This window comes from Procambarus clarkii, chromosome 35 (assembly GCF_040958095.1).
Source record: "Procambarus clarkii isolate CNS0578487 chromosome 35, FALCON_Pclarkii_2.0, whole genome shotgun sequence".
Taxonomy (NCBI): Eukaryota; Metazoa; Arthropoda; class Malacostraca; order Decapoda; family Cambaridae; genus Procambarus; species Procambarus clarkii.
The window spans coordinates 40,270,828-40,342,916 of record NC_091184.1 but is presented as its reverse complement, the minus strand read 5'-3'; the positions used below and the strand labels follow the sequence as shown (position 1 = coordinate 40,342,916).

The following is a 72,089-nucleotide window of genomic DNA, read 5'->3' as shown; positions in this document are numbered from 1 at the left end:
ATATATATATATATATATATATATATATATATATATATATATATATATATATATATATATATTTATTTATTTATTTATTTGGGTGTATATCATGAAAATAAACACATGATTAAAAATGTGAGTGTCAGACCACGGAGGAAAATTGAAACAAGAATTTCCTTAAGTACTTTCGTATATTAATACATCTTCAGAAGGAGTGGATTTACAGGTCGAGAACTGGACATAAATAGGCAGGAGAGAATGGTGGAGTGAGGTGAGGTACAATACGTGGACACTGCAGAGGGCCTATTGGCCCATCCGATGCAGCAACCACAAACAGGCCCAAACATAGATTGGGAGATGGCTTCTTCAATAACGAATTGTAAAAGTACCTATAACAGAAACATAATTGGATCTGCTTTGATACAGATCACAAAAAAAAGTAATTTGAACATTAGCAGCGGTTTATATAACTTAGATCCATTTTTAATAGATCAATTAAAGGGCAATTTAAGTAGGATCATTGGAACACATTTGTCTCACTAATTCATTGTAAATATTTACTATTTTTATGCTATGATTATCCATGTTTGGGCCTGTGTGTGGTTGCTGCATCGGAAATTCTTGCTTCAATTTTCCTCCGTGGTCTGACACTGACTGAATATATATATATATATATATATATATATATATATATATATATATATATATATATATATATATATATATATATATATATATATATATATATATATATATAGATATATATATATATATATATATATATATATATATATATATATATATATATATATAGATATATAGATATATATATATATATATATATATATATATATATATATATATATATATATATATATATATATATATATATATAAAGATAATTAGTAAAAAAAAAACACAAATTTAAATTATTTTACCTTGTACCTAGATCCACCAGGCCTGTTTGGTGCATGTTTAAGTACTTCAGAAATATGAAAGGTCACGTCTTCCTCCTTAACTTGCGGATGTGCGTTGATAGATGATTCTGTAAAATTAACAGTTATTTATATAATAAATTCTGTATAACAATAATATTCTGTAAAATTAAAAGTAATTTACACATCAGATAAAACTCTCCAGAGATGGTGATACACAACATATAAAAGACAAGTTTCAGAACAAGATATGCATTTAGGAATAAGGTTTCGTACATGTAGGTAGCACATGAGAAAAAAAGTGGAAGGCGATCAAGTTTATATTAACATGTTAACGGCTTTGTTAAGGCTTTGCAAGAATGAAAAAATATTACTAATGTAATCTCACCGACCAATGAATTGTACGTTGTTTAAAAGTCAATTATTTACATTATTATTATTTAATACTAATGATATAAAAATGCATTTTGCAATCTACTATTTATGCGAGTATTAACCACAGGATCATGAAATAAACTGCAAAATACTGTAAAGGATAAACCAATTAAGTTTACATTTTCCCATAGCTAAGTCAGTCAGTTCTACAGTACTAGCAGCAGAGAACAATTATGACCAACCTCTATTAAATGAAACAATCTTAAGAGCAAGTGATAGAAATATAATCATTTATACTTAATGTACACTTAATTTGAACTTAAAATTTAAATTTTTTAGTGAATTTTAAATAAAAAAAATTATTTAATTTTTTTGTTAAATTTTTTTGTTACTTACTTAAAATAACATTATATAGTTCTTGTTTTTCTAGAAATGCTAATTTCTTCTTTTGCCCTTCCAGACTGTATAGTGACCACAGGTCGTTTGTTCATATCTTCATTATTCTTCGAACCGTGGTTGCACAATCAGACCCACGTACACTGGTTAAAAGCATCACCTAAAAGCAACAGCAAAAATATAGTACACTAGTAATTTTGATATATATATTATATATATATTATATATATATATATATATATATATATATATATATATATATATATATATATATATATATATATATATATCATCATAAATAACTTATTTATGATAAGGAATCTTATCATAAATAACATCTCAACAAAAATCACATCATTCTAGGAGGTGATTTCAATATTGACCTGGGTCTACAAAATAACCCTCTAGTTGACTGTTTCCATAACAGCATGTAATCCTCTATGATAATCCCCACAATCACCAAGCACTAGACCAAAGTTCTCAAGTCAAGCCTAGCCTCGGGCCGGGCTTGGGGAGTAGAAGAACTCCCAGACCCCCATCAAGCAGATAAGTGTGTGTGTTATGAAGAGATACATCTCAACGACTAACAAAATTAGCAAGAGAAATATAGTCGTTGAAATGTAAGCCTCATCCTAACCATACACTCAAGACCTTGAGAAAGCACTCAGGAGAGTGTGAAAGACTCTGTGTTAATATTACATAATTTACAAATACGTAAGTGTTATATTTTATCCTATCCTATATAAACAAGATTATATCATTATTCTTATTATTTAGCAATTTTATCTTTTCTGCATGAACTATCAAAAAATTTTAATTAGAAAATTTGCAAATATCTGTAATATTTAAGAAGATGAAAAATTGAAGGAAACATTACTGTTAAAATACCACTTACAAATTTTGTTCTGAAACTCGATTCCGCTAACTTCCTATTGAGAGCATTAAGATCACCTTCTGCAGCAATAGGATTTGGTATTAGATCTTCTATGATCTTGTCTGTTTCTTTTGTAGTCAAAGTTGCTTTCAATATCTTCACATCACTTTTCAGTTCATTCACATCACTTTTCAGTTCATTCACTTCAGTGTATATGGCCTGCAACATGTTACCTGGAAATTTATACAGTATATAGAAAGTGTACATGTTATCATATTACATATCTTGAATGTACATTTAAAATAAAAGCATTATAAAGTATATGTTAAAATAACTGACACTGAGAAAGCACCCAAAAAGTAGGCTATGACTGATGTGATAGATAATGGGATAATTTCTTAGTAATTATGAAACTGCTTATATAATTGGAAGCAAATTCAGCAATCTAACCTGCTCAGTTTGCAGTCTACTTGAACATGAAACTTATGCCTATCACCCATAGGGTACATATAGGTTATAGGCTACATAATAAATTAATTAAACTTTCAAAACTTACTCATATTCTGCATCATTTCTTTCAAACTCCCATCGTTCTTGTCTGGTGACTTTGGGTCGAATAAATTCCATGACTTTGGAGTCCTAACGACTGATGTACTTGGCGTGACCAGCTCATTGTCTTTAAGATTGCAAGATTTAGCTATTAAAATCTAACTACTGTACTGTATAATCAACAAATTTCATGAGCTTTTACTACTGCATACTAATATTATAAGTTATACTACATGTCTACATCACATTTAAACTACCCAACATCAGAAAGAGGGTGAGCCAACATCAGAGAGAGGGTGGGGGGTTATCATGAGAGAGAGGAGGGCCAACATGAGAAGAGAAGAAAAAAGAAAAGAAAGAAATAAATAAAGAAAAAGAAAGAAAAGTAAGCTTGTGATTATAGTAACTGTCAGGGAAACCAAGACACTATTGATTGCCTGCTTGTGTCTTTGTTTCAGTGGATCCTTCATTTGTTCAGTTAGTTCATGTTGTCAGCCCGAAGTGTCAGCAAGATGGACCCTGCTGTCACTTCACGAGGAGCTGTTGAATAGCTGTGTTGCAAATGCCACTTGATGTACAATAACGTAACCATTCGCTGTGGTGTAACTTAGTCTGTGATATTTTTCTTTGTTTTGCAATATTGCGTCATCAGTGGGCACACCTGTGTTCAGGTTAGTTCAGTATGCAGCCTCACAGCAAGGGTTGCTATTTAGCTGTTTGTTATCGTGCCACTGGATTGACATTAACGTAATGTAAACTCGGTAATGTAGTAGTTAGTCTCTTGTTATTAATAAATTGTTATGTTATAGAAAACAGTCTTTGATGTCAACCCTTCAACCATATTATTCCACCATATTTCTGCATATTATTATTAAATGTTGATGTGATCTTGATAAGGCGGCTGTTCTTGGGAATTCGAATTCCAGTTCATAGCGCCACATCAAATATAAATATTTGATTGTGAGAACCCGTCGGTTACCCTTTATTAGTTTTAACGTCCTGTTTAACTAGGAGGAGCCAGCGGCCTATTGTGGACAGGTTTTCACCCTTGGTGGTGCAGGCCTGGCGGTTTGCTTCCGCTTTTCCTTTTTCTACTGGACTCATGCTTAACTGCCGTGAGCAGACTTTAAACTTGTAGTCCACCTCTTAAGGGAGGTAGGCGTAGAGAAAAATCTCACAGCTGGCGCCCAATGTGGGGCTATGCAACTTGGGTTCGAGCCCATGAAGAGCAGTCTTTTTGATTTTTAAAGTAACATAAGATATCGTTGCAGAATATTGTGGAACAGTATTGTTGGAGGTATGTTTTGTGCACGGTTGTCACACTTAGGTACACACACACACCACACACACACAGTATGAAAGAGGTATTTCATGGTAGATATGGGGAAATCTGTCTGGCTTTTTGTGGCTGCTAGCTTGTGGACATTGACACACTCATTGATGAGGGGTGTCAGCTCAGAAGCAGGTGTCGTGGACACCAAGCCAGCGTGCAACAGTGGTTGCAAGAGTGCACTCAGGATCTGCCTGAGGTGCAAGACACCACCTACCTGAGGGTAGAAGAAGCTTCTAGAAGTGACCTCAAGAGTGAGAGGTCTTATTGGACGACACTGTAGTTGTCAAGGGTGTCATAGGAGTGTAGTTGTTATTTCACAGTAGGATCTTAGTGGGAGGTCGCGCCACCAGAGTAGGATCCGAGTAGACTTCTTTAGAGAAGGGGAGTAATTCATCTGTAGTTAGACAGGTGATGGAATTTCTTGCCAGAGTGGGGACTGTACAACCCCAGGAAGAATTCATGGTAGTCACTAGAGAGGTTGAGCAGAGGCTCCCGTTTGCAAAGGTGACAGCAAGGCCGAGTTCGAGCCTGAAGGTGAGAGCGCAGCAAGTCAGTGCTGGCTCAAGTGCAGATTGCAAGGAGGCAATCTCACACAGGGAAGGGAAGCCAAACCCACCCTAGTGCACTTAACCCGGTGACAAGGTATGAAGGTAAAGATGCCTAGCTTGGCAGTTCTGAGAAAGACGATTCGATGGATGCATACATCGATCGCCTTTTGAAGAAAGGCTGCCAATGCAAGATGGCAAAGGTCATTTTGGGCTGGTGATTTTCCATGGTTCAGATCCCCAGCAGCATAATGATTTTGTTCTTTAAGGATTGCCTTGGTAAAGGGTTATAGTAGATCTGCAGAGGGAATGCTGATCACATTCCAAGTTAGGTCCAGGGAGAAATAGACAAGAGAGAGTTTGACAGATGTCAAAAGTTTCGCTTGAGTCCTTGTTAGAGTAGTGAGACCTAGGTGAAGCAAGGGAGGGACCCCAAGCTCAGTAGGGGAGCATAGGTACTAGTAGAAGAGGGTTTTCTCCCAGATAGTTCAGTCGGTAGAGCAAGACTGGCTGGTGTTGGGCAGTTGGACAGTGAGAGTGATCCTGTCAACTTGTTGCTAGGTCAGGTGGAGGACTGACAGTAAGTCTTTTGTAGGCTGAGGGGAGTGTAGTAGTGCTTCACCGGTAAGGCCACACCAATGTGTTGCTCATGTGTCCAGTATGACACAGACCGAGGATGGAAATGGGAGGTTCAGTGATGGAAATGGTTGCGAGGTGTTGAACCGGCCAGGACCAGAGCTGGAGCCGAACATGTTGCCACTCCAAGGTCGGGCAGCACCACCAGGGTGATCCGGTGGTAGTGCACAGAGACTCTCAGACCAGGGATGTATAGGAAACAGAGTTTCACACTCCACACTTGTTTAGCTAGTACACCTGTTGGGCAGGTGTGTGCAGAAAAACTAGCTGGTGTTTTGAATGTATTTTCCTTGCAGGAAAATATATTCTTTAGTGGGAGGTTGTGTGAGGGATCTAGATCCCTCAGCTAGTTTTCCTAGTTTCTAGATTAGGCTAGTCACTCTAGAAACTGAAGCTTTCAAAATAACATATGCTTGTTGGGTGTTGAATGAAAGCTTATGTTACGAACTATCATCTGAGAGTAGTTAGAAGTCTGTGATTGCTCTGTAGAGAGAATTACAGAGATTTTCCTGTTTCTGTGAAGTAGGATGTGAGTTACTTGGACTAAAACCGTTAGAGGTGGGGGGTGAGTGCTGCCTCTCCCCCCCCCCCACATGGGAGACATCACGCCACTCGTAGGCCTCACCCTCCTTGTGACGTCACAGGACGCCCGAGGGTGATGGAGAGAGGTGATTGGGTCCGGCACGAGGAGCCGTGCTAGCTTCAAGCTGATTGGTCTAGGCAAGGTAAGAAGGTATGGGCATCTTGAGTTTTCCCGCCTGCCAGGGAGGCAGTTTGAATTGGGCGGCCAGCGGAGGAAGTAGTGTTTGGGGGAGGTGGCACGCCGGCCACCTCCACCCCACGTTAATCGCTTCTCTCGTACAAATTACTCATCGAAGATGGCACGCCTGCCATCAGGGGTTGTGTCAAGGCCTAATTAGGTGAATTGGGGCCAAGGATTTACCGAAGGAACAGTAATAAGGCTAGAGAGACAGTTGACTGTGTTCACCAATGGGGCAGCTGGAGCCTCATGGTGTAACAGGTGGGTCGAGTATCCTGTCTAGTGGCAATGGACAATTGGTGTTGGGCAGTGTAAGCGAGTGTGATATTACAGGCCCTTGTTGGACTTTGCATTCCGCCAGGCTGCGTCAGTATGGGGACGCCGCCGGCCATTGTCACCCCCCCAGTGTAGAGCAAGGCAGGCTCTAGTCTGATGGGGTTGTGATTCCCCAGCTGTGTGGGTACTCCTGTGGGCGGCACCCATGTGCGCGCCCGCCAGCGGGTGGAGGCCACCCACCCAGGCCACCCGCCCGGTAAAACACCACCCCCCACCCCGCCCGCCAGCTCAGCCGGTGGGGTGCTATGACGTCATGCGCTACCCGTGGCCACCCCAGGCCACCCACCCGCCTGCCCGCGCGGCGGCCACCCAGGCAGCCCGCGCGCCGGCTACCCCAGGCCACCCAACCCCCCTCTCTCAGCTTGGGAGAGGCGCTGTGGCCACATGCCTTGGCCACATGCCTTGGCCACTTTCCCGGGACAACCTAGGGCCACATCTGATCGACGCATGAGGAGCAAGCCAGCTAAGTGTTGTCAGCTAGTGTAGTAGTGACTTGGGATATGAGGAAAAATAAGGGAAAGAGGGCAGTAGAAAGAAGTAGAAATGAGTACTATTACAGTGTGATAGGTACCGGTGGAGATTCCCGGTACGAGTTATCTCAGAGCCTCGCCAGGCTAGAAAAGCAGCTGAGTGACAGCTGTCAGTGGGATCCAAGTGTTGGATAGGGGCTGTACCTGGAGATAGATATTATACACGGGACCACACTGTATGTTAGTATGTTAGTAGACTGACTAGAGTATGTAACCAGTCAGTGTAGAGATTTACCATATAAGTGATCCAGCCTGTCGATTCTATATAATCGTTCAGGCTGGATTAATGCCATAGAGTACCATAAAATTATAATCATTAGAGGTAGACAGGGATGTCAGTGAGGACCCCTGAAGTCTGTGTAGTTAGTTGCACATTACTTGGTGATATAATTTTCATTGATTATGTGAATGCCAATTCTATGTGTTCATTTGCATGTTTATGTACTGTGTTGTGTGGTAAGTCAGAAGGTGTGATTACTGACTGATTGCCTAATGATGTCATTAGCATGTGGGGTATGCTGACGGCATCATTGTGTTGCAGGTTTGTGCAGTATTGTTTCAGTTTATACAATATTATTGCCCCAGGAACTGTGTTGAGGGTTTAAGGGACCTCTAGGATTATTCAGGGGAATTCACAGTACTTATTGAGAGCAGGCAATTGATGGGTTAATTGCCTTGCTGAGGCAAGTGTGTGTGTGTTCACAGTAGTCCTTTGCAATCGGGTGCAAGAAGAAAAGAGGGGGGCAGTAATATTAGTATACTTTTGTGTGTTGTACAACCGTGTGTCATTATTGTGTGGGCACAGTAATTAGCGAGTTGCAGTAGCCGCAACCATATGTGGGCAGTGCTGTTATGATGTTGCATGCCATTGTAGTGTGACCTATGTAACGCTGGGGTTACTTTGTTTCTTTAAGTTGTGTTGAGGACTTAAGGATTCAGTGAGTTAATTAAGTAAGGGGTAATTAACTGGATAAGGGGTGCACACTTAGTATTGTGGAGTGAGTGAGGGCTGTTAGGAAAGAACAGTGTTGAGCTTGAGTGAGATACGTCTCGGGAGCAATTAATTGTCCATGTGACAACTAATTGACCACTCTAGCTAATTATGTAATTAGCCTTCTCGTCATGAATTCACGTAATGGGAGAGGATCTGTCAGTGTCTGTCAGTACTTGTGTTAACGTAATATGCTCGAGACTAATTACCTTTCAGGGGTATAGCAATTAGTGGCTCAGGTTAATTAGTGGGGTAATTAACATTGGAGAGCTCCGGTGACTCGGTAAAGCGAGGTCATGGAGCTAGCATAAATCGTTGTATTAATCATATCCTGTCTGAGGACAGTAGATTATTGGCACATCTTGTTAATTAGGGTAATTAACTCCTTTCCTGTGAATTCACAGTGTTTGATGAGACCTGCTTAGGCAGTGCAGAGTGAGACGTATATATGGATGATTAATTATCGGTCCTGGTGACAGTTAATTAATGGCTCAAGTAATTAGTGACTTAATAAGGGTAATTAACACTCACTCTTAATTTTTTGACACAGACTGTGGAGAAGCTACCAAGTTAGGGTAGGCTTAGTTAACGTAACTCAATGGGGATGTAATTAGTGGTCCGTTTGACCTTAATTGAGAATTACTCACTGAATACTTGCAAGGAGTCAAGTGTGGTGTAATATGTTGAGTTATTGTTAACAAGAGAGAGAGACAAGTGTTAAAGATTAACGTAGAGTATCATCATGTTGTTGTCTAGTGGGAGACAATTGTTTGTGATTACCGTAGTACTTTGTTGCTGACTGCTGCGATCAGTCAATTATCATAATTAATCACTTCAGGCAATTTCTTTTGGTTGTCGTCTGGTGACGAGAGTAGAGTCATCTAGGGATCTGTGGAGCTGTGTCCCAGAATCCCGCCTTGCCTGTCTGTGTATCTGGTTACAACAGGGCAACTTCTTATTGGGAGTTGCAAAGAGTGTTCACACGGGGTTGTGATAGGGGGGAGTCACTGTTGGACTCCCGCCTAGTTACGTGGGTCTCTCCTGGGGGGGGCGGGAGGACCCCTAAGTTTGTGATTATAGTAGCTGTCAGGGAAACCGAGACACTATTGATTGCCTGCTTGTGTCTTTGTCTTCAGTGGATATCCTTCATTTGTTCAGTTAGTTCATGTTGTCAGCCCGAAGTGTCAGCAAGATGGACCCTGCTGTCACTTCACGAGGGGCTGTTGAATAGCTGTGTTGCAAATGCCACTTGATGTACAATAACGTAACTATTCGCTGTGGTGTAACTTAGACTGTGATATTTTTCTTTGTTTTGCAATATTGCGTCATCAGTGGGCACACCTGTGTTCAGGTTAGTTCAGTATGCAGCCTCACAGCAAGGGTTGCTGTTTAGCTGTTTGTTATCGTGCCACTGGATTGACATTAACGTAATGTAAACTCGGTAATGTAGTAGTTAGTCTCTTGTTATTAATAAATTGTTATGTTATAGAAAACAGTCTTTGATGTCAACCCTTCAACCATATTATTCCACCATATTTCTGCATATTATTATTAAATGTTGATGTGATCTTGATAAGGCGGCTGTTCTTGGGAATTCGAATTCCAATTCATAGCGCCACATCAAATATAAATATTTGATTGTGAGAACCCGTCGGTTACCCTTTATTAGTTTTAACGTCCTGTTTAACTAGGAGGAGCCAGCGGCCTATTGTGGACAGGTTTTCACCCTTGGTGGTGGAGGCCTGGCGGTTTGCTTCCGCTTTTCCTTTTTCTACTGGACTCATGCTTAACTGCCGTGAGCAGACTTTAAACTTGTAGTCCACCTCTTAAGGGAGGTAGGCGTAGAGAAAAATCTCACATTGTGAGCTTTGCAAAGCATCGGAGTTGCGTGTTGTGAGCGTTTCAATAAAAGAATGGGTCGTTGTGAGAGTTGCAACACATGAATGATGAGATATTGTTGCAACACAGAAGTATTGTGTGTTGCAACTCTGGACTAACATACTTGTTGTGAATTTTGCAACATAAAAATACCATACCGTGAGTGATGCATCACGTTATTTCTGTGTTGCAATGCTACACTCACTCACCATGTATTATCCCTGTGTTGCAATGCTGTAACTCTCACATCACAAACCACATTATTTCTGTGTTGCAACTCTCGCAAAACGTTATACATGTACGTTGAACGCAACATACACAAGACGTTATTCTTTTCTGCTGCAACATTCACAAGACGTTATTCCTGCATTTACAACGTTGTAACACTCTCAACACATTTTAACTGAGTTGAAGCTTTCATAACACTTTATTTCTTCGTTTGATTATTCACAATATTATTGTTCTGTGGTGCAAAACTCACAACATACCACTCCTGAGATGCAACACGCACAACGGATTATTTGTGCGGTGCAACTCTCACAACACGCTAGTCTTGTGTTGCAATGATGTAACACAACACTACCAATCTATAATTTATGCGTGCAACACTTACAGAACATCTTTTCTGTGTTGCAGTACTCACAAAATGGCATTTATGTGTTGTAACACTCACAACACGTTATTCCTGTGTTGCATCGCTGCATCACTCACAACATGTTATTGCTGTGTTTCAACACTCATAAGACGTTAGCAATGTGATGCAACACTCAACTCGTTTTACCATCAAGCGTTAAACGTTGTATTCTTGCACCATATAAATTGTTCATTGTTAATATGTAAATTACATATTGTATTAGATTGAAAAGTTATATAAAAGGTGATGGAAAAATTACTAAGTTATAAATTGATAAACAAAAACAGAGTTATAAATAAATATATAAATAGAAAATAGTTAAACAAATATAATGGAAAAGACTAAATATATTATATGCAAATGAATAGTTATTAGAGACGATTAAGTGTACAAATACAGAGACATTAAGTCAGCTTATAGAGTGGGTACCAAATCATCTGGTGCAAACAACAGAAGGATACGCGTGAAGTTGGATAGCTGCTCCCGCAAGTCAGACCTTATCACTGCTGCAGTCGCTAGGAAATCCAAGGTTTATGTGAACGAATGTCTTACCAGATTCAGACAAAATCTCTTATTTAAACTACGTGGAATTCGCAATAGATCCACTGCTATTAAACATTGTTTTGTGCGCGATGGTAAAATAATAGCTAGGAAGACTGACTCTGGAAAAACTTATGTCATAACCACTGAAGCACACCTCACTTCTTTCCTGGATGACTGTGGGATATCAGCTGAATAACCAGAACATAATTTGTAGTCTCACATACAACCAAAGTGTACTTAAGCTCTGCCTTTCCTTTCCAAAGGTGTTTATTTTTATTTTTATTTTAATTTTTACTTTATTTTTTGTTTGTCATCTTTGCCTGTTTTATACTCTTAATTATTTGTTCTTAGTTAATCCCCTTGTCACTAAACCTAGGGCTTTTTATTACCCTGTTAATTAACCATTACTAAGCTAATTATCTTCAAGATCATTTTTTTATGATTATTATTTTTCTTATTATTTTTTATTTTACATTTATATTGTCAGTCTCTACTGATTTTTTGTGTTTTATTTTATGTAACTTCTGTGTCCTCCCTGGCTATCTATTGGATCTTTATTTTACTTCTAAATTGTTACTATTTTATTGTATCTGCTCTTATTCTTGTGTTTTGCTTTATCGTGTATCTTGTATCGTGATCCCTCTGCATCTCTATGCACACTGATATTGATCCTGATCAAAATCTTCTGTCTCATATCTATACCAACCAGCACATTGATCATCATTATTGTAAGTATTTCACAGCACACCAGGCTAAAAACAAACTCCAAAATAGCACCTATCTATCAGTTTATAATCAAAATGTTAGATCACTTGGTAAACATTTTGACGATTTAAATGCACTACTCACAGCACTAGGTACTAACCTATCGTTCATTATTTTAACAGAAACTTGGCTAAATAAAGACTATACCCAACTCTACAACTTAGCTGGTTATAAAGCCATTCATAACTGTAGGCCTAATAAAAAAGGTGGTGGCACAGCTATATATTACCGAGATACATTTATCTGCAACAGTGTTATTAGTGACAGAGATGACTACTGTGAATATACTTTTGCTCAGTTTACAATTAAATCCCTTAAATCCTCTTTGACTATTGGAGCCATCTATAGATTTCCTAATACTAACATAGCTTCTTTCTCAGACAACCTAAGGAATCTTATTATAAACAACAATCTCAACAAAAACCACATCATTCTGGGAGGAGACTTTAATATTGACCTGGGTCAACAAAACTGCTCTCAAGTTGACTATTTCCTTAACAGCATGAACTCCTGTATGCTAATCCCCACTATCACCAAACCTACCCGAGTCACTCAAACATCAGCCACTACCTTGGACCACATATGGACAAACATAACAGCTCCCCTTGTATCTGGTATAATCTACGACAGAACAACTGACCACTATCCTACCTTTCTCATAGCGAACATGGACATAACACCACCAAAAAGCAAGAAATTTTCATTTAGGCTACACAGTGAATCAGCTTTAGACAATCTTACAGAGGCACTTCACAATATTAACTGGGATTCTGAATTCAATAATACCCATGATATAAATTCATTAGCTAACCTCTTCCTCTCCAAAACTCTAAGCCTCTACAACCTTCATTGTCCCCTTCTTACAAAGCAAGTAACTGACAAAAGATTAAACAATCCATGGCTCACAAATGGCATTCTCAACTCAATCAACAAGAAACATGAATATGAAAAGAAAGTTAGGATTGGCCTAGTTTCAAAGGAAGTAGCTAAAAGGTACTCATCAATGCTTACCAGTATCATAAGAAAGGCAAAACTTGCATATTATGTGAATAGATTCAATGAAGCAAAAGGCAACATGAAAAACACTTGGAAAACTATCTCTAGTATCCTAGGAACTAAACAACACTCACATAACCAAATAAAACTCTACAAGGATGGGGATATACCGTCAACTGATTTAGAAATGGCAAATGAATTTAATAGTTTCTTTTCATCGGTTGGTGCTAATCTTGCCAGTAAAATCCCACAGACTCAGACACATATTAACACATATCTCTCAGGCAGCTATCCAAACTCTCTTCTCCTTTCACCAATCAGCCCGGCAGATGTTGTGTCCATCATACACTCTCTAAAAACCAAGGCAGGGAACACCAGTGAAATTCCGTCCATTGTGTACAAGAGAGCCTCCCATGCCCTTGCCCCACCCATAGCACTACTGTTCAACAAATCTATAGAGTGTCACACCTTCCCTGATATCCTCAAAAAAGCAAGAGTAACGCCAGTCCATAAAGGAGGCAATCCGGCGGACATAAACAATTATAGACCAATATCAAATCTACCCATTCTATCAAAAATATTTGAAAAAATTATTTACAAACAGCTCTATTCCTACCTCGTAAAATTCGACATACTCAGCCCCTGCCAGTTTGGCTTCCGGTCCCAAAAGAGTACCAATGATGCAATCATTAGTCTCCTTGACATTATCTACTCAGCCCTTGACAAAAATGAGTTTCCGATTGGACTCTTCATTGACCTAAGAAAAGCCTTTGATACTGTTAATCACAACTACCTCTTACTTAAACTCCAGCATTATGGAATCCGAGGCCTTGCCCTTGACTACATCCGATCCTATCTTAGTGACAGACACCAATATGTAACCATCAATGATACAACTTCTTCCACTCTACCAATTACCGTTGGAGTGCCACAGGGCAGCATCTTAGGACCTCTTCTATTTCTTATATATATAAACGATCTGCCTAATGTCTCTAATATTCTCAAACCTATATTGTTTGCTGACGATACTACCCTTATCTACTCAAACCTCAACCCACATACACTAAATAATGTTGTGAATAATGAATTAAAAAAAGTCCACTTATGGATGTCAACGAACAAACTAACATTAAACATCGAAAAGACTTACTACATCTTATTTGGAAGCAAATCATCAAATGCAATTCAGCTACAGATAGACAACATTAACATCAGTAATAAAAATGATGGCAAGTTTCTTGGCCTATTCCTAGACAAGAGACTCAACTTCAGTACCCACATTCAACACATAACTAAGAAAGTCTCTAAGACAGTTGGTATACTCTCCAAAATCAGATATTATGTTCCTAACTCTGCTCTCCTCTCACTATATTATGCACTAATCTACCCCTATCTTAATTATGGTATCTGTGCATGGGGGTCTACCACTGCAAACCACCTTAAGCCCATCATCACACAGCAAAAATCTGCTATCAGAATAATAACTAACTCTGCTTTCAGACAACACTCAGCTCCCTTGTTTAAATCTCTAAACTTGCTAAATATTAACTCCCTCCACACATTCTCTTGTGTCAACTACATTTACAAAACCCTGTTCTTAAATGCAAACCATGCTCTGAAACTCTCCCTGGACAGATGTAATAGGACCCATTATCACCACACCAGAAATAAATATCTCTTTGATATCCCCAGGGTCAAACTTAATCTGTGTAAACACTCTATGCAAATTAAGGGACCTAGTCTATGGAACTCACTCCCTAGTGAATTGAAAAACTGTAAAACTTTTGCCTTATTTAAAAGCAAAACCAAAAAGTACCTAACTTCATCTATTTAGTTTCCTACACTGAGCTTTAAATTTGCTCTGTACCTATTGGTACCCAATCTCCTAATTTTTATGTAATATCAAACAACCTTATCATTGTGTTCATTGCTGTCTTCTTTTATGTGCTAGCCATATGCTGTATTGTGACTACCAATTTTTGTCAACTACCATTCAAGCTGTCATTGCAATCAATCTTATATTGTTTCTGCTGTATTGTGCCTACCAATTTGTTGTCAACTACCATTTTAAGCTGTCAATGCAATCAATCATAGCTACCTATGTGCTTTAATATACTGTACCTATAATTTTCTCTCATCTTTTTTTTTTCATTCCATGTAATCTGTTATCATTTTTTTTGTCTATAAATTTTGCAAGTATTTACCTCCTTAAAATTTTCTTAGATTAAGGACCTGCCCGAAACGCTGCGCGTGCTAGTGGCTTTACAAGACTGTAATTACCATAATTGTATCCTCACATTCCTTATGTACATTCTTGTATATGCATAAATAAATAAATAAATAAATAACAGGTGATTAAGTATCTAAAAAATGTGTGAATATCGCATCTCGCACCTCGCATCAGAAGAGGTTTGTGTCTGAGACACAAACCAGGGTTTTACACAACTCCTCCATGCACTCGAGCTATGTCAATATGTCTTCGCCTTTACGTCATTACACACAGAAATCACAATAGCGTGATGCATCAGATGAAACAATCCACAAGGGCTGTGACGAGGATTCGTAGCTTCGTCCGACATCATCACAGATGCTGCCTTAATCGACTGAGCTACGACATGGTCAAAAGAGTTGAAACCAGAAGTTGAACCAAACTTACTTGGATCCTGCTGCCTCTGTGAGAAACAAACCAGGGTTTTACACAACTCCCCCATGCACTCGAGTTATGTCAATAGGCTGTTCTACCTCTTCAACCTTATTTAATTACACACAGAAATCACAATAGCGTGATGCATCATATGAACAAATCCACAAGGGCCGTGACGAGGATTGGAACCTACGTCCGTGATCATCCCAGACGCTGAGTTAATCGACTAGCTACGACATGGTCAAAAGAGTTGAAATGGGAAGTTGTACCAAACTAACTTTGATCCTGCAGTCTTTCCGTAAAACAAAGCAGGGATTTTCACAACTTTCCCATGCACTCGAGCTATGTCAATAGGTCATTCTACCTCTTCACCCTTACTTCATTGCACGCAGAAGTCACAATAGTGTGCTGCATCAAATGAACAAATATACAAGGGCCGTGACACGGTTTTGAGCCTACGTCCGAGATCATCCCAGAGGCTGCCATATTCGACTGAGCAACGATATGTCAAAAGAGTTGAAACGAGTAGTTGTACCAAACTTACTTGAATTAGATAAACTTACTTGGATGTCAATAGGCCGTTCTTCCTCTTCGCCCTTACTTCATTACGCACAGAAATCAATATAGCGTAATGCATCATATGAGCAAATCCACAAGGGCCGTGACTAGGATTCGATCCTACAATTACAATGTCACACTGTCATTGTGACACTAGTGGAAGTTTTATGCTGTCCGTTCATATAATTCTCGATTCTAAACATGTTTACTTAGTTTAGTTCATTAATTATGCACCCCATATATCATCTTGTGGGCGGTAGTGGAAAAGGTTACAGAGGCACATAAACATGTCATAGCTCTTTATACTCTTGCTTTCTGGCTTTTGTGTGTCAGTGACTGCTCTTCTGTCTTCCCTAATTTCCTAAAATATCGCGGCTTTGACAGAAGAGATTGGAATGCCCATATCCCACTCAACTTCAGGCTTATCACATTCAGTTTTAGCTGCCTTGTTTGTGTCATCATGCTGGACAACACCTATATGAGAAGGTATCCATACAAATGAGACTTTGAAACTCCTACTGTTTGCAATAATAATGTTGTTTATAATGGAAGTTACAACTACAACCTTTTGAAGATCAATGCTAATTTTATCTAGATAATGTAATAAACGAAAGTTTTCTATGTTAACAGAAAGGCAGAAATATAAGCTACACTTTAAATACTTGTCATAAATATAACTGAAGTGAAAGCGAAGATATATGCATTTGATACTGTACAGTTTCTTGATGGTTTGCTCTAAGAGTGTGAAGCCCTTCACACCAGCCTATAAATTGTGTAATTTATTTCCATATATGCTAATTAACCTTAAAATCTATATGTCAGAAGGAAGGAAGATGTAGACGTTAATGTGACAACATTTCAAGAAATATCTCTCTCTTTAAAGTTAAATAATACAATCCTATCGCCGGTGTCCGGACACATGAAAGCTACTTAGGTATCAGTGGCCAGCCAGGTGGAGATCACAGGCTGTACAATACTGATAAATTATGTAATTCACAGAGATACGTTGATAAATATTAATGTTTTATATTTTATTAAAAATACAGATATATACTTTGTTTCATACGTTAAATGTAACAATATTTCAGTATATATTATATAAGCATAGTATATATAATTCAGTATATACAATATATAATAAGAGTGTCAGACCACGGAGGAAGAATTGAAACAGGAATTTCCTTTAGTACTTTCTTATATTAATACATCTTCAGAGCGAACCATTCCTTCTGAAGATGTATTAATATACGAAAGTACTTAGAGCATTCTATTGTGGTTTTAATATTGAACAATTATACATATACGAAACAGACAAATCTGGTGTCCGAAAGAGTAAAAATATTAGTGTGCGAGGTGATCAATGTAAGGGGGATATTGGGTGTGCCTCGTATCCCCTACAACAACAAGAAGTTCGAGAGCGATGAGGCCGCCACCTACTAGCTTCAGGATGTCGTCGAATCTAAATCAACAATATACTACCGCCGCTACTTTCTCGGAAACGTAAGTACCTGCCGCTTTACTTCTCTCACCCTGCCTAGCCTGGCCTGGCCTGACCTGGCCTAGCCAGACCTGACCAGACCTGACCTGGCCTAGCCTTACCTAGCCTAGTCTGACCTGGCCTAGTCTGACCTGACCTGGCCTAGCCTTACCCAACACTAATCACCACACGTGACAGCCCAAACGAATCGCAAATAAGTACACGTAACAAGTCATGTGCCCGGACACTTTTTCACCTTGGGGACTGAGTGGTAACTATTGTATAGAAGAGCCGGCTCCGAGAGTGGTAAGAGGGCGTGATAAGAGGCTAACGTGTGGTCTTGAAGGAAGTCGATAAAGCAGAAAATTTTCAAAAGGAAGGGCAGCATAACGAGCAGACAGGAATGGACAGACAGTCGGTTATCCCATAATGTGTAATACGCCCTGCACAGCATGGGTGGAGCGGGGGGGGGGGGGGGGTTGTAGCAGGGCATAGTATGGTGATGGTGCGGGTGAAGTACACACCCACTGAATTCCTGCCATCAATAATTGTTTTCATAACCATTAGAACAATGGCATCCCTCCAGCCACCATCCTTCCACTGACCCCCTCCTCTGGTCCTCCACCTCAGACAATAACCCCCCACACCCCCTCTCCCTTCCAGACATCAGCATGTCAAAATCAGTACCATAATGTGTTTAAACTATTTAAACTAAGTCATTGTGTATCTCAAGGTATCTTAATTCATTTGAAAGTGTACATGTGCATTCGGTCATATACTCGCCTAATTGTGCTTGCTGGGGTTGAGCTCTGGCTCTTTAGTTCCACCTCTCAACCGTCAATCAACAGGTGTACAGGTTTCTGAGCCTATTGGGCTCTATCATATCTACACTTGAACCTGTGTATGGAGTCAGCCTCCACCACATCACTTACTAATGCATTCCATTAGATATAATCATATATGATTACACATAATCATAATCATTCTATACACATAATCATATATGTGTACGTCAACGTATACATACATGCGTATATATACCTCATATTAAAATACTGATAAACGAATGACCACGAACAAATTAATTTATAATTGTAGCATTATATATAATTTTAATAGACTAATTACGTGTTTATACATTTGAATGGTCCAGACAGGTGGACAGCCTTGGACATATACACTTCTGGTAGGCACAATGACCTCATGTTAGACCCTTGATAGATTATGTGAGAGAGAGAGAGAGCTGGGGCAGGGAGGTGCGTGCCCCAGGGAGATAATCCATGCCCATGCCCCGCCTCGAGATCAGTTCTCGAGCCACACCAAGAATAACAATCGAGCAAGTTGTCCTGACCAGGATGTGGCATATTAGGGAGGGTTGAGGAATAGGAAACCTGTCTGATAGGGCTCTTGGCAAGCAGCTCTCCCTCAGTCTACCTATCTATATGGAAGAAATGTATCTAGGCCCTCCTCCTCCCTTCCTATTCTCTCTCCCCCACCTTTCTTCCTTCATTTCCTCCCTCCTTCCCTCCCCCTCACTGGTGAGAGAGTAGGAGTGTGAGAGTAGTTAGAGAACTCGTAGTTCTCACGCTCGTGAAATTGTCTGCGACCCTGGAGGAGTAGAGCGGAGGGGGGGGGGTGAAAGTAGGTGACGATGGAGGAGTAGAGGGGAGCATTATATGCAGTGAACGTAGGTGTCTATGGAAGAGTACATCATAGAGGAGGGTGAAAGGAAGGTGACGATGGAGGAGGAGAAGGGAGGGGGTGTGAAGGTAGGTGATGATGGAGGAGTAGAGGGGAGGAGGGGGGCAGAGGTAGGTGTCTATGGAAGAGTACATCATAGAGGGGGGTGAAGGTAGGTGGCGATGGAGTAGAGCAAAAGGGGTGGGGGTTGAAAGTAATCCTGAGTTTAATTTTTTAGTTATATATAGTGACACCTCGGCTTACGAATGAATATTTATGAACTTTTCGGGTTACGAACCTAATTTCTTCGAAAAATTTGAATCGGGTTACAAACTTTGCCTCGGGAAATGAGTTTGTTGATATGCGTATGGGCTGACCTAGCGCGTGGTGGCATGGTGATCGCACCTCAGTTTACCAGTGTCTCCTGCCTAGTAACTATCGCGCCTGAATTCTTTATAAAGCATTACATTTGTTTTGGGATTTTTGGCTATTTGAACATAAAATTTGTTATTATATATCTTGCCATGAGTCCCAAGAAAGCCAGTGGTAAGGTTCAAGCCAAGAAAACACATGTGAGAATGACCATAGAGGAAAAACAAGAGAGCATTCATAAACGTCAAAACGGTGCACAGGTTGTTGAACTAGCTAGGCAGTACAACAAATCTATGTCAACAATATGCACTATACTTGCTAAGAAAAGGGACATTATGAGCGTTAAAGTGGCAAAAGGCATATCAACAATCCCGAAACAAAGAACACAAACACTTGAGGATGTTGAAAAGTTTTTATTAATTTGGATACACAACAAAGAGTTAGCAGGTGATAGCATTTCAGAGGCCATCATTTGTGAGAAACCAAGGCATTTGCATGAAGACCTTTTAAAGAAAACCCCTGGAACGAGGGGGAAAAAGATGAATCAAGTTTGAAAATGTGAAAAGTTTGTGTGACAATAGAGCCTCGTGGAAAACTTTTGCTGTGGTCATTACCTGGTGGAATGCACCCAGGATGGAGTATCAGGGCTATACATCTTTTAAATCATAAAAGTAATAAACATTTCCCATCAACCTTACAAACCATATTAACCTATTTTCATGTATTTCCCCCATGTGCATTTTAACAAAGTTACTAAATTGCCTTTATCATTCTGTAAAATTTCAATTACAGTATACTGTATATAATTTTGTTAGTATAAATGGACTGAATATTCTGAAATCACTATTAATTTTACAATTTCAGATTCAAAGGTGGTCTGGACACCCAATTTGGTCAGACAGGTGAAGAGCGCATTTAGGATAGTTCGAAGAGATGAAGATGGTCACAATTGTGTTTGAAGAGGCAAATGCCCCCCTTTGCTCCTGACATTATGTTCAGCCTATTGACCCCTGCACACCTAACACAAGGTAGGTTGAAAACTCCTCCTTCATGTCATTGGTTCATTAGCCAGAAACTTAGGGCCCATGCAGGAATATCCCTAAAAAAAAAAGTGGCCCCAACAATGCATCCTCCAAGTCTGGAGGATGAGCAGGAGCATTATCGAGAAGCAGGCCCTTTAGTGTCAAACTTTTCTCTTGCAGATATTTTTTGATGGCAGGGCAAACCACTCTACATCACAGTTTTTCTGCACGTTATATATTTTGTAAAACCCTTGGATTTTCGGAATGATACACGAGCAAGGGTTTAATTTTCAAATCGCCACACAGCACAAGAGTTAGCCTATCCTGACACAAGTTAGCCCAAGTTAGCTTGTGTCCGGGCAGTGACGTCTCCTCTTGGGTAATGTATGTCCTCTTCGGCAATTTTTTCCAGAATAGCCATGTCTCCTCACAATTAAACACTTGTTGTGGAATATATCCATCAATACAGTATCTACAAAATCTTTAAAATCACGAACAAATCTTTCAGCCCCTACTTTGTCTGAGCTGGCACCCTCACCATGCCTCACAACACTATGAATACCACGTCTTTTTTCAAAATTTCTCAAACCATCCCCTATTCACCTTAAACTCTTTCGTATCTGCAAAACTCGTTCTAGGGGTTTTCTTTATAAGATCTTGCAAGAAGATTTCATTGTTGACCAAACCACACACTGGAAATTGAATACACGACGACATTTCGATCCGTCCTGGACCATTATAAAGTCGATTGTGATGAGATGAGGGAAGCAAGAGCATTAAGTAGGCAAGAGAGAGAGGTGAGGAGATGGCAAGTATGTACGTATGTACATGAATAAAACATGTACATACTTATACATAACGTGTGTAAATAGTGTAATAAACACAATAACAGTATTTTGGGAGGAGGAATGTTGGCGAGTAATGTGTTGGAGGAGTGAGGGAGGACTGGCAGGGTGTGGCAGCTCACTCATGTTTTTTGGGCTCACCATACCAACATAGTGGATCGTTATGGTGAATACATACGTAGATGGGTATATACAATGTGTGTATTGTTGGGGGTTTCACCTCTCTATTATTATCTACCCTTACTCTGGGGTGAGCAATAGTTACGCTCAAGGTAACTCACCGTAGCCCTGCGGGTCTTCCCTCGATCCTCACGGCGCCACTGCACGCCAGGAGAGTCTCCCAGTCAATCTTAACGGCCTCTTATTAAGAAAGAGTGAGAACACGACTCGATCACATCGACTGTCGTGTGCCCTCCCCAACAATAGGGCTCTACGGTTAATCACAAGGTCGCCAATTGGTGTTTAAGGTGGCCAATAACACCATCAGTGGACTGGTGTATTCAGTGGTAGCCTTGGCAAGGTCATACTCAAAGATCAGGAATCAGGCAGGTACTTATTGTTATCACTCTATGCTTACAGGTTTAGTATAGCCACAAGATCAATGGAGGGGATGATAAAAACACAAAGAGAGTTTTGTATTTTACTTAAAATGTATGAAAGATGTCACAATGCCACACAATAATCGATAAATCAACTGATCCTGACTCGGCCGGTAATTCCCACGGATATTATGCGACCGCTAGAGGGCAACACTCTCCCCTCCTCATCAAGTGTCAAGAACAGCTGATCGCAATGGTCACTCCGCGCGAAATTTGCTTGTTTGCTAGATTCACGCGCGCGGTTTCTTTAAATTCTCCAATATTACTAGAAACTCGCACACTCTATATTGGCACAAATAAACCGAATTACTTAGTTACACTGTACTCAGGCTCAAACAGTCTTTTCTACAATCAATTCTACAATGATTCACTGTAATGGTCTTACACTGTTATTTATCCAACAATATATAATGAAATATTAACACGGGAGTTTTCAGTACTTTCTCTCGTGGGCGATAACGCAATGATTCACTGTACTCACAAATGATTATTCACTGAATGGACATAGACATATATATGGTATATAAATCAATCATCAATACATGGAAAATAAATAGTTTCTGGGCACATAGCCTAACCTCCAAATACCGGCATAATATTACATATAATTTACCACTATATGTTCATATCAAAATCTATAGAAAGATATACACAACACAGTAAATTTATCACTGGTTCCTGGTGTCTGTACACACCAATAATCAACATGAATATTACAAGTACTCTTGATAGTACTGTCTAGCACACTGGTGCTTTATCGTGACATGGGTGAGACTTGCTCACGACATATAAAATCTTCAGGCTAGATAATATAGCCAAATAATATAGCTAACTAAAGGGGAATGGGGAGGGAACTAGAACCACCTACTTCACCCTATCCTCCGATGAGAGTCGAGATGTAGCTCCTGGTCCTCGTGTCGGGAACGCCCCCACACTACACGTCGTCGTGTCCTACCAGAGCCTCTCGTCGTCCCACCGTTTAGCGCGTCGTCTCCGTGCCTCCTCACTGCAGGTCCGTCCTCCTCCTTGACTTCTTGAAGGTTGGAGTCGGTCTCCTGGCCGTCGTCTTCTCCCAGCAACGGCTGTCGCCTACGTCTCAGCTACAGTCGTTCGGTTTCCCCAAATAGTCCTCTCTTCCTCAGCTACCCAGTGGCTCTGTCAGCCACTACGCTGTCACGAACTGGTGAATTGCCACAGACGTCACGTACGTCACTGCACGGCTTCACTGCTACTGGCACAGTACCTGACTGGAGCACTTGTTGCTCAAATAACCGTCAATTCCCTCTTCTGGTTCAACACATGAACTAGGGAAGACTTCTCAGAGTACTGGCGGACTTCAGGTGACGCGTAAATCCACGGTAGTGGGAAACAGCTGTCCGACAGACAGGACCACTCGTCGCACGTCCGACCTCTATGACGTGTCGTGTCTGACTGCTGGCGCCAGCCCGGCGCGCTGGCCGGACCCCCTTCCTTCGTGACGTCACTTTCGCCACGGGAGGTTTTCATTGGCTCCCAGTGCCACATTGCTGTCGGTGACCAATCCGGTGCCACTGACGTCACACGGTTTTGGCGGGAGATCAGGGAAGCCAGCGCCATCTTGGCTCCCTAAAGGGCCTAAACCACAGGCCAAAATATTACTATTTCGCAAATTTCTCGGCTCTCCGAGAACACTTCACTCTCTCCCATATACCAAATTGTAGCCTGCAACGTAGAGAACGCTTGGGAAAAGTAGACATGACTCTTACTGCAGGCATGGGAGAATTATAAGGGGGGGAACTCCGTCACATACCCCTCCCCTTAAAATAAGAGTCATGTCTGGTTAGTGTATGCGGGATAGGGCATCCGCTACTACGTCGTCCTTCCCCTTGATGTGCTTGACCTTGATCCTTGTCAGACTCTCAGTGCGGGTGAGACTGGTGCCGTCCGCCCTGGACCACTTACTTTCCTCCTCCGGGAGTTCTCGGTCCCTCTGTACACTCAGACCCGTCGTCCGCTGGGTTTCTCGGGACATCGTTCCGTCCTGCTTGTCGGCTCTTCCTTTCACAGTGAAGAAAGGTCTCAGGCGGCCTGCGTGACACACCTGTTTCTTCCGGGGTCCATCCGGCTTCCCAATCTCGTACGACACTGGACCCAACCGTCGCAGCACTCGGTATGGTCTCTTGAACCGCGACCTGGTCACTCTACCTTTACTTGGCAGCACAACTATTACTTGTGATCCGGCCCGAAAATCCCTCTGCACAGCTCTCCTGTCGCACCACTCCGACATCTTACGTTGCGCCTTCTTCAGGAGTTTCCTAGCCAGTTTCTTCGCTCGAGTGAGACGTTCTTTGAACTTCTGGACATATTTAATCACCGTTCCCACGGTCGCTCCTGGTGTCCACCGTTCCTTCAGCATGGATAGCATGGCATATATAATATAGATAAATGGAAAGTAAGCCTTCTCAGGACCCACACGTCCTCCTTCGGCCTTACTAACCAATTTGGGGAACTCCTCCTGCTGTAACTCTCCGAGACGAGTGCGGCTTACCCCTGGAGAACTGGTGAGTGTCACCTGCAACTCACCATTCGGGCTACTCTCGCCCCCCACTCGTTCTCTGGGTCCTACGCAGAGGTGATCTGTTCCCAGGCTGTCAGTCGACTCCTCAGCCCCATCAGATCCACAACCTCCTGGTTCTTCGCGTTGTCTCGGTGTCACAGTACAAACTGGGATCGCCACCGGTGCGATTCCCTTCTCGTCCCCACAGACGTTCGAATCTTCGCCTGTCTCCTCGTGTTGTTCTGGGCACTCTTCGCCTTTCATGAGATGCGGGAGGACATATCCTCCACACGCGTCATTCCCCAAGATGACCTGCGCCTCCATCTCGGGTATTGATGTACAGACTCCCACCTCTAGGGTCTGGCAGCCATATTCGGAATTTAAAGTTACCTGGTGTAGGGGCATCCTCACTGGGCCTCCCACAGTGGCCACCCTTGCCACCCCCACACTGGTGCTCTTGTAACCCTCGGGGAACAGGGTTTCACTTACCAGGGTAAAGTCAGCCCCGGTGTCTCTTAGCATCTTCACTGGGATGGGGTCTGCGACCCCCATCCTTACGGTTCCTTGACACATGAATGGGTGAACTTTCTTCTCCCCATTCAGCACGGGTTCATCCCGCACTCCCTCGGCCCTCTGGTCCTCGAACATCACTAAAGCAACGTGTCCCCGCTGCTTAGGGCGTCTGCATTCCCGCGCGACGTGTCCGGGTATTCCGCAGTTGTAGCAGCGGCCCCTCGGCGGAGACCATCCGCCACCGCTCGCCTTAGCACTGCCTCCAGAGACCGTCACACCCTGTGTCTTTCCCGCCTCACTTGTCGTTTCTTTCCCTGCAGTAACAGTTCCCGAGCTCTCAGCTTGGTTCTCCCCTATCGGCTCTACAACACCTTTTGATCCTCGGGTGTTCCAACTTGAGAAATGGGACTTGGGAGAACTCGTTCCTGTCCTCCATCCATCCGTCCTTCTATAACTCCTATCGTTTCCGACGTATGCGGGTGGTCGGTTCTGTCCCTCTCGGCGTGGGCGTAGGGCTTCTTCTAGCATGTCGGCCCGGTCGGCTGCGGCCCTCAGGTCCTCTATGTCCGCCTCCTTTACCCTCATCCTGATCTCAGGAGGGAGCACGGACATAAACTTTTCCATGACCATTAGTTCCTTGATTTCTTCGGCCGACCCCGCTTCTTCAGAGTCCATCCACTTAAGGAACTTTCTTTCCATGTCCCTCGCCGTCTCCGCATACGATTTTCCTGGCGACCGGGTACATTCTCTAAACCTCTTTCTGTAACACTCTGGCGTGAGCTTAAAGGAACGGAGCACAGCTCGTTTTACCGCATCGTAGTTAGTGCATTCTTGGAAGTCGAGCATAGTGAAGGCTTCACGAGCTTCACCTGTGAGCCTCCCTTGGACCAGCTCCGCCCACTCCGCCCTCGGCCACCTCTTCATAGCAGCAACTCTCTCAAAGTGATCGAAGAAACTTTCGGCTTCACTAGGCACAAAGACCGGCAGGTCTCGTTCCCTCACTCGTCGGTCTTCCTGTGGCGGGGCAGGGGCACCTAGTCCCAGTTCAGCTCGCTTCAGCTCCACCTCCTGGTTGGCTTCTATTTCCATTTGTCTCAGCCTAACTTCTTGCTCTCGTTCTTCTTTGCGTAGCTGTGCTTCTCGCTCGTGTTCTTCCCGGCGCAGCTGTGCTTCTCGTTCCTCACGCTGCATCTGTGCTTCTCGCTCCTCACGCTTCATCTGTGCTTCTCGCTCTTGTTCTTCTCGGCGCAGTTGTGCTTCTTGCTCCTCACGCTTCATCTGTGCTTCTCGCTCTTGGTCTTCTTTGCGCTGTTGTGCTTCTCGCTCTTCTTTGCGCTGTTGTGCCTCTTCTCTCCTCAGCTGCGCTTCTGCTTCTCGCTCTTCTTTGCGCTGCTGTGCTTCTAGCTGCAGCTTCATTATTTCCAGCTTAATGCTGTGCCTGCTGCCGCTGGATCCCCTGCTGCTTCCACCAATACTCAGGTGTTCACCCTCACTGGCAGGTGTTTGGGGCCGTTCCTCCCCCAAAGCTTCGTCTCGAGCCTTGAGCTGAGCCATTATCTCTAGTCTTCTTTCACCAACTCGGGCAGATTTCAGCTTTATTCCAAAATGATCCGCTATAGCCTGTAACTGTGCCCTGGTGCACTCTTCCAGCACCTGTTCGTCTCTAGAGTCAATAAACCTGGTTACTTTATCATCCTCCATCTTGTGCTACGAGTGATAACCTTCACCTGATCTCTAACACCACTGCCAAGTACCACCACTGCAACCTTTACTTCGATCGAGATCCTGGCAAGGTCGCCAATGTTGGGGGGTTTCACCTCTCTATTATTATCTACCCTTACTCTGGGGTGAGCAATAGTTACGCTCAAGGTAACTCACCGTAGCCCTGCGGGTCTTCCCTCGATCCTCACGGCGCCACTGCACGCCAGGAGAGTCTCCCAGTCAATCTTAACGGCCTCTTATTAAGAAAGAGTGAGAACACGACTCGATCATATCGACTGTCGTGTGCCCTCCCCAACAATAGGGCTCTACGGTTAATCACAAGGTCGCCAATTGGTGTTTAAGGTGGCCAATAACACCATCAGTGGACTGGTGTATTCAGTGGTAGCCTTGGCAAGGTCATACTCAAAGATCAGGAATCAGGCAGGTACTTATTGTTATCACTCTATGCTTACAGGTTTAGTATAGCCACAAGATCAATGGAGGGGATGATAAAAACACAAAGAGAGTTTTATATTTTACTTAAAATGTATGAAAGATGTCACAATGCCACACAATAATCGATAAATCAACTGATCCTGACTCGGCCGGTAATTCCCACGGATATTATGCGACCGCTAGAGGGCAACACTCTCCCCTCCTCATCAAGTGTCAAGAACAGCTGATCGCAATGGTCACTCCGCGCGAAATTTGCTTGTTTGCTAGATTCACGCGCGCGGTTTCTTTAAATTCTCCAATATTACTAGAAACTCGCACACTCTATATTGGCACAAATAAACCGAATTACTTAGTTACACTGTACTCAGGCTCAAACAGTCTTTTCTACAATCAATTCTACAATGATTCACTGTAATGGTCTTACACTGTTATTTATCCAACAATATATAATGAAATATTAACACGGGAGTTTTCAGTACTTTCTCTCGTGGGCGATAACGCAATGATTCACTGTACTCACAAATGATTATTCACTGAATGGACATAGACATATATATGGTATATAAATCAATCATCAATACATGGAAAATAAATAGTTTCTGGGCACATAGCCTAACCTCCAAATACCGGCATAATATTACATATAATTTACCACTATATGTTCATATCAAAATCTATAGAAAGATATACACAACACAGTAAATTTATCACTGGTTCCTGGTGTCTGTACACACCAATAATCAACATGAATATTACAAGTACTCTTGATAGTACTGTCTAGCACACTGGTGCTTTATCGTGACATGGGTGAGACTTGCTCACGACATATAAAATCTTCAGGCTAGATAATATAGCCAAATAATATAGCTAACTAAAGGGGAATGGGGAGGGAACTAGAACCACCTACTTCACCCTATCCTCCGATGAGAGTCGAGATGTAGCTCCTGGTCCTCGTGTCGGGAACGCCCCCACACTACACGTCGTCGTGTCCTACCAGAGCCTCTCGTCGTCCCACCGTTTAGCGCGTCGTCTCCGTGCCTCCTCACTGCAGGTCCGTCCTCCTCCTTGACTTCATGAAGGTTGGAGTCGGTCTCCTGGCCGTCGTCTTCTCCCAGCAACGGCTGTCGCCTACGTCTCAGCTACAGTCGTTCGGTTTCCCCAAATAGTCCTCTCTTCCTCAGCTACCCAGTGGCTCTGTCAGCCACTACGCTGTCACGAACTGGTGAATTGCCACAGACGTCACGTACGTCACTGCACGGCTTCACTGCTACTGGCACAGTACCTGACTGGAGCACTTGTTGCTCAAATAACCGTCAATTCCCTCTTCTGGTTCAACACATGAACTAGGGAAGACTTCTCAGAGTACTGGCGGACTTCAGGTGACGCGTAAATCCACGGTAGTGGGAAACAGCTGTCCGACAGACAGGACCACTCGTCGCACGTCCGACCTCTATGACGTGTCGTGTCTGACTGCTGGCGCCAGCCCGGCGTGCTGGCCGGACCCCCTTCCTTCGTGACGTCACTTTCGCCACGGGAGGTTTTCATTGGCTCCCAGTGCCACATTGCTGTCGGTGACCAATCCGGTGCCACTGACGTCACACGGTTTTGGCGGGAGATCAGGGAAGCCAGCGCCATCTTGGCTCCCTAAAGGGCCTAAACCACAGGCCAAAATATTACTATTTCGCAAATTTCTCGGCTCTCCGAGAACACTTCACTCTCTCCCATATACCAAATTGTAGCCTGCAACGTAGAGAACGCTTGGGAAAAGTAGACATGACTCTTACTGCAGGCATGGGAGAATTATAAGGGGGGGAACTCCGTCACAGTATATAGTGTAATAACAGCAAAAACACTGTTTGATTGTAGAATATGTCGCATATATGAGGCCCATAATTTTGAGCATAGCGATGTTCTATACTTTGAATTATATAAACTCCACAAATTACACACTTTTAAAAAATATTACAGCAAAAAAAAAAGAAGAAATGAATGAGAAACTTCAAAATAATTGCGCAACATTTTATTCGCAGCAACTGCCGTCGCACGGGGTGGCGGGGCCGACAGACCCCCATCGCTCCAACGCTCAGCGCCCATAATTTGCTCAACTTCCCAGCTCCATCGCAGCTAAAGTAAGTCACATACAATATTTTTTGTTTAGTTTCCCCGTGATCAGACTCTGCATTTTAACAATATAAGAAGAGAAAAAAAAATTTTGGAAAGAATTTATTTCTTGTGCACCAGGGTGTTATTTGGAGACAGAGCAGTTCAGTGGTTAACTACTAAATTTTTTTTCTCCCACACACGCACCCCCCTAGGAAGCAGCCTGTAACAGCTAACTCCCAGATACCTATTTACTGTTAGGTAACAGGGGTCATCCCCTTTTGTACAAAGAATCTGCTAAAGCTTTTAGGGCTAATCTTTGACACTCGTTTGTCTTTGTCGCCCCATATTTTTTACGTCCGAGTTGAATGCTCTAAGGCCCTTAACTAACTTTAAGTCATGTCCCATACTTCTTGGGGAGCTAATCGACACTGCTCCTCTCTTTACATTCCTCTCTCGTTCTGTCTAAACTCGATTATGGCCCTGTTTACTCGTCTGCTTCTCCTTCTACCCTTCACCATCTGGACACACTGCATCATACTGGGTTACGGCTCAGCTCTGGTACCTTTCCTTCGACACCTACCCTAAGCCTGTATGTTGAAACTGGCGTCCTGTTTCTACAGGATCGCCATGATCGCTACTGTCTTCTCCACCTTGCACGGTCCTTACAGCACCCTCACTCTTGCTTATGTCATGCCTTGACCTTTACCCATCCTGTGGTTCCTGTTCCCCTTCACCACCTATCTCTTTCTGTACGGTTGTCTCTCTTACAAAATGCTCTTTCAGTTTGTGTTACCAATATTTCCCCTCGTGTCATTCCGTCTTTGCCCCTATGGAGGGGTCCCCGTTTCTAAATTCTGTAAGCCTTGACCCACATGACTAAAACTTTTACCCCTCCTACAGTTCTAAATCACCTTTTCCTTGAACACTTTTCTTCACACTTCCACTCTATTTCCGTCTTCACCAATGGGTCTTAAGTCTGCAGACGGTGTAGGCTACTCTGTTGTTTTTCCTGACTGCACCTTTGTGTCTCCTGCCTCCGGAGACTAGCATCTTCATGGCAGAACTTTATGCTATTCTCTATGCTCTTCATCAACTCTTTTCTCGCTGTCAATCCTCCTCTGTGTTTGTAGTTGACACTTGCAGTGCCCTCATGGCCCTAGAATCCTTTAATCCAGTCCATCCTTTGGTAGTTGAAATTCAACATTGGCTGTTTCTTATCTCCAGTAGATTTAAGACAGTGGAATTTCGCTGGATTCCCACCCATATTGGTGCGTTCTTAAATGAGCGTGCGGACACTGCCGCTAAGGAAGCTATCCGCACATGTCCCATCTCCCGTAAAGGTATTCCTTATTATGACTTTTACCCAGTTATTCATTTCCCCATTCTTGCCAGTTGTCAGGGTTGTTGGTCTTCTGTTACTGGTAACAAACTGCGTGCTCTTAAGAGTAGTGCGTTCCCGTGGCCTTCCTCCTACCAACGTAACCGGTGGTGGGAAACGGCTCTGGCGAGGTTGTATATTGGTCATACACGTTTAACTCACGGGCACTTAATGGAGCGCTGCCCTGCTTCTTATTGTCCAAACCGTTGTCTCTACATGTCCTGACTTCCAGGACTTACGTGTCTTGCTTCCCGACCATCCCTCACTGTCAATTGTCCCTCGATAAAATTCTTGGTAAATTCAATACCTTTGATATTGTTCGCCGTATGCGTTTTTGTTCTTGTATTGGCGACGTTAGTGATATTTAGCGCACTATGATTATCCCACACATTTGATGGTTTGATAATTACTGTACTGTACAGTACTTTGGTTTGGAATGTATCAAATAAAGTTGTTTCATGTATTCAAATGTGTGAGAAAATCCACTGGGGCTGTGAGATGAAGCGAACCTGTAACAAAGGCATTGCCAGTTGCATACTCTACCACCACTGATGGTAAAAGTCTTACAACTGGATATCTTGTGTGACGGGTTATGGTATCACAGCTATACTGAACCAAGATGGTATGGCTCTCCCTCACATAAATGAAAGAAATGCTGCTATTGGCCTTGCAGTGTGTAAGTTGCAGGTGGAAACAAATGAAAATTATCAAATAAATAATTAAACAATTTACTGAAATAGTAATGAACAAAAATAACACATGACAATACTTGACTATCATGTAATGCAAAGGTGAACCAGTTAGTATGACCTTAAATGCAAAAAATAAACTATAAGCAATGAATAAAAGTATGAAGATATACTAGTGTTGTGAAGACAGCTACCATACCACCATGGCATCAGTCACATGATGTTGGCTGGAAGTGGACGACGGGTTAGAGACACCAAGGTGATCCTAGAGCACTAAGGGAGAGATTGCCTCTCCAGGGAGGTAGCGCTCTTTATATAGTCCGGCGGTGATGACTCATCCAGTGTCAACACGAGGTGGACATCTGGTCAACTAGCAAACTGCTCGTTGTGGCTGGCGGTGCCTTTGTGTTGAGCTGTACCACTGCCAGTTGAAGGCGGCTAACTGCTTGTTTGTGGGGACAAACTGCCAGTTAGCAGTGGCGCCCGGCTTGCCTCTGAGTCGTACCAGGCCGTGCCAGGCCCTGGAGGGTATGGAGAGGTGGCAGGACTGATGACTCTTCTGGGCTGGTGTAGATGTATACTTCCAGTGCAGAGGCATTGAAGGTGAAGGGAAAAGGCAGTTCCACTGCTATGCAAGGGATTCACGTGACACTTGTGAAGCCACAGAAAGTCTGGAGGCCCTACTGAAGCCAGTCCAAGTATTAAATAAAACCCCTGAAGTACGCCGGTGAAGGGTAAAGTGAAGGGTGAAGCAAGACCGTATGCCCCAACTTCAGGCACACACAGAAAATCACGTTTTGGTCCCGCCTCTCAACTGTGTATTTGAAGTTGGGGCGTATGGTGTTGAACTGCTTCAGCCTTCACCTGAGTGCTTGTAGGTCTTACGTAAGACGTTGACTCAAGGAGGGGCCTCAAAACTTGCTGTGATTTATGGCGAAATCCGGTTGTAAGACTTTTACAAAGAGTAATATACTGTGGTAGAGTATGCAGCTGCCAGTGCCTTGGGCAAGGGTTTACGTCGCCTCACAGCTCCAGTGGATTTTCTGCTTGGTGTATATCAGGTTGTGATTTTGTGTGTGCACTGTATTGTTATGATCGCCGTCTGATAAGTCCTTTCTGGCCTCAAGAGTCATTTTTACCCACCTAGAAAGATTGCAGATGGCCAAAGCAGTTATTTAAGTTAAGAAGGGACAAGTCTTAAACAGAATTTTGCATAATATTTGACTGTAAAGGGGTAAATTGAGGTAGATTGAAAAACAAAATGGTGAACCGGGCAGGCGGTACTCACAATTAGGCGAGTACACTGGGGAACTTTTAAAGTGCAACCAAACATGCTTTAGGCTCTCACAACAAGAGGTGAGTGGTGGTGGCTCAGGTGCTCAGCCAATCAGAGCACCTAAGGAGGGAGGGCAGGAGTGAGAGGGGGGTGGTATGTGGAAGTTTGGTGACAGTTGTGTGTAGTTTGTTCATCTTCATTGTAAGTTTCATGGCTTGGTGTGCATTTCCCTAGTAAATTTAATTAGGGAAAAATTCAGGTGTTTGATTTTTTAAATCAACTTTTTAAATGTTGAGTTGTTAAAGCCTCAAAGTGCATGGAGTTGGTTTGGGAGTATGGCATCCTCATGCTGTTGCGTGCTCGCGTGAGGTAGCAAAGGTGATGTAAAGTTGTGGGGTGTACATGCTTGGGACGTCCTCTCTCGGGATGGCTGGTGTTAGACCTGTGTGTTTGTCGGTTGTTGAAAAGCCGTCATCCTTTGCTGTTGTGGTATTGATTTTACATTGTTCATCTTGTAATTAATACTGTAGTGCAATATCTAGGGCTACCATTTGTAGGTTTAAAATGTCTAATACAAACAGTTGTCCAATGAGTTTTAATAGGAAATATCATCCACCAAGCACCATTGTACAATTATATTAATTGATAGTATATGGATTGTGCAGAACTGCTTAGAATGATCTTTAACACTTGGCTATATTGGTCATGTCAAATCCCTGCACGGTGAATGCTCAAAGACCCTTTCTTTATTCAGTGTTGTCACATACCTCATGGGGGTATGGATAGGCAAACACTCATTCGGTTAAACTTGCCTTGTAGTACTTTCAGAGCTCAGTAATTTGGAATCTGGTTAGCACTTTCCAAATAAATTGACCTTTAAAGTGAATTCCTATTTAGGTTTAAAACATTATACCGAATGAGAAAGTCGGATTATATAGCCGAACACCAGAAATGTTGTTATTCAATTTTGTTGCCTAAAGCATATTCAAGGACTACACATTACATGGATTCCAGGATTCCTCTATACCTTGCCTTATGCTGTAAACATTGCCACAACCCTGTGTTTTATTGATTTAAATGGCCACAGGGAGGCATACAACACTGCAGATTATGATGTCATTAGTTATCCACTGTGCTGACAAGTGGGCTGACTGATGTTCGTTGACACCTGTATCGTGCTTCAATTTAATCGCCAGGAGATCACCCTCTCACTAGACTCGTCTGTAGGAAGTACAGTATAGTATGCCAAATTACCTTGGATCATAAATAGCATAAGACTTGGGGGTAGGAGAGGGTTGCAGTGTTTGTCATGGCTCTCAGTTGTTCCTGGTATTAGGCAATTTAGTTCTGGAATCATTTTTGTTGGCCAATGTTAAACTTTTTCGAAAGTAGATGTTTTTCTGAAAGGGAAGGGGGGGGAACCTCTATGCTTGGATACAGTTATCTAAGTGAATACTTAGATTTATACAGTAGAATAACTACCTTCTTTTCCTTAGTCAAAAAGGTTGTTTGTTTATTTCTAGGGACTTGTATTTTCTTTTATTTTTAACTGCAGCAACTTTCAGTGAATGATAGATTCTTACTGAAAGGACCTTTACTTCATTGTTGTTGCTTTATGGTCATCTCATTGTGTACAGGGATTCCGCGAAGCTTTTGGGGTTAGTCTTTGACACTCGGTTGTCTTGGTCAGCCCATATCTCTTGCCTCAGAGTTGAATACTCTAAGGCCCTTAACCTCCTTAAGGTTTTGTCCCATACTTCTTGGGGAGCGGAGAGGCGCACGCTCCTCTATTTGCACTCCTCTCTCGTCCTGTCTAAACTCAATTATGGTTGTCCTGCATACTCTTCTGCTTCTCCTTCTACTCTTCGCCATCTTGATGCTTTGCACCATACTGGATTGCGTCTCGGCTCTGGTGGCTTTCGTTCGACTCCCGCCCTTAGTTTGTATGTTGACACTGGCTTTCTCTCTCTTCAGGACTGCCGTGATCGCTACTGTCTTCGCTATCTTGCGCGGTCCTTCCAACATCCTTCCTCTCGCCTCTGTCGTGCATTGACTTTTCCTTCTCCTGTGGTTCCTGTTCCTCTTCATTGTTTCCCACTTTCTGTCCAGTTATCTCGCTTACAGGATTCTCTTTCTGTTCATATTTCTAATGTTTCTCCTCGTATTGTTCCTTCATTACCTCCGTGGAGAGTCCCCCTTCCCAAGTTTTGTACGTCCTTGACTTGTATTACTAAAGCCTTTACCCCTCCTACAATTCTGAAAGCCTCTTCCTTGAGCACTTTTCTTCGCACTCCCACTCTATTTCCATCTTCCCTGATGGGTCTAAGTCTGCGGATGGTGTGGGCTACTCTGTTGTTTTTCCTGACCGTACTTACATGTGTCGCCTCCCTTCGGAGGCTAGCGTCTTTACGACAGAACTTTATGCTATTCTCTATGCTCTTTGTCTCTTGCTTTCTCATTCTCATTCCTCCTTTGTGGTTGTAGTTGATTCTCGTAGTGCCCTCATGGCTCTAGGGTCCTTTAATCCTGTCCATCCGGTGGTCATTGAGATTCAACATTGGCTGTTTCTTATTTCTAGTAAATTTAAACCAGTAGAGTTTTGCTGGGTTCCCAGCCATATTGGTGTTTCAATGAGCGTGCGGATGCTGCCGCTAAGGAAGCTATCCGTTCTTGTCCCATCTCCCGTAAAGGTATTCCTTATTCCGACTTTTATCCTGTTATTCATTCTTCCCCGTTGGCAGGGTTGTTGGTCCTCTGTGGTTGGTAACAAGCTGCGTACTCTCAAACTTAGTGTGTCTCCGTGGCCTTCCTCCTACCACCGTAACCGGCGGTGGGACACTGCTTTGGCACGGCTGTGGGTTGGTCATACCCGCTTAACCCACGGTCACTTAATGGAGCGCCGCCCTGCTCCTTATTGTCCGAACTGCGTTGTCCCTCTTACAGTTGTGCATATCCTTGTTGAATGTCCTGACTTCCAGGACGAGCGTGTGTCTTGCTTTCCGACCGTCCCTCGCAGTCACTTGTCCCTCGATAGAATTCTAGGTGAATCGGATACTGTTGATATCGTTCGCCTTATGCGTTTTTGTTCTTGTATTGGTATTCTTGGTGATATTTAGCGCCCTCTGATTATTTTGCACTTTGGTGCCTTCTTTTGGTAATTACCTTACCTTCATTGTTGTTTCATTTTAATGTGGTAGTTGTGATATGGATTGTTCTGGCTCATGTGCAAGGTCTTTGATTTTTTTTCTGTTTATATTAAGAAATTGCCAGTCTTGTTACTATTTGTAGAGTTAGAGATCTGCATTAAGGCCTCAATATTATATTTATTTTTTTATAACATGTTATCAGCAATTTTTGTGGTTGGTAATATTTAGATTAATGTCAGTGATGTATATGACAAGGGTTAAGACTCCTTGTGGTATGACAGCATTTTTCCCAGTCCTTTCTTTAACAAATGAAAGGGTCCTCGTAACCATTCTTTTGTCCTTTCTACCATGTACCTGTTTGTTGCTTCTTGGTCTTTCATTTGGTACTTTGGCTATTAAAACAATGGCCTTTGGTAATGTTGCAATGACCATTTCTAAAAAAAATGAGCAGGTTCATTAGGCAGGGTTTGTTTTTAGCAAACAAAGTTTTACAAAAAAAAATCCATTCCTTCAGGACCTTGCAGATGTTAAGTCAAACTAATTGACAGTAATCTGTTTTGCCCTTTCAAACAATGATTGTTTTAATCTAGGTAAAATATTTCAGAATATCTGAAGAGTTTGGCAGACAAATCATTTAAGAGCTTTGATTAAATTTAAGTTACCAAAGACTTCGTGAAAACCGTGTTGTATAGATGCTTCAGTGTCACTTTTCTAATGTTTTGTAAATTTAACAATGATCTTTAGTTAATTTAATTTAATTATAATTTGTACAAAGCTTAGGTGTTGCATAGCTTTAAATTTACTTTCAAATATGAAAACTAAAATATTGACTCAAGTTTCTTCCACTTTAATATTTCAGACTAATTTGCAATATTTGTTAGTTTATGTAAATTGAATAGGTAGTCCACTTTTACATCTTTTCAATGCATTTTGCATGCACCTATGTAACAAGTTACAAATAGGTGTAAATTTTACCAAGTATTTATTTTCAAAGTAAAAAAAATTCAGATGTTTAAACATTGCATCAATAGTAGTAAACAATTTCCAGCATAATTTCAGGATAAGGTATATAAAGTAGTTTCATTAATAAAATTGTTTTATTTAATAAGTTTTACATATAGTATTTATAATACATCTAATATTTATTACCGTTTCAGGTTGTGGGACAGATGCTCCTAGATGAACAGAAGATCCAAAAGGCCAAGACAACTCCAGAGACAATCACCTGTAAAAGAAAAATAAACATTAAACAGGGACACTACTTTTATTATCACCAATGCCTAATAACAAGCCCAAAAAATCCTAACAGCCTATCTTTTAACAGGCTCAGCAAGGCCTATCCCTTCCTCAGATTTTAGTGCAGAGCTTGTTCCCTGAATGGGTGCATTACATCCACCACTTTAGTGCCATCAACACATTGTACATATGCTTTACTCAAAGCACTGTACAATGCATGCCAGGCACTAAAGTTTTAGATGCATCCACCCATTCAGCAAACAAGCCCTGTGAGAATTAACAATGTAACCATTGTTAAGGGTCCCTAAACCTATGCAAACCTAGTCCATCTATTAGATGGGTAGTAGAGCAAAGCTCTGAAAAAGCCAAGCCAGGGAAATCTACAGGACTGTCTGGTCCCCTTTTATGAAATGGGGTAGGATCAGTACAAACATCATCCCCTGTGGGTTGTTACAGTAGGACATGGTTACACACCTATAAATGGACTAGATAAGAGAATTAAGATTAGGTCATTGATATAGCTAAAACATCAAATTCAAACTCGCCCACTTTTGTAGATTTCCTTTTGCAGAGTAAAGGAGCCTCACTCCAAGCCAGTCCATGCATCATAATCACATTCACCTGAAAAATATTTCAACAAATTAATTTCAGATTTAAAGCCAATCTTGCTTTACTTTTCAAATTAGCATTCAGTACTTTACAAATTCTGATGGAAACAATTTCTTTAAGGAATTTACCTTTCCTACATATTCTAGTAGCAGTAGTAAAGATCTAATTTAGTAATATAAATATATGGCATCAATTTGCCAAGTTTCAGTAAATGCCATTTGAGAAACTATCCACAACTGCACTTCAATGGCAATTAATATTTATCTTTAGCCATTGCTATATTGTTTACTATTTTTTTACTTTTATGCAAATCTATTCAGATTAACCTTTACTACAACTCTCCTGATTCTGTTTAAGCAATTAACTTCCAACTGACAAGAGGGACTTCTGGACTTTCCAAACCACATTCTGGAAAACTATATAAATTTAAAACCAAGCTAAAGTAAACATTGAATACTTTTTTTACTTTCAAGGGAAAAATACCATCACTTAGAACAAAACTTTTCCTGCCATTAACTTTATTTGACTCATGATTACCCTTAACAGTGTTATACATTTATAGATTAAAGCTTATTTAACAAACATTTAATGTTAACTAAACAAGATTTATATTTCATTAAAATTATTATTAAAACACCCTCAACTATGCTGTTTAAGATCTAATGCCCCACATTACAATTTTCACAATTTCAACATACCATTCTATTCAATACATTCTTGAAACGACTAAACTTGCAGATATGGTACCCACTAGCCTAAGCCTAGACTTCCATACCCTAATATTTAATAGGTTTTTAGCAATTAACTTCTACCCTCTAATTCCAATGTAGCAATAGAACTATAAGCCACACTTTCTCCCCCCCCCTTCCTCCCAACTGTTCAGTGTCAAAAGGGAGGGGGGGTGTCCATTTACTGTACCACTTACATTTTAGTGTGGGCTTCATCCACTATTCTGATGTTAGCTGGAACATTTGTGCCAGCTGCTGGTTTGAAAGGGAGGCATACCATGTGCCAATTCAGGAAGCTTTCCACGTTCCTTACTGCATGTCAGCTCAGGACCTCACTACCATGTTGGGAGGCAGTTGAAGACTAACCAATCAACATCCCAGGCTGGAGAGCAGTGCCAGCTCGGGGAGAATTTATCACCTGCAAAAAATTTAATACTCTTAACAATCTACAACATCTATCATCTTTAACTAGCCCCCAAACCTTACATTTGTCAGCATTAAACTGCATCTGGTAGTCTTAACCATTTCAAAACTATATAGGGCATCGGTATTTTTTATTTGCCAATTCTGCAACTATTGCAGTCTAAACCATAATCTTGCGAATAACCGAGGTCCAAGGAGAGCTTTTAGGCACTACTTACAACACTTCTCCCAATTTAACCCCATTTATACCAATTTCCTTCGGTATAGCCATGACCTAATCAACTTCAGTCAGCATTCCCAATGATCCGAGCCCCTATCAATTTTGCGCCATTATCAAAATCTCGGCTGAAGTCAAGGTATACAAAATCACAAACCTTATCACCATTTCCTCAACTATGCAACCTAATCCATGAACATTTAGTAATAAAACTATGCAATTCATGTATCTAGTCATGTTTCTCAAAAAAGAGTAGAGAAATGGCACTTGCAATGTTAGATTCTAGTAACTATCCTCACAATAGACTAAGCTAATTGGTCACTAACTTAAGCGTTAAAGTTAACTCAAACTTTTCCTTTAATACTTGCTATATTAGGAACTTTCCACGACCGGCCTTTACCCGACATAATTAAATAGGGTAAAAACGGTATATTAAATGCAGTAAAACTGCGGTAAATTCAATATGATAAACTTGCATTCTTTAAGCATGGGCTGCATAGTAAGTGAACTAAACTAAATGTTAAGCACCCTGGCAAACCACTTCGTTCTATTCAATTTCTTTATTTAATCACTTTGTCCGTCTAGAATTTTTATATTAGATTAAAGGAACACCCTCCCTGGTAACGGCTGAACTAGTTAACCAAATACAAATATTTAGGTAAAAAACTTCCATAAAACCCGTCTACTTCCCCCACCAGTAGACTTGTTCAGCTAAAGGCATAATGTAATGTTCCACTTTAGTAAACAAAGACTTAAAAAAACACTACCCCAACTGTGTAGTTACCGGTTACCTGACATTCTACGCTTAAAATAACCCATCTATTCCCCATAATTGTTCGATATAACTTACCTCTCACCCGCTGGTCGAGTACACAGCAGTATATATCCTCCTCCATCCCTCACCGCGTGGATACTATTTCACTCTGGCCGCAAATTGCCTCAAATCACCTACGTTGTCCATAAACATATATAGAAGAGCAACTGACCGTAACACCCGTATAGCGATCTTCACATAACGTGGGAACATTAGTAGTACTGCTGTCAAAACATAGATGGCGCCAGGACAAACGGTAATTCCTATGGACTCGCCTAGTTATGCATAGGGAATTGAGCTTCAGCTGTTTGGTCCCGCCCCTCAGCTGTATTCACCTAGTTGTACTCACCTAATTTGTGCTTGCAGGGGTTGAGCTTTGGTTCTTTGGTCCCGACTCTCAACCGTCAATCAACAGGTGTACATGTTCCTGAGCCTATTGGGCTTTATCACATCTGCATTTGAAATTGTGTATGGAGTCAGCCTCCACCACATCACTGCTTAATACATTCCATTTGTTAACTACTCTGACACTGAAAAAATTATTTCTAATATCTCTGTGGCTCATTTGGGTACTAAGTTCCCCTTGTTCGTGTTCCACCCGTGTTAAAGAGCTGTCTTTGTAACTATCAAAATGCATATATCTTTGCTTTCACTTCAGTTATATTTATGACAAGGGATTTAAAATTTGCCTATATTTCTGCTTCTCTGATGACATTAAAAACTTTCGTTTATTACAGTATCTACATAAAATTAACATTTATCTTCATTAGGTTGTAGTTCTCATCAATAGGGAGAGCGTCGGTAAAAAAAAAAAATTGTTTAAATATAAATATCTTTCCTCTCTCAGTAATATGCCCGAAACGCTATGCGTACTAGTGGCTTTAGGTATTGTATGTACTAGCTCTATCTATAAATCCAATATTATGTTTGTAAATCGACTATTTATGTACTTTCCTGAATAAAATGAACTTTAATTTACTAATATCTAATCTCTGTGACTAAAACGTAAGAACGACTTTATCTATGCCTTTTTGATAACATATACAATTATAAGCTTTATTAGTAAATCTCTATTAATTAAACAATATATCAGAGAGTGTGTAAGGTTCGGTGTTCCATGTGCGAAGAGACATGGGAGATTTTACATCAGTACAGTAAATGCTTTAAGTAGCGAACGCTTACTAACGAATAACGATTAGTATAGACCAACACTATTGTTCTATGAAGTCGATTTAACTTCCAGACATATATTTTTCAATAAGTCTTAAATATTTTCTGGCTAGGTATGTTAGATATTATTAGAAATACGTATTCTACTTGTTAATATAATAAACTAAATTTGCGATCATTTAAGGAGAGAAGTGCGACGACTGGATCACTGTGTACAGAAGGTTGATATGCCAACAAACACTTTCCAGACAACAATATATCTTGGATAAGTCGCTCCACAACATTGACACCTGGACCGTTGACTTCCTGTGAGGCCACATATTTACTTATTTCATAATGGAAGTATATTATTTTATAGTAAATATATGTTTTCTCGTGTTCTGCATTAAGCACCAACATTATAGTGAATAAATATACCATATTCCTTCATTATTTAAGTAATGCTAGGAGGCTTTGAGTAGCTTTGGGTCATTAGGTGAACAGAATCTCCAATAGATGGGGCGAGAGTCGCGCTATCTCTCGCCCGAGCGAGTACACCTGAAGGCAGCACCACACCTGAAGGCAGATCCACACCTGAAGGCAGCACCACACCATCCACTTTTGCCCCAGGGCAAAATGTTCACAATTACTAAAGAAGAGAACCTCAACGCTTTCCTCTCCCAATGTGGTCTGTCTCAGCTCATTATCACTCCCAGTGAATTAACTTAATTAACCCCCTGACAACTAGTTGGGCTAGGTTTCCTAAGTCTCATTGTTTCATTTTCTGACTTAATTTTTAACTTACTCTTAACTAGTCATTTACTGAAATTATTTAATTGAGTGCATAAATAGTTCTTCAGGTCTTATTAATTATACAGTCATAACTGAACTATTTATAGTTAATAATCATTAGCTTAAATTTGCCTATGCTTATTATTCAACTTTTCTTTTATTTATTTATTTATTTATTTATTTATTTATTTATGCATATACAAGAATGTACATAAGGAATGTGAGGATACAATTATGGTAATTACAGTCTTGTAAAGCCACTAGCACGCGCAGCGTTTCGGGCAGGTCCTTAATCTAAGAAAATTTTAAGGAGGTAAATACTTGCAAAATTTATAGACAAAAAAATGATAACAGATTACATGGAATGAAAAAAAAAAAAAAAAAAAGATGAGAGAAAATTATAGGTACAGTATATTAAAGCACATAGGTAGCTATGATTGATTGCAATGACAGCTTAAAATGGTAGTTGACAACAAATTGGTAGGCACAATACAGCAGAAACAATATAAGATTGATTGCAATGACAGCTTGAATGGTAGTTGACAAAAATTGGTAGTCACAATACAGCATATGGCTAGCACATAAAAGAAGACAGCAATGAACACAATGATAAGGTTGTTTGATATTACATAAAAATTAGGAGATTGGGTACCACTAGGTACAGAGCAAATTTAAAGCTCAGTGTAGGAAACTAAATAGATGAAGTTAGGTACTTTTTGGTTTTGCTTTTAAATAAGGCAAAAGTTTTACAGTTTTTCAATTCACTAGGGAGTGAGTTCCATAGACTAGGTCCCTTAATTTGCATAGAGTGTTTACACAGATTAAGTTTGACCCTGGGGATATCAAAGAGATATTTATTTCTGGTGTGGTGATAATGGGTCCTATTACATCTGTCCAGGGAGAGTTTCAGAGCATGGTTTGCATTTAAGAACAGGGTTTTGTAAATGTAGTTGACACAAGAGAATGTGTGGAGGGAGTTAATATTTAGCAAGTTTAGAGATTTAAACAAGGGAGCTGAGTGTTGTCTGAAAGCAGAGTTAGTTATTATTCTGATAGCAGATTTTTGCTGTGTGATGATGGGCTTAAGGTGGTTTGCAGTGGTAGACCCCCATGCACAGATACCATAATTAAGATAGGGGTAGATTAGTGCATAATATAGTGAGAGGAGAGCAGAGTTAGGAACATAATATCTGATTTTGGAGAGTATACCAACTGTCTTAGAGACTTTCTTAGTTATGTGTTGAATGTGGGTGCTGAAGTTGAGTCTCTTGTCTAGGAATAGGCCAAGAAACTTGCCATTTCATTTATTACCTAGGTTGCCTAGCCTCGCCATGCTCCCTTACTCCATTGTACCCCTGGCTTTGCCTGCATCTCAAATTGCAAATTGTTACTTACAGTGTACCTGAGGGTACTTGTAAGCAATCTACCTCATTTTTCATTTTTGCTCAATTTGTTTTTGTATTGCTTAGTCTTGTTTATATTTTTGTCTTGTATTTCTATATCTTGTGTTTTGTATAGTCCATGTTTATATGTTTTTTCGTTAATCTCATTTATTACCTAGGTTGCCTAGCCTAGCCATACTCCCTTACTCCATTGTACCCCTGTAAGCCCCTTTTGTGTTTGCTTTGTACAGTATTGTGTACATTTTTTTCCCAATTTTATAGCTTATTTCTACCTTGTAATTTGCCTTTCTTCCCTTGTTTTTCCTGCAATCAGCTTTTTTTATGCAGACAAATATAGACCCTGAACTTAACCTCTTATCCACTATCTATGACAATTATCACTTTAATGATCTAAATTGCAGATATTTTGCAGCACATGAAGTAAACAATGTATTAACTCATAATCACAATATCTCTGTAATCAATTTGAACGTTAGATCCCTAGGTAAACACTTCGATGATGTTAGTGCTTTGATTGAAGCTATTGACAACAAATTCTCTTTTATTATACTTACTGAAACATGGTTGAAAGAGGATACTACTCAGCTCTTTAACATGCCTAACTACTCAGCAATTCACAACTGTCGTCAACTTCAGAGAGGTGGTGGCACTGCTCTTTACTACCACCAAGAACTAACATGCTTAAAAGAAATTAGAACCAGAGACTGCTATGGGGAGTATATCTTCGCCAGCTTCAGAGTCAAGGGTGCCGAGTCTGTCCTGACTGTGGGTGCAGTTTATAGAATTCCTAACACTGATGTGTCCGAATTCAACTCAAACCTTAGAAATCTAATACTTGATAACAGACTGAACAAAAACCACCTAATTATCGCAGGGGACTTTAATATTGACCTCTGCGAGCCTGAACACCCTACTGCTGTTAGCTTCCTCAACTGTATGAATTCCTGCTTCCTCATACCCTTAATCACTAGACCTACTAGAATCACTGATAGCACTGCCACGACGCTAGATCACATCTGGACAAACATAACCTCTCCGCTTACTTCAGGTATAATCACCGATAGCACTACAGACCATTACCCCACATTTCTCTTAACTAACATTAGCAAACCACCTCTTGAGTCAAGAGTGATACGTTTTAGACTACACAATGAAACTGCTATAGACATTTTCATAACTGCTGCTGATAATGTCAACTGGGAGTCCGAGTTAGGTAACATAGTGGACATCAACCTAGCAGTGCAATCTTTTCTTCAAAAAACTCTTAGCCTTTATAATACTCACTGTCCTATGCTTACAAAACAAGTCACAACCAAAAGGCTTAACAATCCCTGGCTTACAAAGGGAATACTTAAATCAATTAATAAAAAACATGACCTTGAGAAGAAGTATAGGTTAGGAATTGTCTCCAAAGAATTCTCAAAGAATTACTCATTATTGCTGTCTAAGATAATTAGACGAGCCAAAACTAAATACTACGAAGATAAATTTACCCAAATAATGAGCAACATTAAACAAACTTGGAGAACAATTTCTCAAATATTGGGATCAAAGAAGTCTTTAAATAACAAACCGACTCTCCTGTCTAATAACGATGGTCAGCTTTCAGCCTCTGATTCTGCTATTAAGTTCAATAGGTTCTTCTCTTCCATTGGTTCATCCCTTGCAAATGATATTCCATCTTCCAGTACAGACATTAAGGACTATCTTACAGGTAACTATCCACAGTCTCTGTACCTAAAGCCTATTAATTCCACTGACGTCAATGAGATAATCCTTTCCCTTAAAACCAAGTCTGGTGCCCTTGAGGAGATACCAACTTTAATTTACAAAAAAGCCTCCAGATCTTTAGCCCCTGCTATTGCTTTGCTCTTCAACAAGTCACTTGAACTCCAAACCTTCCCAGATACTCTAAAAAAAAGCGAGAGTAACGCCTGTCCACAAATGTGGTAATCTCACAGATGTTAACGACTACAGACCTATATCTATCCTGCCAAACTTGTCAAAAAATTTTGAAAAACTAATCTATAAGCAGCTTTACTCATATCTAGCCAAACTCAATATACTTAGCCCTTGCCTTTTGGGCTTCAGACCCAAAAAAAGCACTAACGATGCACTTATTAGTATGCTTAACTCGATTCATACAGCTCTTGATAAAAATGAGTTCCCTGTTGGGTTGTTTGTGGACCTGCGTAAAGCTTTTGATACTGTCAACCACCAAAACCTTCTTCTTAAATTACATCATTATGGAGTCAGAGGACACTCCCTACAATACCTCAAATCCTACCTTACTGACAGGCTCCAATATGTTTCTGTGAATAATACAATTTCTCCCACCCTACCCATCAACATTGGTGTTCCCCAGGGCAGCATACTTGGCCCTCTCCTCTTTCTCATCTACATTAATGACCTTCCAAATGCCTCCCAACACCTCAAACCAATTCTATTTGCTGACGACACAACCTTCATTTACTCCAGTCCTGATCCCCTTGCTCTAAATGCCACAGTAAATACTGAGCTAAATAAAGTCCATCTGTGGCTAACTGCCAACAAACTCACCCTTAACATTGACAAAACCTTCTATATTCTGTTTGGCAATAAATCCTCTAATCAAATAAATCTGAAAATAAACAATACCCAAATTTGTAACAAATTAGATGGCAAATTCCTTGGCATTCTCATTGACCACAAGCTGAATTTCCAGGGACACATTCTAAACATATCAAAAAAAGTTTCAAAAACTGTGGGCATTCTTTCTAAGATCAGATATTATGTACCACGCCCTGCCCTGGTGACTCTCTATTACTCCCTTATCTATCCATATCTCAACTATGGTATTTGTGCTTGGGGCTCTACTACCCAAAATCACTTACGTCCTCTAATTACTCAACACAAAGCTGCTATTAGGACAATATCCAATTCTGGCCCCAGACATCACTCGGTACCCCTACTCAAATCTCTGAATATGTTAGACATTAAGTCCCTGCACATTCTCTCATGTGTATTATACATATATAAAACGCTAAACTATAATGCCAATCCTGATCTCAAAAGCTTCATAGAAGGTTGTAACAGAACCCATGAGCACCACACCAGAAATAAATACAGTTTTGATATTCCTAGAGTACGACTTAATCAAACTAGAAATGCTCTACAAATCAAGGGGCCCAGAATGTGGAATGACCTTCCCAACCATGTTAAAGACTGTACCTCTCTCAACCAGTTTAAGTTAAAAGTGAAGCTATACCTAATAAATTCCCTGTAACCTACCTTACCCTTCTATTGTCAACCAATGTCTGTTTTTTCTTTAAAGAGCGCTGTTTGTCGACATAATTGTATTTGTGCTGCTTTTTCTCTATGTTTTCATTTCTTGTTTTCATTCTACTCATTATGCTCAATTAGTATTAAGCTTGTCATTTAAGTTTATCATGCCCGAAACGCTTTGCGTAATAGTGGCTTTAGGCATTGTATGTACTAGCTCTACCTATAAGTCAACCAATCCTTGTAAAAAAATTTTGTATGTATGTACCTTACCTAAATAAAATTGTATTGTATTGTTGTATTGTATTGTATTTGCCAGCAACATTTGGCTGCTTTAATTAATAAAAACAAAATCGCCTTTAATGGCTTCACTCATCCTGGCTGCTTTAATTAATAATTAATTAATTCTCTCCACAAACAGGACCAAAACTTGCTCCAAGCGGAATCACAGTTTCGGGCGATCGAGCGGCAACACGGAAAAGTGTATACTCTTTTCACTGTGCTGACCTTAATTTTCGATGTACACATTTCACTTTTGTACCAATGTGTTCGCAATAGAATGTTCTAGAAGAACATATGTATAAAATGTCACCAAACTGTGATTTAAACCATTACCAATAAAGAAACTTAAGTGGATCACTTGGCGTGAGCTGCAAACAGCGACGAGATGTTTCCATTCTTTTCAGGGTTGTCAACTCCACATTTGTCCTACAGCGTTAAATTTGGTATCTTTGAGATCGCAATAAAATTTCCTACACGGACGTATGCATATAAATGTAGAATCATGATCGCGGCCCACCCGCAAAAGTGTGGGAAGTGGGCGAAATGTTACCCATTACCACACCTTGGCGATCTACAATAGTCTTACCACGAAGATACAAGACAATACCGTTCTCCCAAATAGGCGATGTGGCTGTTAGAAAAAACGTAAATTTTATGGTAAACATGTTCATACTATTCCCAAGTCGATCAGCTAAGAATTGAATTTTATAGAAATATTTGTTCGTCGGACAAAAAAATATGTCTACTCGGGAAGCTTCAAGTGAGCCCCGGCGGACACGATCTTGTGTCCGCGGGGGGAGTAAAGTGTTTAATTATAAAAACAAAATCGCCCTTCATTGCTTCACCCAGCCTGACCAAAAAAAAAAAAAAAGATATTTTAACAATTTATTTATTTAAGTAAAATGATTTTCTATGTTTAGTGTGAGTTTGTTGGTTGACATCCACAAGTGGATTTTTTTAAGCATGTTAGAGACATTAGGCAGATCATTGATGTATATACGAAATAGGAGAGGTCCTAGGATGCTGCCCTGCGGCACCCCTACGGTACAGTGGGAGAGGATGTATCATTGATGGCTACATATTGGTGTCTGTCACTATAATAGGATTGAAAACATTTTGGGGGTACAAAATCGGATACAGTTCAGGGTAAGGCCACGGATTCTATAATGGTGGATTTTAATTAAGAGGTAGTTATGGTATCAATAGCCTTTCTCAGGTCAATGAAGAGTCCAATCGGAAACTCACTTTTGTCAAGGGCTGAGCAAGGGTTGCACCACCCACAGCAAAGCTATGGGTGGTGCAAGGGCATGGGAGGTATTCTTGAATACCATGATGGTATTTCACTAATGTTCCCAACTTTGGTTTTTAGTCCAAAGTTTGGACTTAGTTTAGTTTGGTCTTAATAATGATGAAGGATGCATATCGCCAATGCACCATTAACCTAAATACAGAGTAAGTAAAAATTTTAATTTTAAGTAATTACCCACTTAAATTGGAAATTAATAACTCCAAAAATTTATATATGCACTAAAGCGTTCTGAAGAATAATGGAAACAGACCCAAGTATCAGTTGGGTTAACCCATGTATCGCGTTTTCAAAATGGTCATCCCATGTTGGAATAGACGAACGCCGAAATAATATCGTTGAAAACATCTTGATAACTTATTAAACCAAAATTATTTGTCAGAATAAGGACAGAAATGGAAGCTATATGTAAGATATCTACCAGACAAATATCTTAAGTAACACCGAAGATATTTGATCGATCGACGGAGCTACTCTCTCTCTCTCACATCAATGTTTATTTCACGTAAATTCGTTAATAAACAAAAATGTTTTATATATCTTAAGAAAGACAGAAACATAAGCTTCATTTTAAATACTTTACTATAGACATATTTATAACCCAAGTGAAACTATATATGTTTACAATTACCTAGGTATCAGTATCTAGCCAGGCAGGGATCACAGGCTGCACAATACTGATAAATTATGTAATTCACAGAGATGCTTCAGCTAAGGATGGATAACTTAGGCACTCTGCAGGGGGTGCCTAAGTTATCCATCAATGGATAACTAGGCACCCCGCAGGGAGATGTCCTCAGTCCTACCTTATTTAATATCTTAATAAACACACTCTTGTTGATCGTGTTACTGAAATTAACTGTTAAATTGGTATAAAAATGCTTAGGCTAACTCATCCTAACCCTTGCACAGAAACCCTCCAGAATTTCTTTATTGAAGGTCAGCATTGTTCCAAATGGATAACTAAAACTGGAACTGAACTCAAAATGTATCAGCTTTATAATTTGTACCAAGAGAAACAACAACGACACTTTTCTGCACCGTGGGAGATTAACCCTTTCCAATTTTAATCCCTCCCTTTCAACCCAAGAAGCAAATTAGAGGGCAGCCCAAGCTTCGTCTTGAGGCAAAGATCAATGCCTTAAGCCATATTGATGCTCTGTCCACAGAGCATTCTCTCTCTCAAATCATATACACTGATTGTTCCCTACACCGGCCCACGGGTGCAGTTGTTCTGACAATGGGCGATGGCTTGTACTTTGAGTGGGGAGTCCGTATAAACAACTGGGCCTCTACCCTTCAGATCGAACTATTTGCCTTGCTTCTTGCACTGAAATGTGTACAAGTCTCCAAACTTGATACATTAATTGTACGTGACTCCTTATCATCCTTAATTGCTCTCAACTCTTTAACACATAACTGTAACATGCTCGTGTCCGAAGCTAGACAAAATTATTAAGGATTGTAACAGAGTCCATTTCATGTGGTCTCCATCTCATGTTGGCCTCCGAATGCATGATAGAGCTGATAAGTTAGTCAAAGAATCTGCCTTTAAAGGAGCCGTTGAGTGTAACCTTGGATTGTCAATCAGCAATCTGAGAGCAGCAGTACACCGAGAACTTCAACAAGATCTTGTAGATCTGAGGCAAAGTGAAATTGACACCAGTAATTCCATCTATCATCATACTATCATGCAAGAGGAGCCACACATCTATGTTTCATCCAATAAAGTCACACCTTACCTGATATCCTTAAAACTGCTAACTGCCAACAAACTCACCCTTAACATTGACAAAACTTTCTATATTCTGTTTGGCAATAAATCCTCTAATCAAATAAATCTCAAAATAAACAATACCCAAATTTGTAACAAATTAGAAGGCAAATTCCTTGGCATTCTCATTGTCCACAAGCTGAATTTCCAGGGACACATTCTAAATATATCAAAAAAAGTTTCAAAAACTGTGGGCATTCTTTCTAAGATCAGATATTATGTACCACGCCCTGCCCTGGTGACTCTCTATTACTCCCTTATCTATCCAAATCTCAACTATGGTATTTGTGCTTGGGGCTCTACTACCCAAAATCACTTACGTCCTCTAATTACTCAACACAAAGCTGCTATTAGGACAATATCCAACTCTGGCCCCAGACATCACTCGGTACCCCTACTCAAATCTCTGAATATGTTAGACATTAAGTCACTGCACATTCTCTCATGTGTATTATACATATTGTGACGATAATCTCTTTCAAGAGAGATTGAGCCTGCTCTTCCCTCCAAAGTACGTCACCTCAACAGATAATATAGAAGATATATCCAACAAGTATCTCCAAAATGTTTTGCCCAGAGAGCAAAACGTATCCAGCACCTGCTCACCCCCGCCACCGTTAACCGGCAAACTGCTTGTCCATCGCCTGCCTGTCGCTGATTGGCTGGTGCCCAGTCGCACCTGCCCCACCACCCTCCACCACGAGTTGATGTCTGGGCTGCAGCGACCCAGAGAAGGCAGAATATCTCAGTGCTCCACACAGTTGACACGTCTCATTGGTAGACTAAGCCTTGGCTTACGTGTACTAAGGGAGGTGGCAGCTCGAAGCCAATATTCCTGCACTATTATTTACTTTGCTATTATTCACTTGTCTTAACGTAACTTTTCATTTGCCAGTGATTATTCTTATTATTTTGTTTGTTGATTTGTCTGTTACATTTTATACTCAATTTTATTCATGTCTTGCTTTTCTAACATAATTAAAATTTCATTGTTAAATTTACTTGTGTTTTGTGTGTCTTCCCATTACCTTACCACAGACGAAAGTTCCAGCTTTTCTCTTTTTTTTTTTATGTGACGAGGCCATGCCCCTAGCTTTTGAAACAGCCGAACACCAACGCGTTACTGTCACAATATATAAAACGTTAAACTGTAATGCCAATCATGATCTCAAAAGCTTCATAGAAGGTTGTAACAGAACCCAGGAGCACTACACCAGAATTAAATACAGTTTGGATATTCCTAGAGTACGACTTAATTAAACTAGAAATGCTCTACAAATCAAGGGGCCCAGAATGTGGAATGACCTTCCCAACCATGTTAAAGACTGTACCTCTCTCAACCAGTTTAAGATAAAAACGAAGCAGTATACCTGATAAATTCCCTGTAACCTACCTTACCCCTCTATTGTCAACCCATGTCTGTTATTTTTTTTAATGAACACTGTTTGTCAACCTATTGTATTTGTGCTGCTTTTCAGTCATGTTCCCCCTTTTTTTTTTCTTTTTATCTTTATTTGTATTTGTTCTCAACACATTTTATTCTTTATGCTCAATTAGTATTAAGTTCTAGATATTAATGTTTTTCCTGCCCGAAACGCATTGCGTAATAGTGGCTTTAGGCATTGTATGTACTAGCTCTATCTATATATTGATCCATTATTGTAACATCACTTGTATGTATGTACCTTACCTGAATAAACATATTTATTATTATTTATTTAAAAAAGCTAGAGTAACGCCAGTCCATAAAGGAGGCAATCCGGCGGACATAAACAACTATAGACCAATATCAAATCAACCCATTCTATCAAAAATATTTTAAAAGATTATTTACAAACAGCTCTATTCCTACCTCGTAAAATTCGACATACTCAGCCCCTGCCAGTTTGGCTTTCGGTCCCAAAAGAGCACCAATAATGCAATCATTAGTCTCCTTGACGCAATCTACTCAGCCCTTGACAAAAATGAGTTTCCGATTGGACTCTTCAGTGACCTAAGAAAAGCCTTTGATACTGTTAATCACAACTACCTCTTACTTAAACTCCAGCATTATGGAATCCGAGGCCTTGCCCTTGACTACATCCGATCCTATCCTAGTGACAGACACCAATATGTAACCATCAATGGCACAACTTCTTCCACACTACCAATTACCGTTGGAGTGCCAAAGGGCAGCATCTTAGGACCTCTTCTATTTCTTATATATATATATATATCAATGATCTGCCTAATGTCTCTAATATTCTTAAACCTATATTGTTTGCTGATGATACTATCCTTATCTATTCAGACCCCAACCCACATACACTAAATAATGTTGTGAATAATGAATTAAAAAAAAAGTCCACTTATGGATGTCAACTAACAAACTAACACTAAACATAGAAAAGACTTACATCTTATTTGGAAGCGAATCATCGAATGCAATTCAGCTACAGATAGGCAACATTAACATCAGTAATAAAAATGATGGCAAGTTTCTTGGCCTATTCCTAGACAAGAGACTCAACTTCAGCACCCACATTCAACACATAACTAAGAAAGTCTCTAAAACAGTTGGAATACTCTCCAAAATAAGATAATACGTTCCTAACTCTGCTCTCCTCTCACTATATTATGCACTAATCTATCCCTATCTTAATTATGGTATCTGTGCATGGGGGGTCTAGCACTGCAAACCACCTTAAGCCCATCATCACCCAGTAAAAATCTGCTATCAGAATAATAACAAACTCTGCTTTCAGACAATACTCAGCTCCCTTGTTTAAATCCCTTAACTTGCTAAATATTAACTCCCTCCACACATTCTCTTGTGTCAATTACATTTACAAAACCCTGTTCTTAAATGCAAACCATGCTCTGAATTTCTCCCTGGACAGATGTAATAGGACCCATTATCACCACACCAGAAATATATATCTCTTTGATATCCCCAGGGTCAACTTAATCTGTGTAAATACTCTATGCAAATTAAGGGACCTAGTCTATGGAACTCACTCCCTAGTGAATTGAAAAGCTGTCAAACTTTTGCCTCATTTAAAAACAAAAATAAAAAGTACAAAATTTCATCTTCGTACTTTCCTACACGGAGCTTTAAATTTGCTCTGTATCTAGTGTTACCCAATCTCCCAATCTTTATGTACTTAATCCAAAAAACTTTATCATTGTGTTCATTGCTGTTTTTTTATGTGCTAGCCATATGCTGCATTGTGCCTATTAATTTTTGTTAAACTACCATTCAAGCTGTCATTGCAATCAATCTGAGCTACCTATGTACTTTAATATGCCTACAATTTTCTCTCTCTTTTTTTTTTCTTGCTATGTAACTTTTATCATTTTCATAAATTTGAAGGAAATTAACTTAATATGGACCTGCCCGAAACGCTGCGCATACTAGTGGCTTTACATCAATGTAATTACTATGCTATGTATCCTCTCTATCTCAATGTACCTGTGAGCCTCTTGTTGATCACTTGTGACACAAAGATTATTGATGTGTGTATTTCGGTGGGTTATTAGATATGTATGTGTATGTATATATGTATACGTATATATATTTATGTACATGTATGTATGAGAGTGTATACATGTATATAACATTAATAATTTTGTAACTAGCGTCAAAAATTGTTATTTGCTTAGCTAAACGAACTAGAAGGTTCAGTTCCTGAACCGATTATCTGCCTCTGTAATCCTTTACACCACCGCCCACGGGATGGGTATGAGGTGCATAATAAAGAAAGAAATTGAATTGACCTTCTTGAATATATATATATATATATATATATATATATATATATATATATATATATATATATATATATATATATATATATATATATGTCGTACCTAGTAGCCAGAACGCACTTCTCAGCCTACTATGCAAGGCCCGATTTGCCTAATAAGCCAAGTTTTCATGAATTAGTTGTTTTTCGACTACCTAACCTACCTAACCTAACCTAACCTAACTTTTTTGGTTACCTAACCTAACCTAACCTATAAAGATAGGTTAGGTTAGGTTAGGTAGGGTTGGTTAGGTTCGGTCATATATCTACGTTAATTTTAACTCCAATAAAAAAAATTAACCTCATACATAATGAAATTATGGATTATAAACAGTGACAATCGAGGGAGGACGCTACGCACGCTACGCTCCTCACTATAAGCTGTATAACAGCCCTTAAACTTACGCCAGATGATGTAGACCACCACCCACAGGCAGCTAAGTACATGGAGTCCAAGCATGTTATAGCAAAACCAAAGTAACCGACCAAAATCAACTCATTCCATCTCAAATAAGTTTCAAAACAATCCTCTACGGTGTGAGTACCAGTGCATGGTGCCGCCACCGCGCTGCCTGACGCAAGTTTCTTCTCAACATATACCCCCCAGTCCATTCTAACCAATCATGTCTCCTAAAAATGTGACTGTGCAGGGAAATAAGGGCAACAAACCCCTTAACAAGACATCCATCCCGGCCAACTCTAACAATATCCGTGTTTCTCCGTCTGGAAGCTCTGGGGTCCGGGGTGGCGGGGCTGCCCTCCCCTCCACCCCATTGAGCAAGGGAGCAGAGTCCTCTCAACCCTCTCCTATGAACATGCTAGCATCCCAGTATAATCAACTCAAGCGAGCTTCCGGTCCCTCACCGGAATTCACTAACTGGACCGAGAATCAGTGGTTCAAAAAGTTGTGCCTAGTCCTCGAGTCACAAAATACTATCATCTTGAGTCTTCTCAACGAGAATCTAGCGAACCGCGCTAATCTCCAACAACAACAACAAGAAATAACCCTCCTCCGCGAGGATATTAGAAACTACAAGGCTAGCCAAGACCAACTACAGCATGATTTGAATGATCTCCATGAGGAAAACAACCTTCGGAAAACTGATGAAGCCTTAAAAAAGCAGGAGGAAGCTCTCAGCAAAATGACTGCATGTATCAGTACATTTTCAGCTCAACGTTCCGTCTCCCAGGAGGAACAAGACCAGCAAAAGCTGCTAGACTCTGTTATCGTGTCGTCCCAAGATATACCTGTGGAACATGAAGGTGAAAATTGTTTCGAAATAGCTCAGGATCTCTTAAAAAACAAATTGCAGCTCAGTCTAAACAAAACTGACGTTATTGCTGCCTACAGAGTAGGCAAAAAGAATCCATCAGGTCTAAATCAACGGAAAATTCGCCTGAAGCTGTCTTCCCAGTTCACGAAATCCAATCTAGTCCGGACAGCTGCATCCCAACGGAAGGGATTATACATCAACGAGTGCTTGACCAGGAACAGACAGCAAATCCTCTACCGCCTGCGTCAAATCCGACAACAAAACCCAGATGCTATTCATCAGTGCTTCGTTAGAGATGGTCTGATAAAGGTGAGAAAAACCGCAGAGGGCAAAATGTTTACTATTACTAGAGAAGAAAACCTCAACACTTTCCTCTCCCAATGTGGTTTGTCTCACCTTATCACTCCCAATGAATTAACTTAATTAACCCCCTGTCATCTAGTGGGGCTAGGTATCCTAAGTCTCCTTGGTTCATTTTCTGACTTAATTTTTAACTTACTCTTACCTAGTCATTTACCGAAATTATTTAATTGAGTTATTAAGTAGTTCTTCAGGTCTTTTTAATTATACAGTCATTACTGACCTATCTATAGTTAATAATCATTAGCTTAAATTTGCCTATGTTTATTATTCAACTTTTCTTTGATTTCATTTATTACCTAGGTTGCCTAGCCTTGCCATGCTCCCTTACTCCATTGTACCCCTGGCTTTGCCTGCATCTCAAATTGCAAATTGTTACTTACAGTGTACCTGTGAGTACTCGTAAGCAATCTACCTCATTTTTGCTCAATTTGTTTTTTTTGTATTACTTAGTCTTGCTTATATTTTTTGTTTTGTATTTCCATATCTTGTGTTTTGTATAGTCCATGTTTACATGTTTTTTCTTTAATCTCATTAATTGCCTAGGTTGCCTAGCCTAGCCATACTCCCTTACTCCATTGTACCCCTGTAAGCCCCTTTTGTGTTTGTTTTGTACAGTATTGTGTATATATTTTTCCCTGTTTTATAGCTTATTTCTACTTATTTCTGATTCTACAATCAGCTTTTTTTATGCAGTCAAGTATAGACCCAGAACTTAACCTCTTATCCACTATCTATGACAATAATCACTTTAATGATCTAAATTGCAGATATTTTGCAGCACATGATGTAAACAATGTATTAACTCATAATCACAATATCTCTGTAATCAATTTGAACGTTAGATCCCTAGGTAAACACTTCGATGATGTTAGTGCCTTGATTGAAACTATTGGCAACAAATTCTCTTTTATTATACTTACTGAAACATGGTTGAAAGAGGATACTACTCAACTCTTTAACATGCCTAACTACTCAGCAATTCACAACTGTCGTCAACTTCAGAGAGGTGGTGGCACTGCTCTTTACTACCACCATGAACTAACATGCTTAAAAGAAATTAGAACTAGAGACTGCTATGGGGAGTATATCTTCGCCAGCTTCAGAGTCAAGGGTGCCGAGTCTGTCCTGTCTGTGGGTGCAGTCTATAGAATTCCCAACACTGATGTGTCTGTATTCAACTCAAACCTTAGAAATCTAATACTTGATAACAGACTGAACAAAAACCACCTAATTATCGCAGGGGACTTTAATATTGACCTCTGCGAGCCAGAACACCCTACTGCTGTTAGCTTCCTCAACTGTATGAATTCCTGCCTCCTCATACCCTTAATCACTAGACCTACTAGAATCACTGATAGCACTGCCACGACTCTAGATCACATCTGGACCAACATAACCTCTCCGCTTACTTCAGGTATAATCACCGATAGCACTACAGACCACTACCCCACATTTCTCTTAACTAACATTAGCAAACCACCTCTAGAAACAAGGGAGTTAAGCTTTAGGCTGCACAATGAAACTGCTATAAACAATTTTATAACTGCTGCTGATAATGTCAACTGGGAGTCCGAGTTAGGTAACATAGGGGACATCAACCTAGCAGTGCAATCTTTTCTACAAACAACTCTTAGCCTTTATAACACCCACTGTCCTAGGCTTACAAAACAAGTCACAAGCAAAAGGCTTAACAATCCTTGGCTTACAAAGGGAATACTGAAATCCATTAACAAAAAACACGACCTTGAGAAGAAGTATAGGTTAGGAATTGTCTCCAAAGAATTCTCAAAGAATTACTCATTATTGCTATCTAAGATAATTAGACGAGCCAAAACTAAATACTACGAAGATAAATTTACTCAAATAAAGAGCAACATTAAACAAACTTGGAGCACAATTTCACAAATATTGGGATCAAAGAAATCTTTAAATAACAAACCGACTCTCCTGTCTAATAACGATGGTCAGCTTTCAGCCTCTGATTCTGCTATTGAGTTCAATAGGTTCTTCTCTTCCATTGGTTCATCCCTTGCAAATGATATTCCATCTTCCAGTACTGACATTAAGGACTATCTTACAGGTAACTATCCACAGTCTCTGTACCTAAAGCCTATTAACTCCACTGACGTCAATGAGATAATCCTTTCCCTTAAAACCAAGTCTGGTGCCCTTGAGGAGATACCAACTTTAATTTACAAAAAAGCCTCCAGATCTTTAGCCCCTGCTATTGCTTTGCTCTTCAACAAGTCACTTGAACTCCAAACCTTTCCAGATATTCTAAAAAAAGCGAGAGTAACGCCTGTCCACAAATGTGGTGACCCCACAGATGTTAACAATTACAGACCTATATCAATCCTGCCAAACTTGTCAAAAAATTTTGAAAAACTTATATACAAGCAGCTTTACTCATATCTAGCCAAACTCAATATACTTAGCCCTTGCCAATATGGCTTCAGACCCAAAAAAAGCACTAACGATGCACTTATTAGTATGCTTAACTCGATTCATACAGCTCTTGATAAAAAGGAGTTCCCTGTTGGGTTATTTGTGGACCTGCGTAAAGCTTTTGATACTGTCAACCACCATAACCTTCTTCTTAAATTACATCATTATGGAGTCAGAGGACACTCCCTACAATACCTCGAGTCCTACCTTACTGACAGGCTCCAATATGTTTCTGTGAATAATACAATTTCTCCCACCCTACCCATCAACATTGGTGTTCCTCAGGGCAGCATACTTGGCCCTCTCCTCTTTCTCATCTACATTAATGACCTTCCAAATGCCTCCCAACACCTCAAACCAATTCTATTTGCTGACGACACAACCTTCATTTACTCCAGTCCTGACCCTCTTGCTCTAAATGCCACAGTAAATACTGAGCTAAATAAAGTCCATCTTTGGCTAACTGCCAACAAACTCACCCTTAACATTGACAAAACCTTCTATATTCTGTTTGGCAATAAATCCTCTAGTCTTATAAATCTCAAAATAAACAATACCCAAATTTGTAACAAATTAGATGGCAAATTCCTTGGCATTCTCATTGACCACAAGCTGAATTTCCAGGGACACATTCTAAATATATCAAAAAAAGTTTCAAAAACTGTGGGCATTCTTTCTAAGATCAGATATTATGTACCACGCCCTGCCCTGGTGACTCTCTATTACTCCCTTATCTATCCTTATCTCAACTATGGTATTTGTGCTTGGGGTTCTACTACCCAAAATCACTTACGTCCTCTAATTACCCAACACAAAGCCGCTATTAGAACAATATCCAACTCTGGCCCCAGACATCACTCGGTACCCCTACTCAAATCTCTTAATATGTTAGATATTAAGTCACTGCACATTCTCTCATGTGTATTATACATATATAAAACGCTAAACTATAATGCCAATCCTGATCTTAAAAGCTTCATAGAAGGTTGTAACAGAACCCATGAGCACCACACCAGAAATAAATACAGTTTTGATATTCCTAGAGTACGTCTTAATCAAACTAGAAATGCTCTGCAAATCAAGGGGCCCAGAATGTGGAATGACCTTCCCAACCATGTTAAAGACTGTACCTCTCTCAACCAGTTTAAGATAAAAACTAAACACTACCTAATAAATTCCCTGTAATCTACCTCACTCCTCTATTGTCAACCCATGTCTGTTATTTTCTTTTTTTTTTTTTTTTTAATCAACACTGTTTGTCAACCTATTGTATTTGTGCTGCTTTTTCAGTCATGTTCCCCCTTTTTTTTTATCTTTATTTGTATTTGTTCTCAACACCTTTTATTCTTTATGCTCAATTAGTATTAAGTTCTAGATATTAATGTTTTTCTTGCCTGAAACGCATTGCGTAATAGTGGCTTTAGGCATTGTATGTACTAGCTCTATCTATATATCAATCCATTAATGTAACATCACTTGTATGTATATACCTTACCTGAATAAACATCTGAATCTGAATCTGAACTGAAAACTCACACCCCAGAAGTGACTCGAACCCATACTCCCAGGAGCAACGCAACTGGTATGTACAAGACGCCTTAATCCACTTAACCATCACGACCGGACAAAATGAGGTGATAGCTGAGGCTATTTGAACCACCCCACCGCCGGCACTCGGATAATAATCTTGGGCATAGCATTTTACCAAATCACCTCATTCTATATATATATATATATATATATATATATATATATATATATATATATATATATATATATATATATATATATATATATATATATATATATATATATATATATATATATATATATATATATATATATATGGGTTCGATCCGCTCCTATATGGGCGATCCGCTCCGAGGACATTATCAGGTGGGGAGTTTGACTAGGCCGGTACATCTGTCAAATGATAACGCAGGTGTCCTAAGGCCAGCTCAGCGTGGACAGAAACCTCGCGTAGAGCAAAAGCCACTTATATATATATATATATATATATATATATATATATATATATATATATGTCGTACCTAGTAGCCAGAATGCACTTCTCAGCCTACTATGCAAGGCCCGATTTGCCTAATAAGCCAAGTTTTCCTGAAATAATATATTTTCTCTAATTTTTTTCTTATGAAATGATAAAGCTACCCATTTCATTATGTATGAGGTAAATTTTTTTTATTGGAGTTAAAATTAACGTAGATATATGACCGAACCTAACCAACCCTACCTAACCTAACCTAACCTATCTATATAGGTTAGGTTAGGTTAGGTAGCCGAAAAAGTTATGTTAGGTTAGGTTAGGTAGTCGAAAAACAATTAATTCATGAAAACTTGGCTTATTAGGCAAATCGGGCCTTGCATAGTAGGCTGAGAAGTGCGTTCTGGCTACTAGGTACGACATATATATATATATATATATATATATATATATATATATATATATATATATATATATATATATATATATATATATATATATATATATATATATATATTATTAAATATGACCGAAAAAGTAAGATTAATAATTCTGACACGAATTTTCTCAATCTTTCGTACATTTCTTTTCACTGTTGGAGGTAATTCAAAAATCAATTCTCCAAAATTCATTTTTATTTCTAGTCTGACGCGACACGAGCGCGTTTCGTAAAACTTATTACATTTTCAAAGACTTTAGTTTACAAATACACAACTGAATAGAACTTAAACATCTCCGATTTTGTTTATATCTACATTTGAGTGAGGTGGATGGGGTGAGGTGGCATTAATAGGGTATTAATTTCATCAACACAAGACAGAACAAGAGGTGGCATTAATAGGGTATTATTCTGTCTTGTGTTGATGAAATTAATACCCTATTAATGCCACCTCACTCAAATGTAGATATAAACAAAATCGGAGTTGTTTAAGTTCTATTCAGTTGTGTATTTGTAAACTAAAGTCTTTGAAAATGTAATAAGTTTTACGAAACGCACTCGTGTCGCGTCAGACTAGAAATAAAAATGAATTTTGGAGAATTGATTTTTGAATTACCTCCAACAGTGAAAAGAAATGTACGAAAGATTGAGAAAATTCGTGTCAGAATTATTAATCTTACTTTTTCGGTCATATTTAATAATATATGTCTACAGGAAAGACTGCTACCAAAATATACTAATATATAGATATATATATGTTGTACCTAGTAGCCAGAACGCAGTACTCTGCCTACTATGCAAGGCCCGATTTGCCTAATAACCCAAGTTTCCCTGACATTATATATTTTTGTATTTTTTATGAAATGATAAAGCTTTCCATTTCATTATGTATGAGTTAATTTGTTTATATTTGACTTAAAACTAATGTAGATATATGACTGAACCTAACCAACCCTAACCTAAACAAACTCAACTACGTCAATAATTTATGTTCTTAATATAATACAATAATAATAGTAATAGGTCGCTCTATTCTTATGTGAATTGCCTCAAGAATTTGTAATCTTCTTGAATCTTGGGTTTTGTCTATTATGCAAGTATTCTTGTTCAACATTTCTCTTGTTAGATGACAAGAGAAATGTTGAACAAGAATACTTGCATAATAGACAAAACCCAAGATTCAAGAAGATTACAAATTCTTGAGGCAATTCACATAAGAATAGAGCGACCTACCATGAACACCCAAATCACGGAACTATTTACTCTACCCACCATGAGAGTAAGGACAAGACAAGAACATATCGATGCCAAAACAGAAGACAATGTCCAACATAACAGGCCAATTACACTGGATTAATCTTTGTGTTTAGATAGGAGATGCCTCGTATGGGCCAATAAGCCTTCTGCAGCCCCTATGTTTATCCCTTATGTATCCCTCCATGTTTTCACCTTCATTGTATTATCACCTGACCTAATGCGGGTATAATATCAACTAGTATTGTAAGATCTGTTTCACCATCTGGCCACCATTTGGTCCGGGAGACATCTCCCGTCACGCAGGGTGCAGTCGCACCTCCACAGATCTCCAGTATCATCTACTGATACTGGTGATGGCTCAAAAGGGCCACCACTTACGAGCTATTCATGCCTGTGCCACCTTTTGGATGGCTTCATCTTCATCTAAACACATTCACAAGGGAGACATCTCCCGTCATGCAGGGTGCATTCGCACCTCCACAGATCTCCAGTATCAGCTCCTGATACTGGTAATGGCTTAAAATGGCCACCACTTACGGGCTATTTATGCCCGTGCCACCTTTTGGGTGGCTTCATCTTAACACATTCACAAGGGAGACATCTCCCGTCATGCAGGGTGCATTCGCACCTCCACAGATCTCCAGTATCAGCTCTTGATACTGGTAATGGCTTAAAAGGGCCACCACTTACGGGCTATTTATGCCCGTGCCACCTTTTGGGTTGCTTCATCTTCATCTTAACACATTCATAAGGGAGACATCTCCCGTCATGCAGGGTGCATTCGCACCTCCACAGATCTCCAGTATCAGCTCTTGATACTGGTAATGGCTTAAAAGGGCCACCACTTACGGGCTATTCATGCCCGTGCCACCTTTTGGGTGGCTTAATCTTCATCAATCAATTTAAGATCTGTTCAATTGAGAATGAACCATGGAGGTTCGAAACGTCGTGCAAATTATACAAATAAGTGTAATACACTCTATAGTAAATCACTTCAGTAAATCAGTGGGGGAAGTGGCTCAAATAGCCTTGGCTATCACTTCCTTTTGACGGCCGTGATGGTCAAGTGGATTAAGGCGCCCTGTATTTACCAGTTGCGTTGCTCCTGGGAGTATGGGTTCGAGTCACTTCTTGGGGTGTGAGTTTTCATTCATATATATATATATCTATATATATATATATATATATATATATATATATATATATATATATATATATATATATATATAACTGAAAACTCACACCCCAGAAGTGGCACCACCGAGTGCTGGCGGTGGGGTGGTTCAAATAGCTTAGGCTATCACCTCATTTCGTCCGGTCGTGATGGTCAAGTGGATTAAGGCATCTTGTACATACCAGTTGCGTTGCTTCTGGGAGTATGGGTTCGAGTCACTTCTGGGGTGTGAGTTTTCAGTTGCATATTGTCCTGGGGACCATTCAGGCTTGTTCGCATATATATATATATATATAACTGAAAACTCACACCCCAGAAGTGACTCGAACCCATACTCCCAGGAGCAATGCAACTGGTATGTACAAGACGCCTTAATCCACTTAACCATCACGACCGGACAAAATGAGGTGATAGCTGAGGCTATTTGAACCACCCCACCGCCGGCACTCGGATAGTAATCTTGGGCATAGCATTTTACCAAATCACCTCATTCTATATATATATATATATATATATATATATATATATATATATATATATATATATATATATATATATATATATATATATATATATATATATATATATATATATATATATATTATTAAATATGACCGAAAAAGTAAGATTAATAATTCTGACACAAATTTTCTCAATCTTTCGTACATTTCTTTTCACTGTTGGAGGTAATTTAAAAATCAATTCTCCAAAATTCATTTTTATTTCTAGTCTGACGCGACACGAGCGCGTTTCGTAAAACTTATTACATTTTCAAAGACTTTAGTTTACAAATACACAACTGAATAGAACTTAAACATCTCCGATTTTGTTTATATCTACATTTGAGTGAGGTGGATGGGGTGAGGTGGCATTAATAGGGTATTAATTTCATCAACACAAGACAGAACAAGAGGTGGCATTAATAGGGTATTATTCTGTCTTGTGTTGATGAAATTAATACCCTATTAATGCCACCTCACCCATCCACCTCACTCAAATGTAGATATAAACAAAATCGGAGTTGTTTAAGTTCTATTCAGTTGTGTATTTGTAAACTAAAGTCTTTGAAAATGTAATAAGTTTTACGAAACGCACTCGTGTCGCGTCAGACTAGAAATAAAAATGAATTTTGGAGAATTGATTTTTGAATTACCTCCAACAGTGAAAAGAAATGTACGAAAGATTGAGAAAATTCGTGTCAGAATTATTAATCTTACTTTTTCGGTCATATTTAATAATATATGTCTACAGGAAAGACTGCTACCAAAATATACTAATATATAGATATATATATGTTGTACCTAGTAGCCAGAACGCAGTACTCTGCCTACTATGCAAGGCCCGATTTGCCTAATAACCCAAGTTTCCCTGACATTATAAATTTTTGTATTTTTTATGAAATGATAAAGCTTTCCATTTCATTATGTATGAGTTAATTTGTTTATATTTGACTTAAAACTAATGTAGATATATGACTGAACCTAACCAACCCTAACCTAAACAAACTCAACTACGTCAATAATTTATGTTCTTAATATAATACAATAATAATAATAATAGGTCGCTCTATTCTTATGTGAATTGCCTCAAGAATTTGTAATCTTCTTGAATCTTGGGTTTTGTCTATTATGCAAGTATTCTTGTTCAACATTTCTCTTGTTAGATGACAAGAGAAATGTTGAACAAGAATACTTGCATAATAGACAAAACCCAAGATTCAAGAAGATTACAAATTCTTGAGGCAATTCACATAAGAATAGAGCGACCTACCATGAACACCCAAATCACGGAACTATTTACTCTACCCACCATGAGAGTAAGGACAAGACAAGAACATATCGATGCCAAAACAGAAGACAATGTCCAACATAACAGGCCAATTACACTGGATTAATCTTTGTGTTTAGATAGGAGATGCCTCGTATGGGCCAATAAGCCTTCTGCAGCCCCTATGTTTATCCCTTATGTATCCCCCCATGTTTTCACCTTCATTGTATTATCACCTGACCTAATGCGGGTATAATATCAACTAGTATTGTAAGATCTGTTTCACCATCTGGCCACCATTTGGTCCGGGAGACATCTCCCGTCACGCAGGGTGCAGTCGCACCTCCACAGATCTCCAGTATCATCTACTGATACTGGTGATGGCTCAAAAGGGCCACCACTTACGAGCTATTCATGCCTGTGCCACCTTTTGGATGGCTTCATCTTCATCTAAACACATTCACAAGGGAGACATCTCCCGTCATGCAGGGTGCATTCGCACCTCCACAGATCTCCAGTATCAGCTCCTGATACTGGTAATGGCTTAAAATGGCCACCACTTACGGGCTATTTATGCCCGTGCCACCTTTTGGGTGGCTTCATCTTAACACATTCACAAGGGAGACATCTCCCGTCATGCAGGGTGCATTCGCACCTCCACAGATCTCCAGTATCAGCTCTTGATACTGGTAATGGCTTAAAAGGGCCACCACTTACGGGCTATTTATGCCCGTGCCACCTTTTGGGTTGCTTCATCTTCATCTTAACACATTCATAAGGGAGACATCTCCCGTCATGCAGGGTGCATTCGCACCTCCACAGATCTCCAGTATCAGCTCTTGATACTGGTAATGGCTTAAAAGGGCCACCACTTACGGGCTATTCATGCCCGTGCCACCTTTTGGGTGGCTTAATCTTCATCAATCAATTTAAGATCTGTTCAATTGAGAATGAACCATGGAGGTTCGAAACGTCGTGCAAATTATACAAATAAGTGTAATACACTCTATAGTAAATCACTTCAGTAAATCAGTGGGGGAAGTGGCTCAAATAGCCTTGGTTATCACTTCCTTTTGACGGCCGTGATGGTCAAGTGGATTAAGGCGCCCTGTATTTACCAGTTGCGTTGCTCCTGGGAGTATGGGTTCGAGTCACTTCTTGGGGTGTGAGTTTTCATTCATATATATATATATCTATATATATATATATATATATATATATATATATATATATATATATATATATATATATATATAACTGAAAACTCACACCCCAGAAGTGGCACCACCGAGTGCTGGCGGTGGGGTGGTTCAAATAGCTTAGGCTATCACCTCATTTCGTCCGGTCGTGATGGTCAAGTGGATTAAGGCATCTTGTACATACCAGTTGCGTTGCTTCTGGGAGTATGGGTTCGAGTCACTTCTGGGGTGTGAGTTTTCAGTTGCATATTGTCCTGGGGACCATTCAGGCTTGTTCGCATATATATATATATATATAACTGAAAACTCACACCCCAGAAGTGACTCGAACCCATACTCCCAGGAGCAATGCAACTGGTATGTACAAGACGCCTTAATCCACTTAACCATCACGACCGGACAAAATGAGGTGATAGCTGAGGCTATTTGAACCACCCCACCGCCGGCACTCGGATAGTAATCTTGGGCATAGCATTTTACCAAATCACCTCATTCTATATATATATATATATATATATATATATATATATATATATATATATATATATATATATATATATATATATATATTATTAAATATGACCGAAAAAGTAAGATTAATAATTCTGACACAAATTTTCTCAATCTTTCGTACATTTCTTTTCACTGTTGGAGGTAATTTAAAAATCAATTCTCCAAAATTCATTTTTATTTCTAGTCTGACGCGACACGAGCGCGTTTCGTAAAACTTATTACATTTTCAAAGACTTTAGTTTACAAATACACAACTGAATAGTATGGGTTCGAGTCACTTCTGGGGTGTGAGTTTTCAGTTGCATATTGTCCTGGGGACCATTCAGGCTTGTTCGCATATATATATATATATATAACTGAAAACTCACACCCCAGAAGTGACTCGAACCCATACTCCCAGGAGCAATGCAACTGGTATGTACAAGACGCCTTAATCCACTTAACCATCACGACCGGACAAAATGAGGTGATAGCTGAGGCTATTTGAACCACCCCACCGCCGGCACTCGGATAGTAATCTTGGGCATAGCATTTTACCAAATCACCTCATTCTATATATATATATATATATATATATATATATATATATATATATATATATATATATATATATATATATATATATATATATATATTATTAAATATGACCGAAAAAGTAAGATTAATAATTCTGACACAAATTTTCTCAATCTTTCGTACATTTCTTTTCACTGTTGGAGGTAATTTAAAAATCAATTCTCCAAAATTCATTTTTATTTCTAGTCTGACGCGACACGAGCGCGTTTCGTAAAACTTATTACATTTTCAAAGACTTTAGTTTACAAATACACAACTGAATAGAACTTAAACATCTCCGATTTTGTTTATATCTACATTTGAGTGAGGTGGATGGGGTGAGGTGGCATTAATAGGGTATTAATTTCATCAACACAAGACAGAACAAGAGGTGGCATTAATAGGGTATTATTCTGTCTTGTGTTGATGAAATTAATACCCTATTAATGCCACCTCACCCATCCACCTCACTCAAATGTAGATATAAACAAAATCGGAGTTGTTTAAGTTCTATTCAGTTGTGTATTTGTAAACTAAAGTCTTTGAAAATGTAATAAGTTTTACGAAACGCACTCGTGTCGCGTCAGACTAGAAATAAAAATGAATTTTGGAGAATTGATTTTTGAATTACCTCCAACAGTGAAAAGAAATGTACGAAAGATTGAGAAAATTCGTGTCAGAATTATTAATCTTACTTTTTCGGTCATATTTAATAATATATGTCTACAGGAAAGACTGCTACCAAAATATACTAATATATAGATATATATATGTTGTACCTAGTAGCCAGAACGCAGTACTCTGCCTACTATGCAAGGCCCGATTTGCCTAATAACCCAAGTTTCCCTGACATTATATATTTTTGTATTTTTTATGAAATGATAAAGCTTTCCATTTCATTATGTATGAGTTAATTTGTTTATATTTGACTTAAAACTAATGTAGATATATGACTGAACCTAACCAACCCTAACCTAAACAAACTCAACTACGTCAATAATTTATGTTCTTAATATAATACAATAATAATAATAATAGGTCGCTCTATTCTTATGTGAATTGCCTCAAGAATTTGTAATCTTCTTGAATCTTGGGCTTTGTCTATTATGCAAGTATTCTTGTTCAACATTTCTCTTGTTAGATGACAAGAGAAATGTTGAACAAGAATACTTGCATAATAGACAAAACCCAAGATTCAAGAAGATTACAAATTCTTGAGGCAATTCACATAAGAATAGAGCGACCTACCATGAACACCCAAATCACGGAACTATTTACTCTACCCACCATGAGAGTAAGGACAAGACAAGAACATATCGATGCCAAAACAGAAGACAATGTCCAACATAACAGGCCAATTACACTGGATTAATCTTTGTGTTTAGATAGGAGATGCCTCGTATGGGCCAATAAGCCTTCTGCAGCCCCTATGTTTATCCCTTATGTATCCCCCCATGTTTTCACCTTCATTGTATTATCACCTGACCAAATGCGGGTATAATATCAACTAGTATTGTAAGATCTGTTTCACCATCTGGCCACCATTTGGTCCGGGAGACATCTCCCGTCACGCAGGGTGCAGTCGCACCTCCACAGATCTCCAGTATCATCTACTGATACTGGTGATGGCTCAAAAGGGCCACCACTTACGAGCTATTCATGCCTGTGCCACCTTTTGGATGGCTTCATCTTCATCTAAACACATTCACAAGGGAGACATCTCCCGTCATGCAGGGTGCATTCGCACCTCCACAGATCTCCAGTATCAGCTCCTGATACTGGTAATGGCTTAAAATGGCCACCACTTACGGGCTATTTATGCCCGTGCCACCTTTTGGGTGGCTTCATCTTAACACATTCACAAGGGAGACATCTCCCGTCATGCAGGGTGCATTTGCACCTCCACAGATCTCCAGTATCAGCTCTTGATACTGGTAATGGCTTAAAAGGGCCACCACTTACGGGCTATTTATGCCCGTGCCACCTTTTGGGTTGCTTCATCTTCATCTTAACACATTCATAAGGGAGACATCTCCCGTCATGCAGGGTGCATTCGCACCTCCACAGATCTCCAGTATCAGCTCTTGATACTGGTAATGGCTTAAAAGGGCCACCACTTACGGGCTATTCATGCCCGTGCCACCTTTTGGGTGGCTTAATCTTCATCAATCAATTTAAGATCTGTTCAATTGAGAATGAACCATGGAGGTTCGAAACGTCGTGCAAATTATACAAATAAGTGTAATACACTCTATAGTAAATCACTTCTTTTCTTCACCTTAAAAGTACGAAAATGAGTTTTGGAGAACTCCTATTTCAATTAAGCCCTGATGCTAAGAAAATAGTTAGAGGGATAGAAGCCCTAAACCAGAAAATAATAAATACAGAATATGCGGTCATATTCAATGAAACATGTTTGAAAGAAAACCTGCTGCCAGTATACACCAATATATATATATATATATATATATATATATATATATATATATATATATATATATATATATATATATATATATATTTTATTAAATATGACCGAAAAAGTAAGATTAATAATTCTAACACGAATTTTCTCAATCTTTCGTACATTATGCTTCACTGTTGGAGGTAAATCAAAAATCACTTCTCCAAAATTCATTTTTATTAGACTAGAAATAAAAAATAAAAATGAATTTTGGAGAAGTGATTTTTGATTTACCTCCAACAGTGAAGCATAATGTACGAAAGATTGAGAAAATTCGTGTTAGAATTATTAATCTTACTTTTTCGGTCATATTTAATAAAATATGTCTACAGGAAAGACTGCTACCAAAATATACTAATATATATATATATATATATATATATATATATATATATACGATTGAAGAGACAACTAACACAACACCTATACCCCCTATTAGACTATTTTACAGGAACTTCTTTTCCACAGCTCATAAAACGGAGGAAAGGGTCCTGAAAGTAAGTAAGTAATTATCAAAAGAAGGCACCAAACCGGGAAGGCTATGTAGCACCATCAAATACGCAAAATAATCAGAGGGCGCTAAATATCACCAAGGATGCCAATACGAGAACAAAAACGCATAAGGCGAACGATATCAAAAGTATCCGAGTCACCAAGAATTCTATCGAGGGACAGGTGACCGCGAGGGGCGGTCGGAAAGCAAGACACACGCTCGTCCTGGAAGTCAGGACATTCAAGAAGGACATGCACGACCGTAAGAGGGACAATGCAACTAGGACAATAAGGAGCAGGGCGGCGCTCCATCAAGTGACCATGGGTTAAGCGAGTATGGCCAATACGCAACCTCGCCAGAGCTGTTTCCCACCGCCGGTTACGGTGGAAGGAGGACGGCCACGAGGAAACACAACATTTAAGAGTACGTAGCTTGTTACCAGTAACAGACAACCAAGAAGCCTGCCAACGGGTAAGGACTGAGGAATGGATAACCGGGTAAAAGTCGGAATACGGAATGCCTTTACGAGAGATGGGACAAGAGCGGACAGCTTCCTTAGCGGCAGCATCCGCACGCTCATTTAAAGACACGCCAATATGGCTGGGAACCCAACAAAACTCAACCGACTTAAATTTACTGTGAACGAGAAACAGCCAATGCTGGATCTCGACAACTACCGGATGAACTGGATTAAAGCACCCGAGAGCCATGAGGGCACTACGAGAGTCAACAACAACCACAAAGGAAGACTGACAACGAGAAAGCAGGAGACGAAGAGCATAGAGAATAGCATAAAGTTCCGCTGTAAAGATGCTAGTCTCCGGAGGCAAGCGACACATATAAGTGCGATCAGGAAAAACAACAGAGTAGCCAACACCGTCCGCTGACTTAGACCCATCGGTGAAGACAGAAACGGAGCGGGAGTGAGAAGAAAAGTGCTCGAGGAAAAGGCGTTTTAGAACTGTAGGAGGGGTAAAAGCTTTAGTGATACGAGTCAAGGATGTACAAAACCGCGGAAGAGGGACCCTCCACGGGGGCAAAGAAGGAACAACACGAGGAGAAACATCAGAAATACGAATGGAAAGAGAATCCTGCAGGCGAGATAACCGGACAGAAAGAGGGAGGTGGTAAAGAGGAACAGGAACCGCAGGAGGGGTAAAAGTTAAAGCACGACAGAGACGAGAGGAAGGATGTTGCAAGGACCGCGCAAGATAGCGAAGACAGTAGCGATCACGGCGGTCCTGGAGAGACAGGAAGCCAGTGTCAACATACAAGCTAAGGACGGGAGTCAAACGAAAGGCACCAGAACTGAGGCGCAACCCAGTATGGTGCAAAGCATCAAGACGGCGAAGAGTAGAAGGAGAAGCAGACGAGTAAGCAGGGCAACCATAATCGAGCTTAGACAGGACGAGAGAGGAATGTAAAGCAAGGAGAGTGCGCCTATCTGCCCCCCAAGAAGTATGGGACAAGACCCGAAGGAGGGTAAGGGACTTAGAGCACTCAACACGGAGGTAAGAGATATGGGGAGACCAAGACAAACGAGTGTCAAGGAATAACCCCAAAAGCTTCGCGGAATCTTTGTATTCAAGGGGATGACCATAAAGTGACAAAGAGGGACGAAGAACAACCCGTTTCCGCGTAAAAGTCATGGCACAAGTCTTAGAAGTAGAGAACTTGAAGCCATGACCTGTGGCCCAAGACGACACGGCATCAATCGCAAGTTGAAGCCGGCGTTGAAGGAGAGGCGAATCATCACCCTGACAACAAAGGGTAAGATCATCGACATAGAGAGCGGAGAAGACACCAGAAGGAAGAGAGGAAAGAAGACCATTGAGGGCAACCAGAAAAAGAGTAGTGCTCAGAACACTACCCTGGGGCACACCTTCGTATTGCTGAAAAGAGGGAGAGAGAGCGGTACCAAGGCGCACCCGAAAGGAACGACGAGAGAGGAAGCTGCGGAGAAAGAGAGGGAGATGACCACGAAGGCCAAAAGAATGAAGTTGAGATAGGATATGATAACGCCAAGTGGTGTCGTAAGCCTTTTCTAGGTCAAAAAGGACGGCAACAACGGAGGTCTTCGCAGCAAAAGCAGTACGTATATAGACCTCCAAGTTCACCAGGACATCTGTCGTGCTGCGGCACTTGCGGAAACCAAATTGAGAAGGGGAGAGGAGGTGATGGTGTTCCAGGAACCACATCAGACAAACGTTAACCATACGTTCAAAGAGTTTGCAGACACAACTTGTGAGAGCAATAGGGCGAAAGTCCTTAGGGGAAGTACCCAGAGACCCCGGTTTGCGAACAGGGAGGAC

General features: G+C 40.1%; 2 long non-coding RNA genes across 2 annotated transcripts; one reads left to right on the top strand and one right to left on the bottom strand.

The window, feature by feature from the left end:
- Window positions 1-17,601: 17,601 nt before the first annotated feature.
- LOC138371462 (uncharacterized) lies at window positions 17,602-37,309 on the top strand. The gene is made up of 4 exons (XR_011230502.1): window positions 17,602-17,760; window positions 20,654-20,817; window positions 29,492-29,590; window positions 37,211-37,309. It is a non-coding gene; the product is annotated as an uncharacterized lncRNA (long non-coding RNA).
- On the bottom strand, window positions 37,132-40,405 carry LOC138371463 (uncharacterized). Its single transcript, XR_011230503.1, has 4 exons — window positions 40,117-40,405; window positions 38,824-39,044; window positions 37,839-37,910; window positions 37,132-37,278 (listed from the first exon to the last, which is right to left on the bottom strand). It is a non-coding gene; the product is annotated as an uncharacterized lncRNA (long non-coding RNA).
- Between the last annotated feature and the right edge of the window lie 31,684 nt (window positions 40,406-72,089).